This window comes from Homo sapiens, chromosome 13 (genome assembly GCF_000001405.40).
Source record: "Homo sapiens chromosome 13, GRCh38.p14 Primary Assembly".
NCBI classification, from domain to species: domain Eukaryota; kingdom Metazoa; phylum Chordata; class Mammalia; order Primates; family Hominidae; genus Homo; species Homo sapiens.
The window spans coordinates 90665176-90737264 of record NC_000013.11 but is presented as its reverse complement, the minus strand read 5'-3'; the positions used below and the strand labels follow the sequence as shown (position 1 = coordinate 90737264).

The 72089-nt window shown below is 36.3% G+C and overlaps 1 long non-coding RNA gene across 1 annotated transcript; it reads right to left on the bottom strand.

The window, feature by feature from the left end:
- Nucleotides 1–25788: 25788 nt before the first annotated feature.
- On the bottom strand, nt 25789–53831 carry LOC107984572 (uncharacterized). The gene is made up of 3 exons (XR_001750066.1): nt 53746–53831; nt 53285–53443; nt 25789–26001 (listed from the first exon to the last, which is right to left on the bottom strand). It is a non-coding gene; the product is annotated as an uncharacterized LOC107984572 (long non-coding RNA).
- Between the last annotated feature and the right edge of the window lie 18258 nt (nt 53832–72089).

Here is a 72089-nt window from a genome sequence, read left to right as displayed (position 1 = left end):
TGTCCGCTCTTATTTCCTTAAGCAGTGGTTTGTAGTTCTCCTTGAAGAGGTCCTTCACATCCCTTGTAACTGTGTTCCTAGGTATTTTATTTTCCTTCTAGCAATTGTGAATAGGAGTTCACTCATGATTTGGCTCTCTGTTTGTCTATTATTGGTGTATAGGAATGCTTGTGATTTTTACACATTGACTTTGTATCCTGAGAGTTTACTGAAGTTGCTTATCAGCTTAAGGAGATTTTGGGCTGAGACAATCGGCTTTTCTAGATATACAATCATGTCATCTGCAAACAGAGACAATTTGACTTCCTCTCTTCCTATTCGAATGCCCTTTATTTCTTTCTCTTGCCTAATTGCCCTGGCCAGAACTTCCAATACAATGTTGAAAAGAAGTGGTTAGAGAGGGCAACCTTGTCTTGTGCTGGTTTTCAAAGAGAATTCTTCCAGCTTTTGCCCATTCAGTATGATATTGCCTGTGGGTTTGTCATAAGGGGTGTTGAATTTTATCAAAGGCCTTTTCTGGATCTATTGAGATAATTATGTGGTTTTTGTCATTGGTTCTGTTTATATGATGGATTATGTTTATTGATTTGTGTATGTTGAACAAGCCTTGCATCCCAGGATGAAGCCAACTTGATCATCGTGGGTAAGTTTTTTGATGTGCTGCTGGATTCAGTTTGCCAGTATTTTACTGAGGATTTTCTCATCGATGTTCATCAGGGATATTGGCCTGAAATTTTCTTTTTTTGTTGTGAATCTGCTAGGTTTTGGTATCAGGATGATGCTGGCCTCATAAAATGAATTAGGGAGAAATCCCTCTTTTTCTATTGTTTGAAATAGTTTTAGAGGGAATGGCACCAGCTCCTCTTTGTACCTCTGGTGGAATGTGGCTGTGCATCCAGCTGATCCTGGGCCTTTTTTGGTTGGTAGGCTATTAATTACTGCTTCAATCTCTCACCACTCCTATTCAACATAGTATTGGAAGTTCTGGCCAGGGCAATCAGGCAAGAGAAAGAAATAAAGGGTATTCACATAGGAAGAGAGGAAGCCAAATTGTCTGTTTCCAGATAACATGATTGTATATTTAAAAAGCTCATTGTCTCAGCCCAAAATCTCGTTAAACTGATAAGAAACTTCAGCAAAGTGTCAGGATACAAAATCAATGTGCAAAAATCACAAGCATTCCTATACATCAATAATAGACAAGCAAAGAGCAAAATTATCAGTGAACTCCCATTCACAATTGCTACAAAGAACTTACAAGGGATGTGAAGGACCTCTTCAAGAACTACAAGCCACTGCTAAAAAAAATAAGAGAGGACACAAACAAATGGAAAAACATTCCATGCACATAGATAGGAAGAATCAATATCGTGAAAATGGCCATACTGCCCAAAGTAATTTATAGATTCAATGCTATTCCCATCAAACTACCATTGACTTTCTTCACAGAGGTAGAGAAAACTACTTTAAATTTCATATGGAACCAAAAAAAAGCCTATATAGCCAAGAGAATCCTAAGAAAAAGAACAAATCTGGAGGCATCAATCACACTACCTGATTTCAAACTATACTTCAAGGCTACAGTAACCAAAACAGCATGGTACTGGTACTAAAACAGATATATAGACCAATGAATCAGAACAGAAGCCTCAGAAATGATGCCATACATCTACAACCATCTGATGTCTGACAAACCTGACAAAAACAAGTAATTGGGAAAGGATTCCCTATTTAATAAATGGTGTTCGGAAAACTGGCTAACCATATGCAGAAAACTAAAACTGGATCCCTTCCTTCCACTTTATACAAAAATTAACTCAAGATGGATTAGAGATTTAAACATAAGATCGAAAACTATAGAAACCCTAGACAAAAACCTAGGCAATACCATTCAGGTCATAGGCATGGACAAAGACTTCATGACTAAAACACCAAAAGCAATGGCAACAAAAGCCAAAAATGACAAATGGGATCTAATTAAACTAAAGAGCTTGTGCACAGCAAAAGAAACTATCATCAGAGTGACCAGGCAACCTACAGAATGGGAGAAAATTTTTGCAATCTATCCATCTGACAAAGGGCTAATATCCAGAATCTACAAAAGAACTTAAACAAATTTACAAAAAAAAAAAAAAAACCATCAAAAAGTGGGCAAAGTATATGAACAAGCACTTCTCAATAGAAGACATTTATGCAGCCACAAACATATGAAAAAAAGCTCATCATCACTGGTCATTAGAGAAATGCAAATCAAAACCACAATTGGAAACTATCTCATGCCAGTTAAAATGGAGATCATTAAAACGTCAGGAAACAACAGATGCTGGAGAGGATGTGGAGAAATACGCACGCTTTTACACTGTTTGTGGGAGTGTAAATTAGTTCTACCTTTGTGGAAGACAGTGTAGAGATTCCTCAATGATCTAGAACTAGAAATACCATTTGACCCAGCAATCCCATTACCAGGTATATACCCAAAGGATTATAAATCATTCTACTATCAAGACACATGCACATCTATGCTTACTGCAGCACTGTTCACAATAGTAAAGACTTGGAACCAACCCAAATGCCCATCAATGATAGACTAGATAAAGAAAATGTGGCACATATATACCATGGAATACTATGCAGCCATAAAAAAGGATGAGTTCATGTCCTTTGCAGGGACATGGATGTAGCTGGAAACCATCATTCTCAGCAAACTAACACAGGAACTGAAAACCAAACACCACATTTTTCTCACTCATAAGTGGGAGTTGAACAATGATAACACATGTACACAGGGAGGAGAATATCACACACTGGGCCTGTTGGGGGTTGGGGGCAAGGTGAGGGATAGCATTAGGAGAAATACCTAATGTAGATGATGGGTTGATGGGTGCAGCAAACTACCATGGCACTTGTATACCTATGTAACAAACCTGCATGTTCTGCACATGTATCCCAGAACTTAAAGTATAATTTAAAAAAAAAAAAAAAGAAATTGAAATGGGCAAATTAAAAATATTTTAATAAATTGATTTTTAAAAAGCATGGTACTGGGATAAAACAGACACATAGACCAGTCGAACAGAATGGGGAACCCAGAAATAGATTCACACATTTATGCCCAGTTGATTTTTGACAAAGGTGCCAAGAACACACAATGGGAAAGGACTGTTTCTTCAAAAAAATGGTTTTAGGAAAACTAGATATCCACACGCAGAAGAATAAAATTAGGCCCTTATGTTATTTTAAAGATTCTTCTTTACTTGCAACTGGGCTACTTCCCAATAAGCCCACAAGAATATCAAAATACTGTAAATCAAAAATTCACTTAATACCCCTAAGCTATAGAACATCATAGCTTAGCCTAGCCTATGTTAAATGTGTTCAGAGTACTTATTAATATATTAGCCTACGGTTGAGCAAAATCATCTAAGACAGTCTATTTTATAATAAACTGTTAATATCTCATGTAATTTATAGAATAATGTACTGAAAGTGAAAAACAGAGTGGTTGTATGGGTATTTGAAGTACAGTTTTTGAAGAATGCATACTGTTTTTGAACCATTGTGAAGTTGAAAAATTAAGTCAAGGACCATCTGCATTTTTGTTAAGTATCAAGTTAAATAACAAGAGTTATATATATTTATACATTCCTGGGTTGCTTGGTCAATCGTAAATATTTGCTTCAAGACTTTGGTGTTCAGAATAAAGTAAAGCAGGTGTAACACATCTTTGGAGGTTCCTTTTTGGTTATAACATTCCTTGTTCTTACACATGTAATTTTGTAACTTAAAAATTACTCATATTAAATAAGAAAACTTGCATTGGAGTACACATTAGTCAAATATTCTTGAGATTTAATTTCATTGATAAAATAATGTATTTATCAGTAAAATAAAATTTGTTACCAATTAAAACCTTGTTTTAGATAAAATAGGCATAATATTTATGATCATTATACTGTAATAAATTTTTAGGCATTGTAATCAGAGCCTGAGTTTGGAATACATCTGTTCACTCAATCTACCTGTATATTCCAAACCTATCATTTATGATTAAGTTATAAATAATAGGCAAAGGGCTTAGTTTTAATATGACAGTTTTGATATTTTGTTACAGACAGAACATAAGATAATATACATAGGGTAAAGCATAGTCTTGAACACTTCAGTTTTTCAACTGGGAATATATTTGGAGGAGCTCAAAAACATACATCTGCAAACACTGCACTATTACTTGATCATTTTATATTCATTCAACATGTATTAGTCCGCTTTCACACTGCTGATAAAGACATACCTGAGACTGGGAAGCAAAAGAGGTTTAATTGGACTTACAGTTCCACATGGCTGGGGAAGGCCCAGAATCATGGCAGGAGGCAAAAGGCACTTCTTACAAGGCGGTGGCAAGAGAAAATGAGGAAGACGCAAAAGCTGAAACCCCTGATAAAATCATCAGATCTTGTGAGACTTACTCACCACCACAAGAACAGCATGTGGGAACTGCTCCCATGATTCAAATTATCTCACACCAGGTCCCTCCCACAACATGTGGAAATTATAGGAACTACAGTTTAAGATGAGATTTGAGTGGGGACACAGAGTGAAACCATATCATCCCACCCCCGCCCCTCCAAATCTCATGTCCTCATATTTCAAAACCAATCATGCCTTCCCAACAGTCCCCCAAAGTCTCACCTCATTTTAGCATTAACCCAAAAGTCCATAGTGTAAAGTCTCATCTGAGACAAGGCAATTCCCTTCCACCTATGAGCCTGTAAAATCAAAAGCAAACTAATTTCTTTCTAGATACAATGGGGGCACAGGTATTGGATAAATACAGCCATTCCAAATGGCAGAAACTGGCAAAACAAAGTGGTTACAGGGCCCATGCAAGTCCAAAATTTTAAATCTCCAAAATTATCTCCTTTGACTCCAGGTCTCATATGCAGGTCACACTGATGCAAGAGGTTGTTTCCCATGGTCTTGGGCAGCTCCACCCTGTGGCTTTGCAGGGTACAGCCTCCCTTCTGGCTTCTTTCGCAAGCTGGCATTGAGTGTCTGTGGCTTTTCCAGGTGAACAGTGCAAGCTCTCTGTGGATCTACCATTCTGGGGTCTGGAGGAGGGTGGCGCTCTTCTCACAGCTCCACTAGGCAGGGCCCCAGTAGGGTTTCTGTGTGGGGCCTCCAACCCCACATTTCCCTTCAGCACTGCCCTAGCAAAGGTTATCCATGAGCTCCCTACTCCTGCAGCAAACTTCTGCCTGGGCATCCAGGCATTTCCATACATGTTCTGAAATCTACGCAGTGGTTCCTAAACCCCAATTCTTGACTTCTGTGCACCAGCAGGCTCAACACCATGTCGAATCTGCCAAAGCTTGGGGCTTACACCCTCTGAAGCCACAGCCCGACCTCTAGGTTGGTCCGTTTCAGCCACAGCTGGAGCGGCTGGGACCCAGAGCACCAAGTCCCTATGCTACACACAGTACGTGGACCCTAGGCCCAGTCCATGAAACCATTTTCTCCTAGGTCTCGGGGCTTATGATGATGGGAAGGGCTGCCTTGAAGACCTCTGACACGCCCTGGAGACATTTTCCCCATTGTCTGGGGGACTAACATTTGGCTCTTTGTTACTTATGCCAATTTCTGCAGCAGGCTTGAATTTCTCCTCAGAGAACGGGTTTTTCTTTTCTTTTCTTTTCTTTTTTTTTTGAGACTGAGTCTCGCTCTGTCACCCAGGCTGGAGTGCAGTGGCGCGATCTCGACTCACTGCAAGCTCCGCCTCCCAGGTTCACGCCATTCTACTGCCTCAGCCTCCAGAGTAGCTGGGACTACAGGCGCCCGCCACCATGCCTGGCTAATTTTTTGTATTTTTAGTAGAGACAGGGTTTCACCATGTTAGCCAGGATGGTCTCGATCTCCTGACCTTGTGATCCACCGGCCTCGGCCTCCCAAAGTGCTGGGATTACAGGCGTGAGCCACCACGCCCGGCCCTGCGTTTTTCTTTTCTATCACAGTCAGGCTGCAAATTTTCCAAACTTATATGCTCTTCTTCCCTCATAAAACTGAATGCCTTTAACAGCACCAAAAGTCACCCCTTGAATGCTTTGCTGCTTAGAAATTTCTTCCTCCAGGTACCATAAATCATTTCTCTCAAGTTCAAAGTTCTACAAATCTCTAGGGCAGGGGCAAAATGCCACCAGTTTCCTTGCTGAAACATAACGAGGCTCACCTTTGCTCCAGTTCCCAACTATTTCCTCATTTCTATCTGAGACCACCTCAGCCTGGACCTTATTGTCCATACCACTATCAGCATTTTGGGCAAAGCCACACAACAAGTCTCTAATAAGTTCCAAACTTTCGCACATTTTCCTGTGTTCTTTTGAGCCCTCCAAACTGTTCCAACCACTGCCTGTTACCCAGTTCCAAAGTTACTTTCACATTTTCGGTTATCTTTTCAGCAATGCCCCACTCTACTGGTACCAATTTAATGTATTAGTTTGTTTTCTTGCTGCTCATAAAGACATACCCGAGACTGGGAAGAAAGAGAGGTTTAATTGGACTTACATTTCCACATGGCCCGGGAGGCCTCAGAATTATGGCGGGAGGTGAAAGGCACTTCTAACATGGCAGCAGCAAGAGAAAATGAGGAAGATGCAAAAGCAGAAACCCCTGATAAAACCATCAGATCTTGTGAGACTTATTTACTACCATAAGAATGGTAATGAATTGGGGGATGTATGGGGGATACTGCCCTCATGATTCAAATTAGCTCCCACTGGGACCCTCCCACAATACAAGGGAATTATGGGAGCTACAATTCAAGAAGAGATTTGGATGGGGCTACAGAGCCAAACCATATAACCACACATATTTTATTTGAGCAGCAAAGTACATGCAGTCAAAATAAATGAGCAGCAAAGTAAATGCTTTTACATTGACTATTTTACAGGTCAAGAGAAACTTAAACAGATCTTGACTTACATAAGCCATATGAATTTATTGAACATGTGCTATGCAGCAGTTCTAACTCTAGATTACATTAAGAAGTGGGGGTAGTTGGAGTCATTGTGTAGCTTCTAACTTGTACAGGGAGAATTTACTAATTCAGAAATTGTGTGATTAACAGAAATTTTAAAAGAAACCTTTGCTATAAGCAAGACAGAGGCATAACTCTTGTGAATTACTCACAGTGTAGAAAGACAGATTAGATTAACACATCTGTACAAATGAACCCTGTGAGATCAGGAAACAAAAATATATACCTAAGAAAGCTTCACTACTGATCCTGCCTTAAATGTTTTACTTGCAAAAGAAAACAATTACCATTTTGTTCCCAAGCATACATTTTCAAAGGCTTGGTTCTTGTAAATGTGTATTTTTCTTCGATTTTCAAAATTTTTCACATTGCATGTATCATTATAGTTTTTAAAATGATCATATGTAGATCCAGTGTTCTTTACAAAACATTTTTGAGAGCGTTAATAAATTTCCATCTCACATACATTGCTGATTGTTTCAGCATCATCATTATCTCTTGCATTTTGAACCTACAGGGGAGCTTTATTAAAAATTTAAGAGTTCTGGGTCTTTGAAAGCATAGAAGATATGGTGTAGTGAAGCTGATCTCATTGCTTAGGAAACAGATATATGCCAAAGGAATTGTTTCAGGGTAATTTACTATTCTGGAGAGAGTTTCTGAGCTACTGACCTGTCTATATGTAAATCAAATTTTATTTATTTTCAAGTTTGTAGAAATACATTTCAAGATATATATATGTATAGAGAAATATGGGAATTTTAGTTTCTATTCTGTATCTAGAATACTTATAAAATATTGTAAAATTATCAAAATTAAGTATAAATATTATTTCCTTGTATCAGTATAGTACATTGAGGAGATTCACAAATTTAGTATTTTTAGTTTCAAAAATATTTTGTCAGAAAAATTCAAACACAATGTGCCATAAAGCTTTTTGTTATACATTGCTTGTATTGTCCATTTATGATAATGTAATTGTGTTACTTCAAACACAATTATAAACAACAGCATTTCTGTTATTGCTATCATATATCCTCAAAAGTCTTGTCATTTGCAAAAGCCATTGGTAATTTCATATTGCAGAATTGCATCCTTACAAAGATTTGACAATATTATTTGGCTACAATTTTGATCACAAATTTAAATTCACATAAAATTGTTATTGAGCATTTTAGACTCTAAAAGTATGATGTATGTACTAAGCTTAATATTATAAACTGAAAGATCTGGGTCAAGAATTATGCATGCCTCTCTTCTTCCAAAATTATTAAAATAAAATTATAAAAGAGCATAAAAGGAAATAAACACATCATGAAATAAAAAAGGAGGCAATTTCTAGTGGCAAGAGACCTTGTAAAATTTCTGGAACAGAAAGTGTCTGGAAGTATTTGAAAGATGAAGTGTTTTGTTAGTTTTTTTTTGAGACAGGGTCTCATCCTCTCCCAGGCTGGAGTTCAGTGGTATTATCATGGCTGACTGTAGCCTCTACCATTTAGGCTTAAATGATCTTCCTGCCTCAGCCTCCCAAGTAACTGGGACTACAGGAGTGTGCCACCACACCCAGCTAATTTTTTATTTCATTTTAATCTTTTTTGTAGTGATGGGCCCTCACTTTGTTGCCCAGGCTGGTTTCAAACTCCTGGACTCAAGCAACCCTCCTGCCTCAGCCTCCCGAAGTGCTGGGATTACACATGTCAGCCGCCGGACCAGGTGAGGGATGAAATTGACTGTAGTGATGAGCAGTTATGGTCTGAATTTTCCAGGAAGTAGACCGACCAAGATTAGGCATGCTGGAAGTTTATTAGAGAATGTGCTTAGCATTGATACCTGAGAGGGGAAGAAAAGAAAGCAAGTTTGGGCACACAGAGAAACTCGAGTTGCAATACAAATGCAGTAGAGGCTTCAGCTGGCCCCAGACAAAAGTCTGAAGCTGTCATGGACCTTCAGATTTGTCTCGTTTTAGGGCTAGAGGATGGGCTTTTATAAATATCAACCAGTCATTGGCGTGGGCTGCCTGGGAAGGACCCTGATCTTAGACAAGACAGCTTAGAGTAGCTGAGTGCAGGATAAAGTTTAAGGGAATTGCTGAGGTGCTTCCCTTTGAGAGATCAGGATCTCTAACACTTCAGAGTACAGAGTTGTGGGAAAAAGAAACATATTCTCCAGGAAGGTTACTAGGAGTGATGGTAGATGAAGAATTCCCTATTTTGACTCCTGAGTTCCTAGACCTATGTAGTCTATCTACTGGGTACAACTCCATATGATAATTGCAGATATGGGAATTGTACTGTTTCCTGGCAGAAAGTGAATCTCTTCAAAGGGAATTATCTCCAAGGTGGCACCCCAGCTGTGCCATCAATGGCTCCATCATTCCCACAGGCCAGCAGCTTCTGATGGGTGTGGTTTAGGATAGGACCAGTGAATGCCTTGGTCATGGGGCAATTTATGCTTCTGTTCTTGTCATGATTCGATATTATATGTGATGCATTGGCTATGAATCAATCTATAAGCCCTTTAATAGTGACACTTATTGAGGGTTTGTAGGTGAGAAAAGCAAAATGTAAAAATGATAGAAATGTTTATAATCAAAAGTAACTCTTGGTCAAAAGAAGTCCACTGTGTTGATTTGCCACCATGTGGCCCACTGACTTATTCAAAGGATGATGCTGTAATAAGGGCTCAGTGCCTGTCCCTCCTCCTGGCAGGTTGGATGTTTAGTAGAAGCAGTAGACAGATCAAACTCGATGAGTGGGAGCCACCTTGATGCTTCCATTCACAACTGGGTCGCCCAGAGACAGAGACTGTCTGATAACAGTGGGCCAAGTCAATGTGTCTACTTGTTATTCAGTGCCTCTTTCAGAATAATTGCCATCTGGTAGGCATTAGCATGAAGTACAGTGATCTTCACATTACGTTCTACCTCCCATAGGTCCATCCAGACTCTTCTACCCAAGCCTACATCTCCAATCTTCTAATCTTCCAGGGCCCTGACAAAGCCTTTGGTTTCTCCCTATTAGTTTGTGTAAATTCTCACCTTAGGTAGCTTCAATTTCCACACAAAATGAGAGATCAGGTAAAAAAGTTCTGCTGAAAAGTTCTGCCCATTGGGAAGATTTTCCATTTGTGCTATTTTTCAAGGCTGTCCCTGAGTGGGCCTGTATGACAGCTACATTTTGTTCCAGTTTACTCTGATATATGGAGCCAAATCATATTTGTTTCAATTTGCATTTGAACCAAGATGGGCCATTTTCCTCCATCTTCTCCACAAAAGGAACCCTCCCCTTTAAGGAAAATATTGCATTAGCTATTGTTTAGGGGCATATGAAGAAGAAAGACTTCCGTTACTATCTTCTTGCTTAGTCATTATCCAGGGGTCATTCTGAAGAGTATGACCTCAGACCAAATACTGAGGCATATCTAGAGAGAACTAAAATAGAAAATATCAGCCAATCAATTTTTGCAGCTGGAAAGCAAGGCCGTTCTTGAAGGGTTATCTGACCTGCATATCTTCATTCAACATCAATACATAAAATTTAATTTTGTTTTTATATATCACCAATAAGCTACTAAAAATAAAATGTATATCTTTTTCTTTCTAACCCTGTTAACGATTTCCTCTATCTTCTTGAACATATGGTGTATTTTTACAACAGCTACTAATTCCATCATGTCTGGCTTTGTTTACACTGATTTATTTTTTTGTCTATAGTTATGGGCCATATTTTTCCTACTCTTTGCATGCCTGGTAAATTTTGTTTGGCTATTGTATACTCTGAATTTTATATTGCTTGGTGTTGGATTTTGCTCAATTAAGTTACCTGAAATTAGATTGGTCTTTTTGCATTCTAACTTAATTCTCAGTTATGTGGGTGTTATGGAATTCTTTAGTATATGGCTAATTTAGCTCTACTGAGATTATATCCCTTTTTAGGATTCTATCCAATATTCTGTGTTTGTAAGATCTTTCTGCTCTGGCTCATAGGACACAAACTGTTTGCATCATGCTTTCTCTAGTCCTAGGTAATTTCTTCTTATGCACATACAGATAAGTATTTAACCAAGACTTCCAGGGGTTCCCTCTACAAGTCTCTAGATTCTCTCTCTCTACCACCACTTTCTCTCTAGTATTCTGCCCTACAGACTCTAGCTATCTTGCCCTCCCTCCACTAAGCTACATCGCATGACTCTGGCAGGGTACTGTCTCCCCGCACCTCTCAATAGAGCAATTGCCTCTAAGTAATAAGCTGAGGCAGTTGTAGGGTTCACCCCTCTGCATTCTTTTTCTAAGGTGTCACAGTCCTTGAATTACAAGTACTTGAATTAATACAAAATAAAATTAGCACAAAGGATACTAAAGAGATTAATAGAACAAAATAGACCCACACATATGTGAACACTTGACTTATAGTAAGAATTATATTAAATAGGCCAGGCACGGTGGCTCACACTTGTAATCCCAGCTCTTTGGGAGGCCGAGGCGGGTGGATCACAAGGTCAGGAGATAGAGACCATCCTGGCTAGCACGGTGAAACCCCGTGTCTACTAAAAAATACAAAAAATTAGCCAGGCGTGGTGGCGGGCGCCTGTAGTCCCAGCTACTCGGGAGGCTGAGGCAGGAGAATGGCGTTAACCTGGGAGGCGGAGCTTGCAGTGAGCCCAGATAGTGCCACTGCACGCCAGCCTGGGCGACGGAGCAAGACTTGGTAAAAAAAAAAAAAGAATTATATTAAATAATATTGGTGGCAAGATATTCTTTTCAATAAAAGGTTCTGGATGAATTGGATCCTCTCATGAAAATAAATAAAACTTGACCTTTATCTCACATCATACATAAAGATCAATTTCATGTTGATTGTAAATCCAAAATATGAAAGGCATAAAGTTAAAACTTTTAGAATATATTTTAAAATATCTTCATGAATTTGGGGTAGGTAAATGGGACACAAAAGCCCTAAATTAAAGGAAGATAAAAATAAGTTGGGTAATATTAAAATTAAGAATTCTGTTTATGAACTATAAGCATTAAAAGAATTAAAAACAAGCTACAGAGAAGAAAATATTTTCAACTTATATAATTTACAAATGGCCCATATCCAGAATATATAAGAAAATCCTACATATCAGAATAGAAAAAGCAGAGCAAGGACTTACCAAAAGCGGACATCCAAATATTCAATGAGCATGAAAAGGTATCAAGCATTAATAATAGTAAAATGCAAATTAATATGACAATGTGATATTCTAATACCTATCAGTATAACATAAATGAAAGAATCAATAAAAGAACTATGACTGCACTCAATAATAATCTCATAAAACCAATGTTGGGTGTAAGAAGTCAGACATGTAAGTATAAATACTGCATGACTCCTTTTACAAAAGTTAAAAAACAAAACAGGCAAAACTAGTCTATAGTTTTAGAAACTGGGTTAAGGGTTATATTGTGTAGGATGAAAAAGTATAGGAATTGGGAATCAACATAAGGGAATTATCCTTTTTTTTTTTTGGTAATCTTTTTTATTTTGACTTGGATAGTCAAGATATCAGAGACTTGTTCACTTTGAGACATTCATGAATGCTCTAGTTATTGATTTATATAATTCTCCATGTTGTTATACTTCAATTAATTAGGAAAAAAATTAAAAGAGAAAGAAAAAAATGCAAGGAAGACACTAAAGGAAAAAAAGAAAATTTGCCAGGCTTAATAAATGATACAAGAATTTAAATCAAAGATATTCACAAATTGGCATGCAGAAGAAATTTTAAAAGCCCCACATGTAAGTTTACTTTCTGAATTGTCAATGTTATAGGAATAAGGAGAGTTATTAAAAACTTCAAGATTGTAAAAAAAAAAAAAAAAAGCAGGTTAGCACCAAAGAAGCAAGGCTAAGACCTATATATTTATCAAAAGCTGTGGGTCATGGAAGATAAAGATAAAACAACCTCAGATTTTTAAGAGAAGTGCTATTCAAGCTGGTATTCATCTCTGAGACAAACTGTCCATCAATTATAAATGAAAATAAATGCATTTTCGTAAATGATAGCATTTTAAACAACTCTCCTCCATGTACTATTTCAGAAGCAGAGCTCAAGAAAATGAAATCCTAAAAGGACAATTCTGAACAGGCATTGAAAGTAGTTATAAGACTAAACATCAGTGGCTCTAAAATGCATATCTAAAAGACATTGGCTAGTGAACAGTCGAGTAATTATATAAAAAGCTGGAATATACTAGTGATGTATATATATATTATATATACATAAATGTTTCTTTTTCTTACAAGATAAAATAGTTGAAAATTAGAAAAGTCAGGAAAAACAAACACACAAAACAAAACGACAACAAAACATGAGTAATAGAAAGTCAAGGTCTACATATGAGGCAAGGGAAAATGTGTTATTCTTGGGAACAATTAATGAAATATAAGAAAATAAAATTTTGTTTGTCCTTGGTATTAGGAACACTCCACTGTGAGCAACACTCTTGTCCTGACCTTGGACCTTATAGAGGCTAGTAAATTGAAGAAGGAAATGCTTCTTAGCTTTCCTGTGGGTTTTGCAATGAGAAATATTTATATACACAGATTTATGTAAATGTTTATTGGTTTTTAACCTTCAGAAATCATCTGTGGACAAAAGACTAAGTGCCTAATTATTTTTAAAGGACAAATGACTAACCCTGATAAGATAAGGGTAGGGAGCTGTAACTATTGAAAAATGGAGTGGGTGGTAGAAAAGTGCTAATATTCATACCTAGTAAGGAAAATAAGAGAGAATGTCTAAAGGAGATTCAGTAAGAAATAGAGAACATGTATCACTTACAGTTACAAAATAATCTGTCGAAACACTAAAAATAATTAAAAATTTTGATATAGTGGGTATGAGGAACGATAGAGGAAGTGGCAGTAAGTTAAATTTATTGCGCCCCCATCTTTCATTGCAAGAGGCAAAGATAATAGAAAAGCTCATATATTGTGAAAGAGTTCTATATGCATATTTTTAAAATTATAGCCATTACTATCAGATAACCAGTAACTGATATGATTAAATGAAAACTTGAAAAGGTTGTGAAGGGAATGGGAACTACTGATTTTGAGTTTAAATTCTGGGGTATTACTTTTCTTCTGTGTTTAAAAATAATAGGAGTTTATAATTTTGAATTATCTGCTTTCCCTTTAATATGAAACATTTAATAATACTTCTTCAGATCCTCCTTTTTCTGTGTTTTGTCATTGAAATGACCAATCTTCAGAGTAGTAACAAGGTCATTTTCCTATCTGACCATAACAAGATAAACCTCTTAAATTCCCTTTCCAAATTAGTTGGTTGATCTTCTTCATGCTTTAGAAGAATTTTGCCATACTTTGCCCTGGTAGTATTCCCACTCTTTTGGGTCAATTAGTGCCTCTCTCCTCACTCATTCCCAAAAGGTGGGGAAGAGAATTAAGCAAAGTCAAAAACAAGAACCTGTGAGTTTGCGAGGTCTTGTTGCAACCAAATTTGTATGATTTCTGCTTCTGGTTGCTGTGATGGCCCTTTCTACCATTATTTAATCAATGAGTCTTATTAATTAACCTAGTCAATGTGAAAAGGGAAAGCTAAAGGGGAATATGTGGAACACACTAAGAGTAAACTTCTATTCATTATGCTGTGTTCTCCTTTCAGTCTGGGACTACATTCCCTAAAACATTAAATGACCTCCATTTCTCCCTTACATTTCACCAGTCAAGTCATGCAGAAATAATTTCTCAATAATTGTCCATTAAATAAGTTGCAATTTAGAAGAAACCAGATATAATTTATAGCTATGAGAGAAAAACAATATATGCAGCAGTTTACCAAATGAGTACCTGGCAAAAGATAAGACAACATAATTTGCCAAAAGAGTTACTTTCCTTTATGTGACAGGAGACAGTTCATCGTCATATTGCTTCAAAAAGACACTGACATTTTCTTTATGAAAAAATGTTTTTTTTTCTTAAACATGGATTTTACCTGAAACTTTCTTTTACATGTCATTTGTCCTGAACAATGCAGAAGTAGTTGCTGGGGCCAAACACAGTATGATACTGATCAATCAATGGCATTTTTGACTAATGATGTAAAGCGCATTTCTGACACATTTCCAGTTGTTTCCATTTTATATAATAGCATCATGTGCATTCAGCATAAGAACAGCTGCTCATTAAATTTGCTATCAATCTTTCGTTAGGTACACTTAAAGATGTTGAGGAAATTACATCTGTAATGATGTAATCTCCCAATTGTTGGTTTTTATCTTCCCTGTGGTGCTACTAGTATTGACATCAGCAATCTGACTTTAATTTGCATTGTCTAGGTAGTATATCATAGGATCCCTAAAACTGAGGAAATCCCATACACTGTGTTGTTTTCATAAACTGATATAATACTTGTATTAGTCCATTCCACACTCCTATGAAGAAATACTTGAGACGGGGTAATTTATAAAGGAAGGAGGTTTAATTGGCTCACAGTTTTGCAGGGCTGGGGAGGCCTCAGAAAACTTACAATCATGGCAGCAATCATGTCCTTCTTTACAAGGCAACAGGAAGGAGAAGTGCAGAGCAAAAGGAAGGGGAAAGCCCCTTATAAAACCATCAGATCTCTTGAGAACTCACTCACTATCATGAGAACAGTGTGGGGGAAACCACACTACTCATTCAATTATCTCCACCTGGTCCTGCCCTTGAAACGTGGGGATTATTACAACTCAGGATAAGATTTGGGTGGGGAAACAGCCAAACCATATCAGGACTCAATGAGAAATTTCAACAATTATTATAAATGTGTATTTTATCAAAATTCCATTAAGGAATCACAATGTGACATATAACAATAAAATTGATTATAGCTAACGATTTTATTAAAAAATGAGTGGGAGACATCTTAAGAAACTAGGTAGTTCCAATTATTCATTTGTTGAACTTAATTCATTCACAGCAGAATAGTTAATAGAAATGACTTGTGTCGGAGTGCCTGGGTTTAAATATTTGGTTGGTAATTTACTAACAATGTAGTACTCAATTTTTAAAATCTGTAATAGGGGAATAATAATTTACCTTTAATAATAAGATTGTTATAAATATTAAATAATATGTAAAATTTGTAAACCATGTAAAGTAGCATATAATATGGATTATGTAAATGTGTGCCCTTAGTCCTTCTTTAATCATCCAGGTATTTTATTTATTCAACAAATAGTTATCAAGCATCTGCTATATGCTGATAGGTACTTAATAATTCCTAATCATTTCAGATATTACAAGAATCTCGGATACATTACTTGAGGACAGTATAGATTCCAGAAGTAAGTACTATTTGCTAACTATTTTGTATAAAAAAATTAAGTGATTGTGAAAGGCAAAGATGTTCAATATGCGTTGCTGCCAAAGAGAAAACAGTGTTATTTATCATAATATATATATATATATATCTCATACCAAATGCAGAAAAAGAGGTTTAGGGGGCAAAAGCAACAGAGTGCTTTTATTATGGTAACAATGACTTTGACAATATATTATTAGCTGTTTCTGCATCTCATTTCATTCTTTCTCATAACAATTTATCCATTATGTCTACAGTTAAGATTCCCACGAGATAAAACTACATGGGTACTTTGTGATGGTCTGAAATATCACACAATGGAAAGTCTTGGCATTTAGTAAATAATTTCAGCAATTTTCTATCACACAACATGAAGATACTGTTTAATCTTTAATATTGTGAAGAATAGATTTGTTCCCAAGTAATAGTCTTTCTCCAAATGTAGGAACTACTAGAGATGAATCTGGAGAACTCCAAGGAATCAGCAATAACCATACTTGTTGACCTTCATGCTATAGTGTATGTGAAATGTTTCCATTCAGCCAGCCCTCACTAAAACCACCTTGTGTGTTATCAGTATATATCATTTAAGGGGACTTCTCCATCTTTTCTCCCTTCACTGCCCACCTACTCCTGATTCATTTTCCATAGGCAATATCTCATGCTTATTGACCCTTTCACAAGCCTCAGAATTAAAATAACTATTTGGGGTCTTACATCCATGACAATCTGGAAACAAGCATATTGGTGACAGCACAAGGGTTAATGTATGAAGAACTTCAAGAAAATGTTGACTTTCATCAAGAGATGCCAGAGTGACTATGTGAAGTTAAAACATTAAATTGAAAGAAAGCTGATATTCATGAGAATTTCAAGTAATCATGTAGCCATTAAGGCAGAGATTTTTGAATAGGCAAGAGAGCCTGACTTACACTGTACCTATCCAGTGTCTACCATATTCTAACTAGTTAAATTTTTGAGATTGAAGAGGGCATTTAAATCAAGCCCTGCATCCTACTGAAATACTTGGGCACATTGCTTTAAACATCCGTTGAGTTTTTTGCTCATACTGTTCCCCTATGGCACAATACTGAGCTCATTATTCTCATCTCATTCAAATTCTCTCATTCTTTAAGAAGTAGTTTAATTCTCTTAACTCCCCCAAAGGCCTTCTTAAACATCTTCACCTGAAATAATTTCCAGGATCACTATGCTCCTAGAGTATTGTTACCACGGTAACTAGTATCTTTATGACTACTAAGAAATGGCCTTCTATATCTCATTTGCACTGTAATTGTGTGACATATCACTTCTGTGTCTTATTTCTCCATGAGACAACAGGATCTGTTTTGGGAGACTGTAATGTGTTGCACAAAACACTGGAAAATTTTTGGAACCAGAGACGTGCTATGCATTCTCTCAGTGACCTTTAGCAAATGATTCAATCTCTGTAAGTCCCAGTCCTTTTATTTACAAGAATGAGTTGGACATCCATCTTTACATTTAAAAGACTTGGCATAGCCCAGATGGTAAGGGCTCAAAATTTGTCAATCTCAACTTCTTTTTTTTTTAATCAGAGGCCATATCTTGTATTGCTTTTTTCTCTGCAGTACTTATATTAGTGTCTTGCCATTTACTTTGAAACACAAGTGTATGGAATTGATTTTGCTTAATAAAGAAAAAGAAAATGTGCCTTGCTAAAGTATGGCAAAGGAACTATGTGAATATTCTTATATATAACATGAAGACTTGTCCCACTGCTATTGATTGCAGGGAAGCTGTATCCGCAGCTAGATTCTGATGGTGCCCATCAATCAGAAATGGTCTGAACTGAATAGATTAAAAACATTAGGCAGCCAATGAGGAAAGAGGCAGAACATTAAACAAATTTAGGTTTTTCCAGCAGTATTCTAAGTCTCCAACTGGAGAACAAATTACACATATTCTTACTAGTGAAAGAACTTTAAGTCATGTGGTTTTCTTTTAAGCCTCATTTATTTATACAAATCACACAATCAATTATAATACCCTTGTAGGAGAAGAATTGCATATCTTCAAATGCTGAAATAGATTCGAATGCAAACTACAGTGCAGTTTTGCCTCATGCAAAACAGCTCTCTCGATTCACATCATGTTTCTTTTCGCTCCCACTTGTGATTATATTTTCTTGTGCTTGACATACTGAACTGGAATAAACGGGATATTTTTGATGCTAGAGATGTTGACAACTGATATAATTAGGATGTGGAGTGAAATTATTTTGATTTGGGGTTCAGTTGTTCCAAGCAGGAGGGTCGTGGATAAAAACACAGGAGCTTTTCTTGTCCACTTCATCCACATCGCCTGGAAAAATCAATTGTTTGACAATTGAAAGTGGAGCCCACTCCTGTTCAACAGCAGGTATTGACAGGTAGTGATTAGACACCCAAATGCAACTGTTTTTTTCCAGCCTGACTGCAGGCATTGATTGCTGTGGAATTCTAGCTCTGATTGCAGTGGAATTTGATTTAGATATATGGAATATAGCAAATTACAAGTTAGGTCGGAAAATAAACATCAACTATCCTTTTGTATTTTTAAGGTGGTGTTTTAAGGCCTATAGCCTGAGGTCATAATAGACATTGTAATTACCTCATATTCTTCTTATGTCTCCTCTCCACCAAGGTAAAGCAATTGGAATGTGTTCTTTAGCAAGGATTCTATTTTTCTAAGTAAAGCTAAGTAATTCTATGCATCATACATGTCTATGAAGTGTATGTTTGGCCTTAAGGTGAATAGGAGTAAACATTTTGGTAGTAATGCAAAAAGGTTAATTTGATCTTGGGCTGGTGAACGTTGTGTGATGGTGGATGAACCCAGTGACCTCTGGGGTCATATGATTTCATAGCTGGAGAGGGGTGAAATTGACATCATTGTTATTAATAGGAAGAGGCTGGATAAAAACGCCAGGGTTCTCTAAGCTGTACATAAGTGAAGAATTTCTTTGTTCAGCAAAACTGCTGTGTGCAGCCAGGGGTGGTTAAAATACATTACACTGAGATTCTGGAAACCTAGGTTCTCTTCCTTGCTGGTTCTCTAACTAGCAATGTGACCTCGGCCAGTCAATTAACCTCTCTGCATTCCTTTCCTTGCATACAAAACAGGGAGAACAATACCTGCTTTTTCTGACTTTCAGGATTGTTTTCCAATTCGACTAAGATAAAACATGTGGAAGTGTTTTGGAATGTGTTGTGCAGCATACAAATGGAAGTTAATAATCATTGCCAACTCTGTTTATGACTCCTTTTCTTTCAAAGGCTGTCCTTGCTCAAAATGAGTCATTCCTCTTACTGCAATTACTTCAAACTGATTATGCGTTCATTTTTTTCCCCCAAGCATTCCACAGCCACACCACATCCACTGTAGGTCTCTTGCTTGTGTCCTTACAATTTTTCTTTTGTGTACTGCCTTATGTCTTTCCAATCAAGCTTGCCTGTCATTCAGTAGTTGTTTTTGGACATAGATATTGCCCATTAAATATGTTTTCTCAGCACAGTAGAATTAACTTTTAGTAAATGATGTATCTGTATTTGACACTGCACCATGTTCCCAGACCTTGTTCTTAGCCATATGCTGTTATAAATGTGCTGAATGACACATGGCTCATAGGTGATATTAAGAGACCAGATATGGCTATTCTAAGAATTCCATGTCTAAGAAAGCTTCACCTTACTGCAGCTGGTAAGTCAATATTTTATGATAAGAAGTTTGATATTCTGTACATCCCCCCCGATGGTTACTTTATCCTACTTGGTCCCTAGAAAATCAGGCCAAGAAACATACCTAATTGTTTCTTTTATGTACTTGCAGGGCCTCAAACCCTGCCTCCAGATCTGTTTCCATTATCTGACTCCTGCTTTTAAATCAGTTAGATTTACTATGGAACAGCAGTGTTGTCAGAACTTACCAATATATACCTTAGAACGCTAAACATTTACAACATTAACAGGATTGATAGAATACTGTTAATGACAGGTAAGTTTAGCAGGATATGCAAATGAAAGATTTGGGGACAAGATCTCCTCCCCTTCTAGAGTCCATATTCATAAACCTTTGGGAATTTCATTTACCTAAATAGGTCCTTCTTCACCATATCAAAGTATCTGGTGTCAGCCTGCGTGACAGGGCATGAATGATGGAAAGCAGCCCCAGAGTGGGTCTACCTAACATAACAGGTCCCATGAATGGAAATCAGCTGAGGGAAGCACAGAACTTGCTGCTGCTGCCATTGCTCATTCACTACTTCATTTCTTACTCAAACTCTAAACTTCACTCCAGATTATCATAATCAGTTCCACCAAAAAGCTTACCACACGGGTGTTCTGGGAAATTATTAGAAACAAGAGGCTGTGAGTCCACTGTATACCAGGGCTGCGTCTGTGCAACTGACTTCATACTAGGCTCTTTGTGTCTGTACTTGGGTTGTAGTTGTTTTTAGAGCCACGGACTCATGTTCTCTGGTAAGGAGTTTTCATGGCCAAGCCCATCTGCCATGCCCTGGAAAATATAAGAACAGAGACCTTAGCCATGGTCCAAATTGCTAACTTTTGGGGATAACTGCTAGCTCAGGATTCATAGCCTATGATCTCCTATAGGCTGGGGGTTGTTGGCCGGAGGAAAAGAGGTAGTTTCACAAAAAGTAGATTTGAAGATGGGAAGATAATTACTCGGATATACCTTACGATTGATGTAACATCTGACTGAGAAATTATCCTTGGACTATAAAATATTTGAGCTCTTTCAAAATATAGCAAGTCATATTTTCTCTGACTGACTGAGTACATCATCTTAAAACTACACTCCCTGAGATTGGTTTCACATAAGCCACATTTGGATGGCTTTAGAACTAACTGTAGGGACAGCATTTCTAGACATAACAGAACACTATGTTTATAAATCCAAATGTCAACTTCCAAGGTTATATTCTTGAAGACCAGATATGAATGAGATTAGCAAAGAGATACATTTTCTTAGAAGTCACAAATCTGGGTTACATGGGCATGCAAAGATTTTTGATATTTCATTGATATCTGCCATAGATTCAGACACTACTTATTTAGTCTTTATTACTACCCTAAAGACAGGGAGAGAGTTGGAATCTTAAATATATTTGAAGTACTTTTAGAGGCAAAAGGCCTTTTTTTCAGTATTAGCTAGAAGACGACAGACTCCAGCTGCTTTATAACTTGTAGGGAAATTAGAAAACTTGTTTTCCTAATCTCTGGCATGTGGGCAGCCTGCATTATCTTTCCCTCCCTCCCTCTCTTCTGCTGGCCCCATTTGGCACTATTATCTATTAGACTTGCTCCATATATCAGTAGGCATCTAGAAGAAAGTGTGGCAAAGCACATTTGCTTTTCCTTGGCCATTCGCCTCTTGTGCCCAATATCAAAGGCCAGTTTATTAAACTGAGACATAAATTCACAAATTTTGGAAAAATATCAGTGTGGTGTTTAATTTTATGTGCACCTTGGCTAGGCCATGGCACCCAGATATTTGGTCAAATATTATTCTAGATGTTTCTGTGAAGGGGTTGTTAGATGAGATTAATATTGAAATCAGTAGACCTTGAGTCAAGCAAATTGCACTCCATAATGTGGGTAGGCCTCAACCAATCAGTTGAAGGCCTTAAGAGAAAAAAAGACTATACTCCCAGGAAAAGAGGATTCTGTTGGAAGATTAACTTCATACTTGAACTGCAACAAAATCAGCTCTTCCCTGGGTCTCCAGTCTGCCACCGACCCTGCAGAATCTGGAATTGCCAGCTTCCATTATAATGTATACCAATTCCTTAAAATTTCCAGATAGATAGATAGATAGATAGATAGATAGATAGATAGATAGATAGAAAGATAGATAGATAGATAAAGACATGTATCTAGCTATACACATTCTATTGGTTCTGTTTCTTAGGCAAACCCTGACTAATACATTCAGGTAATTTCAGAATTATCCACATATAAGGAAGAATATTTATAGTTTCAGTGAACTTAGGTTTTCTCCTTTCCTGCATAGGGGAAGTGAAGATTTGGTCCTTCATAAAGAGCGTGTCCTCCCAGAAGCTTCTCCACTCTTGACTTGGCTCCACCACTGCAGTTTGCCTACCTCACAACATGCAGGACTTCAATTATTATTCATTATCATCATCATTTTGGCTATGAAAGCCAAAATGTAAAAATCTCATGCCTTCTACAGACGTGGATTTTGTTTCTTAGGTCCTTCCTAGGCTCATGTTTTCAAAGGTCATCTTCTCAACTTTTTCACAAGCCTTCAGAACGATATTGGATTCCTAGCCATGAGAGCAAGTTTGAAAGTAGGTCATTGAATTCTAATTCATTCTCCTCAGTGGTAAGAGCTCTGCACATGCCAATTCTTTTACTAAATGACCTTTTCTAAAATCACATTTACCCAAATGCATTTTTTTCTTGATTAAAAAAAAGCCTAATTTTGTATTAAGAAAATGATGTTTATGGAATTAGGCTCTTAACAGTAAATAGACACCCAGTGCTCAGTTAAGGACACACACACACACAGAGACACACACACAGACACACACACACAAACCAAACAGAAGTAACACACATAGCATAGTAGTTTTCAGTAACCATCCTTTTGTTGCCATAGAGATGGAGCAGACTTTTTTCATTTTATTTTAATTCAATTTCTTTCTGATAAAAAGCAGGATAATTTTTATCAATTATTTTCCCTATAAATCTTTTCCTCCACCTTGGCTTACTCTTACTGTTTTGTTATACGGGTTCTACTAATAAGCCTGCCTTGTTAGAGGTGGCCATCTACTGAATCTGGGGAGCACATGTGACAGTGCAGCAAAGATGGCTGGAAAGTGGTGGCAGAAAGAGGCAGAGACCCTATTGATGAAATTTTCTGACATCCAGATGACCTAAAGTAGGTGGAAGCAAGAGATAATATCTACTACCGATATCACTGTCATAGCATAAAGCTGTGTTACGTGACTAGCCTATGTAATGCTAAGTCCAGACACTGTGAAAGTGCCTACTTGTTGGAGCTTGCTTTCCTGGGGCCATGGCCTCAGGTTAGTGGTCTCTGCCTCTGTCTATCTCTTTCCAGCCATCTATACTGCAGTGTCAAATGAGTTCCCCAGATTCAGTAGGGTCATAAATGATCATTGCTCACACACTTCCCACCCTCGCTTGGTTCTCTATTCCATGTACTATTAAATGTTACCACACTTTACTTCATACCCTTAAGTTAGAAACCAGGGTGGTACTTTCACTTCCTCTTCTCCTGTGTTCTCCTGTATCTAATCCTTCTACAATTTCTGTTCATTCCTCATTCTTACTGACTCTCAAATATGTCCTCTTTTTATTACAGGTCTACTGAATCCATGTTTTATTATTTTAATTATTTAACTTTATTTTCAGAGCAGTTTAGGTTCACAACAAAATTGAGTAGAAAGTACAGAGAGTTCTCATATACTCCCAGGCTTCCTTCTGCATGACCTCCGCCATTGCCAACATCCCCCACCTGAGTGGCACATTTGTTACAACTGATGATCCTGTATTGATATATCACTATCACCCAAAGTCCATAGTTTACATTAGTGTTCACTCTTGGTGTTGTCCATCTAATGGGTTTTAACAAATGTATAATGATGTGTATTCATCTCTATAGTATCATACATCATACGAAATAATTTTACTGCCCTAAAAATATTCTGTGCCTCACGTATTCATGCCTCCTTCCCCCTTAACTCTTGGCAAACCCTTATCTTTTTTCTTTCCCCATAGTTTTTTCTTTTAACGTTCATTTGTTTTTACATAGGATATGCATGCTTGTTTTAACAGATTTTCATATCTCCTAACAAATCTCCCTTCCTATTAAGTTTTCATATCAAAAGTTTATTTTTTTGATGCGCAATTTAATCATGCCAGGGTCATACTTAAGTGACTCTCATTGTCTCTAGTGTAAAGCCCTCATCTCGTAGTGATTTAAAACCCTTGAAAAGCATTCTGCTTACCTCTTTTCCTTCATTTCATGCAAATTACAAGTCTGAATAATATATTCCTGCCATACTAAAGTATTTAGTATGTGTACATACTTGCCTGTGTACATTTACTGATTATTTTATTTTCCCTTTTTTAGGAATACGTTTGTTCCTTTCATCATCTGAGAAAACTAAACTGATTCTTCAGGTTTTAGCATAGTGTCTCTTTCTCTCAAAGAAAGCCAGGGTAATCTGAGACCTTGAGTTTTTAGATAGAATCCTGCATTTTGCCTCCTTATGGTACAGGAACACTATGTTGAAAATAACTGCTCTCTAATTGGTCTTCTTCATTAAGCCATAGGGTCCTGGAAGGTAGGGGTTTTATTTTGTTGTTATTGTTGCTCCAGTACCTACCACAAGGCCTGGCTTTCAGAATTCCATATACACCAATTCTTCTTTGGTCTTAGTGAAATTCAAAGCAGTACTAATACAGAAACAATTAGTTTGAGTAATTTGCTTACAGAACTGATGTAAATAGTCAAGTTGCCTTCATATCTTAACATTGCTAGGTTTGGCACTGAAATAAAAATATTCCAGACTAGAACATTATTTCCTTCCTAGCAAATTACTTCTTTGCTTAAAAAACAAGGGAGATTTTTAGAAAATAGATAGAAATAAAGATCGTAGTTGTTTTATAGTGGATCTGATCGTATAGGATATTTTTTACATGTTCTCAGTCAGTCTAAGAATATTCGATGTGCTTAAATCCTAGGGTTATAATCTTTATATTTTATTTTTTGGAACTAAACATAACAATTTTTGATGTGGGTTATAAAGAAATGTAATAAATACATTAAATGTCTAATAAACTTTGCTAAGAAAATTGCTAAAATCTAACAGCTACTAGGTTTCTTAGTTAATAAGATTACTTGAAGGTTCAATCAATTCTTCTAATTCAGATATTGAAATCTCCTTGGTGCTATTGGAATGATTCTTTATAATAGTTGAGTTTCAAAAATTGAAGACATACATGGTGTATTTATCACTATTACTGGTTCTTTTTTCTTTTAACTCCATTGAAAATGTCTAGAGAGTTGACTGGATTAGTCTCCTTTTTCATGGTTCAACATCATTATACATTTAAGGTGTCTCTGTTCCTTGTATCCCCACTTATCTTTTTCTCATCTCCTTTCCCACCAAGGCTACCTTTAGAAAAAGTTTTATAAGTGCCCATAGATATGTGTACATGTGTATTTATTTTACGCAAAGTATCATATCATAGAAACATTCATTTTCTTAACTTATACTCAAAATTATTCACAAAAGTAAATATGCATCTTCTTACCTACGAAACTGCTGAAGAGTATACCATAAAATTGTATTTAACTTATCTACTTACCTGAAATACAGGAAGCTGTTCCAACTTCCCATTACTATAAACAGTGCTGCATTCATATCTTCTTTCAAACGTGAATTGCTGGGTCCTGGGAATGTGCATTCTCAATTTCTTTGAGCAATGTCAGATTGTACTCTGGATTGGCTACTTTGGTTCATACTCCTGACAGAAGAGAATGCTGGTTCCTATTGTCCACATATTCTCCAGCACTCGATACAGACACTGTTTGTAATAACAGATTTAAAAATATTTTTTAAATGCTCTGTGGCACATGACTGAGGTGTGTCTACCTAACTTATTAAAGCTCCCTTTTAGCTCTTCTCTTGTACATTTTCTCATCTACTCATACCTTAATATCTAATATGTCATGTAAGCTCATTTTAATTCTTCAAATACAAATGCATGATAATCTTCCTTAGGGTAGAAACTATATTATGTATATATATATATATATATTTTTGCCAACAGTACTTGAGACATGCACACATTTTTCTATTTGTTTTATGATTATTTCTTTTCCCTTTCTATAATTGCTGATCACCTTTGAAATAACAATTAGTGGGAATTTATTATTATCCTAATAGTAGAATAGAAAAGCAAATTTTAAAGAAGATCACCCTTAAAACTCATTACTGTTTTATTAAACTATAATTTTAAAACACACACATACACATGCACACAGGTAGAGCATGCTTTTGTCCTTGAAGAGGATAATTATTTACTTTTGTGCTCAAAAATTTCTGTACACATTTTTTCTCTTTTGTTGTTTCGTTTTATTTTTTCATGTTTGACTTTAACTTCCTACTCTATTTTTTGTTTCTCTAATCTTGTGCTGACTTAGGTTACAAATAATGGAAATGCATGTGTGGTTTCTTCTCCTATTTGGTCATTCTTGAAATAGTGGGTTTGTGTATAATAACATGCATTCTTCTTTTTCAAGGTAACCATAGAAACAAGATCTGTAGCGTACAACGAGCTTTAGAATTTAGATGATTTGAAACAAGAACAAATATACCCCCCAACACGGAAGGGAATACTCTTGACTTTATCCTTCCCCCAGTGAGTTAGGGAAGTAGGCTTTATGTACGTGATACAAAAAAAAAAAAAACATACTTCTCTAAATTATGTGAAAATGTTTTAAACCCAATAAGCATGGAAAACTTGATTGGGTGTTTTGTTGATACAAAGTGATATAGAATCAGTGACTTCAGATCAGTGATGATAAAATGTGATGTTTCAGGAAATAGAATAAATATAATACCTAAACTAAGTAATGGATCATCTTCCTAAAAGCAGTTGCCAGAAATAATTATGATATGAAACAGGTTAATTTTTATCTGCAGCTAATTGGTCCAAAAGTACTTAGGAATACATACGAAGCTTAGCCCTATACGGTCAGCCTGCCCTGCCCTTGATCTAACCAAACATTTACATTGCTACAATGGATCTATTCTGAATTAACAAAAGGAGGCTCCATTATAACTTTTACTAATCATTAACATTAGTATTGTATTTTTTGTTCTTAAAAATCTTAAATTCTGTTCAATTGGAATCCAACTGAAATCAGTCTCCCCCTTCCTTGTGTTATATTAGTCACACTGATCTTTTTTCCCCTAGAATGTATCATACTCATTTCTGGCTCAAAAATCTTCACTCTTCGCTTTGCACAGTCCACCCTCTAATTCTCTGTAAGACCTGTCTCTTCTCAGTTTTCAGCTGCTGGTTGAAATTAAGCCTAGCTACCAGAAGTTACCCCATCACCATATCTAAATAACCTCATGACCCTCATCTACACAATCATTAATTTTCTATTACATCAACTTGCTTTCATTTCATAACATTGATCACTCTCTGCTAGAATCACTTTTATGTATGCACTTATTGTCTATGTCTGTCTACTAGAATGTAAGCTCCACTAGCACAGGTTTTCTCTCTATTGACTTAAGTGTCCCATCTGCTGTTCCCACTCATAACTGCCAATTTACTCAGCTCATGGGATGGTGCCACCATCTGCGGACAGAAAGATGAAAAATAAGAGGAATTTTCCTGTGAAGAAACTCACAGACTTCACAGACTGAAGACAAAGGTAGTCAAATAAATTAATGATTATGGGATATTATTTATCCTGGGCTTACAATGGTGTTGCCAATAAAAGAAATGTATCTAAATGAAACTAGCTTGTCAAGGGAGATAGTCTGGAGCCAACTTGCATCAAATCATATTGATAAAAGGTAGAATCTCAAACTTGAAATCTTGCAAAGATGGAAGCCACAGGCAAAAGTAGTCATAGAAGGTGTATTATATTATAATACCTATTTATTCTTACACATAGTTATACTGTCAAAGCATTCACTTCTGAAATTGAAAGATTTTCCATAGGCATGGGTAGATTAAATACTGTACGAAAGAGGACATTAAATTTATATAGATATATTACAGTCATACCTTAAACTAATGTATGTATATATAAATACATAAATATAATCATTCAGGAATCTATATACAATTATATATACATACATCAAAATGTCCAAATAAATCACACTTAAAATTTAGTCTCTTTTGTATATTTACATACATCCAGAAAGTCTGTAAAATTAACTGTTTTATTTTCTTAGTAAATACACAAAAATTATGGTTCTTTTGATTAAGAAAGTAATATCCTTGAACAGCATAGTATAGATTATCTAAAAATCAATATTGCCTTTATTTAAGGTAGCATTTCCTAGTGCTGAGATTGTAGTGATATATTTTGCTGTCTCTATCTTCAAAGTTAAATTTGCAGGTTGTTCCATATGATTTCTTATTGAGTGGATTCACACTGCAAAGACATTTAGAAATTCCTTGAATCAGAACATGAAGTGTGCTTTAACTAGAAAACATTCAGGATACAGGTTTATTTTTGCTAGTGACCAGAGTTTATATTTAGATATTTGTGATCAAGAGCTCAAAACAGTTTGTGTGCTGGTGTTACAAAGCCCTGCCACCTATCATTCAAGGTAATGGCAGAAAAAGCCACACCTGCTCAGAAGCAGAAATAGCTGTGTGTGTTGTAGAAGGAGGGAAGAATGTAAGGTGTCATTCTTTCCTCTGAATGGAAGTGTAATGTGTGGCTCATCTATTCCATGAACATGACTTGTCTAGGCAACATTGCAGCCAATACAGCATATACATAAACATAAAGAAAGAGAAAGAAGACACTAAATACTGTCTTCAACCACAGAGAGCCAATGCTGTCATTCTCTGCCTTGGCATCCGCATAGAAAGAGATGAGATAGAGCAATACATACTTACAGACATGGATAATATTCACATTTAAATCAATGTAACCCACAAGGTATATATAGTTTTTTTGTTTGTGTAGATTTAGTTTTTTACTTTTCACATATTGTCGGTATATTTAAATGTAGTTTCACTAAAAGTATTTTATCTTGTAGATTTAACCTGATGTATTAAATACTGACTTACTTTTGGAAATTTAATGCTTCCAACTTTTAATATAAGTAATGTTGTCATGAATGGTTTGGGGCATACGTTTTTGAGATACATGTAATTATTCTTTTAAATACAATCACAGGAAGGAGGTTACTGGGAGAACTACTTATATTTTTAAAACTGGTAAGTACAAATAACACAATTTTGACTGATTTAGTTTATTGGGCATATCTGGCTCAGGTATCTCACTAGCTGTCATTAGAGAAAATTTAAACTTAGAGCACCGTAGCAACCAAAAAAAGTAAATAATGATCAAGTGAGAATAAGAGCCTTTAGAGTGCAGAAGAGAGACAAAAATTATCTTCAGGTTGTTCTCACTAGAAGAAAATGATAAATGTTTGAGGTGATGGATTTGCTAAATACCCTGATTTGAGAATTACACACTGTATATATGTAAGGAAACATTACACTTTACTACAAAAATATCTTTTTCACTTATGTGTCAATTAAAAGTAAAATAAAGCTTTAAACAACCTTCAGACAAATGAAAAGGAAACTACAACACACATAACTTATGGGATGTGGCAAAAGCGGTACTAAGAGGAAAACTTATAGTGATAAATGCCTACATTAAGAAAGATAAAAGATCTCAAACAAGCTAACTTTACACCTCAAGGAAATAAAAAAAGAAAAAAGCCTGAAGGTAGCAAAAAGAAGGAAAATATAGCAATTAGGGCAGAAATAAACCAAATAGAGACTAGAAGAAAAAATGCAATAGATCAATGAAATATTTGGCTTTTTTGAAAGATTAATGGAATTGACAAGTCTTTAGCTAAACTAGTGTATTAGGGTTCTCTTAGAGGGATAGAACTAACAGGAGATATATATATATATATATAGGATATATATATCCTATTATACTTGAGATATATATATTATATATTATATATATATATATAAGTTTATCAAGTATTAACTTACACTATCACAAGGTCCCACAATAGCCTGTCTACAAGCTGAGGAGCAAGGAGAGCCAGTCCAAATCCCAAAACTGAAGAATTTGGAGTCCGACGTTCGAGGGCAGGAAGCATCCAACACGGGAGAAAGATGTGGGCTGGGAGGCTGGACCTGTGTCTCTTTTTTATGTTTTCTGCCTCCTTTATATTTGCTGGAAGCTGATTAGATTGTGTTCACTGGATTAAGAGTAGGTCTGCCCTCCCCAGCCCATTGACTCAAATGTTAATCTCTTTTGGCAACACCCATACTGACACACCCAGGATTAATACTTTGTATCCTTCAATCCAGTCAAGTTGACACTCAGTATTAATCATTGCAAGTAGCTAAGAAAAACAGAAGACAAATAAAATTAGAAGTGAAAAATGAAGACATTATGACTGATGCCACAGAAATACAAAGGATCACACTAGAAAATATGAACAATTATAAACCAACAAATTTGTTAACTAGAGGAAATAAATAAATTACTAGAAATGTACAACATACAAAGACTAAAATGGGAGAGAATAGAAAATCTGATCAGGCCAATTACAAATAAGAACATTGAATCAGTAATAAATAGTCTCCCATCAAAGGAAAGCCCAGGACTGAGTGGCTTTACTGCTGAATTGTACCAAACATTTAGAGAGGACCCAATATTAACCCTTCTCAAACTTTTCTAAAAAAGTGAAGAGAACATATTCAAACTCTTGATGAGACCAGCATTACCCTAATACCAAAGCCAGGCAAGGGTGCTACAACATAAGAAAATTACAGACTATTATTACCAACAAACATAGTTGCAAAAACTGTTTAAAAATACTAGCAAACTGAATTCAACAGCACAGTAAAAACTATCATTCATGATGAAGTGGGATTTATCCCTGGGATGCAAGGATGATTCGACACACACATATCAATAGATGTCATAATTTCATAACGCCTTCATTTTGTTGAGACAGATTCCTTCAATACTTAGTTTGTTACGGTTTTTGTTTGTTTGTTTTTTGAAGGAGTCTTGCTCTGTTGTCCAGGCTGGAGTGCAGTGGCCTGATCTTGGTTCACTGCAACCTCCACCTCCTGGGTTCATGCCATTCTCCTGCCTCAGCCTCCCGAGTAGCTGGGACTATAGGCGCCCGCCACCATGCCCGGCTAAGTTTTTGTATTTTTAGTAGAGACCGGGTTTCACTGCATTAGCCAAGATGGTCTTGATCTCCTGACCTCGTGATCTGCCCACCTCAGCCTCCCAAAGTGTTGGGATTACAGGTGTGAGCCACCGTGCCCAGCCTGTTGAGTGTTTTTATCACGAAAGAGTAATAAATTTTGTCAAGTGCTTTTTTTACACCTATTGAAATGACTATAGGATTTTTATCCTTCTGTGAAGGATATACATACCTTTTCCTAACTCTAACCCTAACCCTATGCTTCCCTAACCCTAACCCTCACAGAATGAAGGAAAAAATCCTATAGTCATCTCAATAGGTGTAGAAAAAGCATTTGACAAAATTTAATACACTTTCACAATAAAAAACATTTAACAAAATAAGTATAGCAGGAATGTGTCTCAACATGATAAAGGCCACATATGACAGACCCACAGCTAACATCATACTCAACCGTGAAAAGTTAGAGCTTTTCCCCTAAGATCGGGAACAAGGCAAGGATGTCCACTCTCTCCGCTTCTATTCAACATAGTACTGGAAGTCTTAACCGAGAAATTAGGAACGAAAAAAACAAAAAGGCATTTAAGTCAGAATGGAAGGACTGTCTTTGTTTGCAGATGATATGATCTTATATATAGAAAACCCTGAAGACACCACTAGAAAAATTGTTAGATCTAATAAATAAATTCAGTAAAATTGAAGAATTCAAAATGAGCATACAAAATAATGTTGTGTCTTTTTTAACTAACAATGGACTATTCAAAAAAAATAAAGAACATGATCCCATTTACAATAGCATAAAAATACAATACTTAATAATATGCTTATCCAAGGGCTTGAAAAAATTATCCACTGAAAACTACAAAACATTGATAAAAGAAATTTTAAAAGATACAAATAAATGGAAAGGCCACCCATGTTCATGGATTGGAAGATATAATATTGTCAAAATGCCCATACTACCCACAGCAATCTACAGATTCAGCGCTGTCACCACTAAATTCCAATGCCATTATTATTTGGAAATAAATAGCAAAACAAATTCTAAAGTTTATATGGAACTACAAAAGACACAAAATAGCCAATGATCTTGAGAAAGAAGAACAAACCTGGAAGCATCACACTTCCTAATTTTAAACTATATTACAAAGCTACAGTAATTTAAAGTTTGCTGTTGACATAAAGTTGGACATATAGATTAATGCAGCTGAATAGAGAACACAGAAAAAAAACCCACTGATATACAGGCAACTGATTATTGACAAGTGTGCCAAGAAATACACAATGGGGAAAGGACAACCTCATCATCAAATGATGTTGGGAAAACTGGATAATCATATGCAAAAGAATGAAATTTGGCCCCTATTTTCCACCATCTCCAGAAGTCAACTGAAAACAGACTAAAATATAAGACATTAAATTGTATAAATTCTTTTTTTTTAATTTTTACTTTTAGACGGAGTTTTGTTCTTGTTTCCCAGGCTGGAGTGCAATGGTGCAATCTCCGCTCTCTGCAACCTACACCTCCTGGGTTCAAGCGATTCTCCTGTCTCAGCCTCATGAGTAGCTGGGATTACAGGAGCATGCCACCACCCCTGGCTAATTTTTGTATCTTTAGTAGAGACGGGGTTTCATCATATTGGTCAGACTGGTCTCAAACTCCTGACCTCAGGTGATTCACCCACTTCGGCCTCCCAAAGTGCTGGGATTACAGGCATGAGCCACCATGCCCAGCCGTATAAATTCTTAAATATATGACATCAAACTGTATAAATTCTAGAAGAAAAGAATGAGGAAAAGCTTATTGGTCTTGGCAATGATTTCTTAAATATGATCCCAAAAGCAAAGGCAACAAAAGCAAAAATACACAAGTGGGACTATGTCAAACTAAAAAGCTTCTGCACCTCAAAGGATACAATCAACAGAATGAAAAGGCAATCTGAAGAATGGGAGTAAATATTTGTAAACCATATGTATTTGATAAGGTTTTAATCTCCAAAATATTTAAGAAACTCCTCCAACTCAATAGTAAACAAGCACACAAGTAAACAAAACAAAAATCAATGCAATTAAAAAATGAACAAAGGACTTCAGTAGATATTTCTCCACAGAAGTCATAGAAGTGCTCATCAGGTATATAAAAAAACATACTCAATGATATGGTTCAGCTGTGTCCCCACCCAAATCTCACCTTGGATTGTAGTTCTCATAAATCCCACGTGTTGTGAGAGGGACCCAGTGGGAGGTAATTGAATCATGGGGGTGGTTACCCCCATGCTGCTTTTCTCATGACACTGAGTGAATTCTCATGAGAGCTGATGGTTTTATAAGGGGCTTTTCCCCCTTTTGATCAGCACGTCTCCTTGCTGCCACCATGTGAGGAAGGATGTATTTGCTTCCCTTTCTGCCATGATTGTAAGTTTCCTGAGGCCTCCCTAGCCCTGTGGAACTGTGAATCAATTAAACCTCTTTCCTTTATAAATTACCGAGTCTTGGGTATGTCTTTATTAGCAGTGTGAGAACAGGCTAATACACTCAACATTACTAATCATCAGAGAATTTCAGATTAAAACCACTAGATATCACTGCATCTCTGTTAGGATGACTATAATAAAAGTAAAAATAAAAAGTGTTGCCAAGGATGCTGAAAAATTGGGACATTTGAACACTGTAGATGTAAGTGTAAAATGAATCAGCCATTATGAGTAGCATAAAGATTTATCAAAAAAAAGTATCCTATGATCTAGCAATCCCAATTCTGGGTATATATTCAAAAGGATTGAAATCAGGATCTCAAAGACACATTTGCACTTTCATGTTCAATGCAACATTATTCACAATAGCCAAGGTAGGAAAAAAAAAACAGAAGTCCATTGACAGATTAATGGATAAAGGAAATGTGGTATCTACATAAAATGCAATATTGTTCAGCATTGAAAAAACAATGAAATCCTATTTGTGACAACATGGATAAACTTAAAGGACAATATGCTAAATGAAAGAAGCCATTCACAAAAGGACAAATACTGCATGAATCCACTTATATGAGGTGTATAAAATGCTCAGACTCATAGAAGCAGAGAATAGAATGGTGATTGCCAGCGGTCGGAAGGGGAAAGGGGAGTTGTTGGTCAATGGTGTAAAGTTTCAGTTATGCAAGATGAATAAACTCTAGAGATTTGTGTACCACATAGCACCTATAGTTAACAACATAGTATCATGCACTTAAGAAATAGGGTAGATTGCATGTTAAGTGTTCTTACAAACAAAACAACACACACACACACACACACACACACACACACACACAAAGGGGCAGAAGGACACCTTTGGAGGTAGAGGACATATTTATTACCTCTATTGTGGTGATAGTATCATCGGTGTATGCATATATCCAAACTCAACACATTTTCTATTCACCTGCAGATGTTTTTATATATCAATTATATTTCCATAAAGTTTATTTATTTAAAAAATAGTTATCTGAAGGTTTTCTCATTTTAAGTATTGAAATGATGTTGTTTCTGTGGAGCTTTGAGTCCAGACACAGAAGTCAACAGTTGAGAGGCACATTCTATTTTCTCTCACCTTGTGAATTCGCTGTGAAAACAACATGAGATTGTTTGCAGTTTTTATTGATCTTTCCCTAGTCTTTGACCCTGAGAGACCACCAATCGCTAAGTTGTTTGGTGTCAATAGAGACCAGGCAGAAAATGATGCCTGTAAAGACCTTAATACCCCCTGAGGTTTCACGATCGATAGCAACAATTTCCCGACAGATCACATAACAAATTTGAGAGACAAAAAAATAAATTAAAGAGAAAACTTGGATTTTATGACTTGATAATTTTAGGTAATCTTGACATGAAAAAAATATGTACATATCCCCTTCAAATCTGTCAAAAATAGAAAGTTGTATTTATTTTTATGCTTTTGTCACTTTTTAAACCATCCTTTAATATTTATATGAATAGCAGTTCATGATCAAATATTTTTAAATTGAAAGTTTTGAATATAGTCCCTAAAAAGTTAATTGGTATTTAATAGAAATTATATCACGTCAACCGATTTACTTCAAAATGGATATGTGTACACAGACACACACATTATGATTACTCTTCATTTGTGGAGTCTATTGAATATTTCTCTGTCATTCTCTTTCTCTGTTTTATACTTAATGGTTATTTTAAGCAATTAATATCATAAGTTGTTCAAAACTATTGTGTCCAGACTTTATGGTACAAAATCATGGTATCTTTGACCCATGCTTTTGTAAATTGATAAAGATCAAATATGTTTTCTAAAGAAAGTCTTAACTTGAAAGTGTTTAGTTATTCAGGCCAATATTCTTGTTAGCTCCACAGGATTTCTAAAAATTGTCAACTCTAACCTCAGCTTTAATGTCAAAACATACACATTTACTCTTAATCAGCAAAATGAGATGCCTGCACTCCTGTTTATTGCCATTGAACATGATTCCAAGATGCCTTATGGGCATTTATTCTCAAAAGCTGACATGTGAGAAATAAGGATACACAGTTATTTCATTCCTACATATCAGTGTTTATCAAGTGTTAACGGGAACAATTTGCATCAGTCTTTCAAGAAAAGATAATTCGATGTAGGGGCCCAACTCAAACTCACTAAATCAGAATCTCTGGAATCAAAGCCTTAGAAATATCACTTTTCGTAATCACTTCATGTAATCCTTATGCATTCTAAATTTTGGAAATTCTTGCTCTTGATAATCCCAGTTCGCTCTTTAGATGAAATTAGATGATGAGAAAGCTGTGGGCTAGGATTGCGCTCCTTAGTGTCCATGTACTTTTTCTGGTGCTAAATACAGAAAATTGACAAGACATCATCTGTTTCCATTAAGAGGTGGTAGAAAAATTCATTTATAAACTTATTACATTTAATCTATTACCATATGTATTAAAGATATTATAATTATAGGCCTGTTATATCCCAAACATAATCTTGGATATTGTCTTAGTCTGTTCAGGCTGCTATAATACAACATCATACACTGAGTAATTTATAAACAACAGAAATGTATTGCTCACAGTTCTGGAGACTGAGAAGTCAAAAATTAAGGCATCAGCAGAGTGAGTGTCTGATGAGGGCTTCATAGATGGCACCTTGTCCTTGCATCCTCACATGTCAGAAAGAGTCTCAGGGCCAGTGCCACCCCAATAGCTTCAACAGGCATTTCCTGTGTGGGATTCTTTGCAGTAACCCTAAATAATGGCTCCACTTAACATTGCCCTGGTGCAGACTTTCTTTGGTTGCCCTGTGACAGTACTCTGCCTGGGCCCTGATGCTCTTGAGGGCATCTTTTGAAATCTAGGTGGAGGCAACCATGCCCTTAGAGTTTGTGTACTCCGTGCCATGGTAGAGGTGGTATCATGTGAATTCCACCATGGTTTACCATCTGGTCCCTCTGGAGAGGTGGCCACAGCAGCCTGCCCTGCACCTGGGCCTACTTGAGCCACACCTGGGATAAATGAGGAGCACTGTGCCAGAATGCAGGGAGAAGAGGCTTGAATGAGGCTCTGTGGGTGTCTGAGGGTCCTCTTCGACATCAGTCCATCCCCTGGGAGTTGACCTGTAACTATGGCCTGTGATGGGAGGGTCAGCCAGCACCTAAAATATCTGAAATGCCTTCAGGGTCATTCTTTCACTGTTTTGATGAATAGCATCTGGCTTCCTTGTGTTCATGCTAATCTCCTTATCAAATATTTGCTTCACTGTACTCTTGGTATTTTCTCCTGAACATGCTTTTTCTTTCTTTACAAGATGGTCAGCCTGATAATTTTTCAAGTCTTTACATTATGGTCCCATTTTGTGTATAGATTTCATCTTTAATTTGTTTTTCCTTGCATTTTACTATAAGCAGTCAATAGAGGCCACGCTGCATTCTCAACACTTTGCTTATTGATTTCTTCCACCACATATCCTATTTCACCACTTACAATTTCCACCTTCCACAAAGCAGTAGGACAGGAACACAACATCTGTAAAAAAGTTAAAGCCTTCTCTACAGATCTGTCTCCTTCTGGGTCTTCACCAGAATCACCCTTCATAGCAAATACCCCCAAAACTCTTCCAGCCTCTACCTGGTACCCAGTTCCAAAGCTGCTTCCACATATTTAAAAATTTGTTACAGCAGCACCTCATTCCCAGTACCAATTTCTTTCTCAGTCCTTACAGGTTGGTATAACAAAATGCTATAGCCTAGGCAATTTATAAACAACTGAAATTTACTGCTTATAGTTCCAGAGGCAGGGAATTCCAAGATCAAGGAAGTAGCAGACTCAGTATCTGGCAAGGGCCTCATAGATGACACTTTGTTGTTAAATCTTCACGTGGTGGAAGGGGCGAACAGCTCCCACATGCCTCTTTTATCAGGTCACTAACCCTATTAGTGAGGGCTCTACCCTCATAATTTAAACACCTCCTAAAGGCCTCACTTCTTAATACTATCACATTGACAATTAAGTTTTAACATATAAATTTCGGAGGCCACATTCAGACCGTAGCAGATAATATGGATGGCTTTTGTTCTTTATGAGTTAGTGAGAAAATATTTATCTTAAGTATCATATGTTTCAAGAGGACTTATATACTTTTTCTACATAATTTTCCACACACATCTTCCATACATTTCTACACACTTAGATTTAGCACATAATAGTAATCGTTCCTTCCGTGAAAACATTTTAAAGTATATATTGTGACCTGGTGTTATGGTAAGTGAAATTTAAAATACTGAGCATTTTTATAAACTATTATTGAAATGAACAATAATAGATTCCATCAGTTAGGGAAAAAAGAAGGGTCCTGATACATCACAAATTCTGGAATAAGTTATTATTTTTTTTTCAATACAGAAGGGAAGAAAATTTTTAGAAGGCCACATCTTATTTCACCCTACACTGAAACAATGTGAAGTTGAAAATAGGGACAGGACATTTTCTTACAACATTTTCACAGCACTATATGTTTCTCTGCATTTTCCAACGCTGTGCAGATGAATGTTACAATGTCTTCTTTTACTTTAACCACTGCTGGTGTGGTTACCTAAGAAGTTTGGATTTCCAGTCACCATTAATGGGCTGCACATGTACCTCTGAACTTAAAATAAAAGTTAAAAAAAAATAAGGTTGTTTTTCAAGGAAATACAGATTATGACTGGTGGAAATTGTTTATGTCTCTCTATAAACATCTAGATGTACATCAGGGCATATGCATATTCATGCATGCATACTTAATTATACATACATGTTGCATATGCTCATTTTGAAGACATGCAATGAATATTTTTAAGGTAAAGGAAAAACTAGATGTCATTCTGTATGAGAAGACAAATACTAATTATGGACAATAACTCTATGATTAAATTTAATACTTGCCAAACATAAAAAGCACATGTACCTAAAATTTTATCAGCTGAAACCTAGAAAATCTCCCTTCAGAAAAGGCTAGCTCTTCCACATTTTATCAAAAAATATATTGTGGTTAAGAACTAATATATATTATTTATAGAATTCTTTTCTGGTACTTAGAATTAAATTTCCTTAAATTTTTCTTAAATATATTGTGGTTATGAACTAATATATATTTTTTATAGAATTATTTTCTGGTACTTAGAATTACATTTTTCTTAGCATACTTCTGGATCATCCATATAGGCTAATCTTTTTTACTTTCTGCAGATCTATTATTTTCTTATTTTTATTATTATTATTTTTTTGAGACAGGGTCTCACTCTGTTACCTAGGATGGAGTGCAGTATGATTATGGCTCACTGCTGCCTCCATCACCCCGGGTTCAGCTGATTTTCCCATCTCAGCCTCCTGAGTAGCTGGGACTATAGGCATGCACCACCATGCCTGGCTAGCTTTCATTTATTATTATTATTATTATTATTATTATTATTATTATTATTATTATTATTATTTGTAGAGATAGAGGTTCGCCATGTTGACCAGGCTGGTCCCAAACTCCCGGGCTCAAGTGTTACCATGCCCCTTGGCCTTCCAAACTGCCAAGATTACAGGCATGAGACACTGCACCTAAGCTATTATTTTTCATTTGATAAGAATTTTTAATGTTTTTCTTTAGAATTGAAAAAAAAGTGTGAAACAAATCCAGACAAATCCAGAATGTGACCACCCCATTAGTCCATGGAAACTGAGTGTCAGGAAAGAAAATTCTTCAGTTTCTGTGTATTTTTCTGTGTGTCTTTGTTATTTTTCATATGTACACATTTTCGTGTGTGTGTGTGTGTGTGTGTGTGTGTGTAATTTATTTTATCATTGAGGATGATTATCACATTGTGGTGATCCAAAAGATCCCATGGCATTGCCAAGAAGAATATTCTCAGGTGATTTAATTTCTCCTTTTTCTGGGAAACTTAGCCAAAAGAATGAACCCCAAGACTTATTCAGATCTTAAATACAGAACATAAATCCTGCTTTTCTGTAGACATTTTGTTAGATACTGACACCCAAGGAAAATAGAATGTGTTTGAAATGTTGGCCTCACATGCGAAAATACCATTGATCTTATGAACTTTGATTCTCTAAGGACAACATTTGAATTTCTCTCAAATTATGTGCAACTCGTGCAGATGGTAGCATTTTATGCTCTAAAATTGAAATAATATATGATACAAACTTAACACTTAAGTGTCCAATATCTAAAAGAATGTCATTTTTCACTTCAGCATGTCACCTGTGGCCCATCCTTTCTTTATAAATGCTCCCAGAGCATTCTTTATAAATTGCTCCCAGAGCAATTCATTTATAACTGTCATATGATACAACATTCTAGGCTGGATTGAAAGTATATTAGTCGAGAGATCATAATATATTATAAAGTCCTTGTAAAAAGCGTTGCTTTATGTATCTTTGAGGAGACCGTAATGGCTACAGACTGTAGCATTATTTAACTTAGACTATTTAAAGGGTTATTTACCTTAGAGTCATTTCCTGTTTCAGGCGCCAAGGAAGTAACCACTGCCTTAATCAAGGACTCCACTCATTCATTTACTCAGGGCTTCTTCTACCAGTACTGAGTATCTTTAACATGCTATACCTTACGCTGGATACTGAGATGAGAGAGAAGGAATCCCTACTGTGTTAAAGAGGTCTGAAGTCTAGGAGGCTGTGGCTTGGACTGCTGGGAACTTCCCAAATATTCATTATCTCTGCTTCCTTAGTAACAGAACCCTGATTTTCTTCAAGACAATGATATTTTCAGGTAAAATACTATGTTTCCCATCCTTGTTTACAGCTAGGAACGGCCATTTGATGTAAGCAGAAGACATAGGATCAGGATTCCAGGAAATGTTTTTAAGGGGTCTGTCTTGCACAGCATCCAGTGACTTTCAGGATGAAAACCACAGCTTTGAGAACAACTGAGTAGAAAGAAAGAAAACAGCCTAATGACTCATGGATGCATTGTATCATCACTGGGCAGGCTACCTTTGGACTACTATTGTGTGAGAAAATAAACCTTTGACTCATTTGAGACACTATACCAAGTCTTTGTTAATTACACCCAAATGCAATTGCTAAGAAATACAGTGGTCAAAACTGTAATCAGGTACATTAAAATGGAGCATATATATTCCTACTTTAGAAGTACATACAAAGTGTGTTTGTTGCAGTTATCATCTCCACTATAATAATACATATATTACATATAATCAATTGTTTTTGATTATTTGCTTAAATTTTATTGTATCTCCCTCTGTGTTTGCCTCTTCCTGCTAGAAAATAAACTTCATAGCCGGGCACGGTGGTTCACGCCTGTAATCCCAGCACTTTGGGAGGCTGAGCCGGGTGGATCACGAGGTCAGGAGTTCAAGACCACCCTGGCTAACACCCCGTCTCTACTAAAAATATAAAAAATTAACCGGGCGTGGTGGCAGGCGCCTGTAGTCCCAGCTACTCAGGAGGCTGAGGCAGGAGAATGGCGTGAACCCAGGAGGCGGAGCTTGCAGTGAGCCGAGATCGCGCCACTGCACTCCAGCCTGGGCAACAGAGCGACATTCCGTCTCAAAAGAAAAAGAAAAAGAAAAGAAACTTCATAAGGGAGAGGACACTTGGCTGTTTTTTTTGCTAACACACCTCCAGTGCCTAAAACAATGCCTGACACAAAGCCAACATTCAGTAAATATGTCTTGAATGAATGAACAGATGACTTAATGGATGGTGAGGAAATGGATGGATAAATATATGGCACTTTCTCAGAAGATGTAGTAGTTCATTTTATCTGTCAGGAGAGTAAATGATAGCAGAGCAAGGTCTGTCTCTGCTTAAGCAGATAAATTTTGATAAGGTAAGCTTTCTGGGTTCTGAACAAATGTTTCTCTGGTTTACAAACTGAGAGTAATATTTTACTGCCTTATTTTATAAATCAAATACAGTATTAATTGAAAATAACCACCACCCTGACATTGTTGCATACTGTGGGAGTCATTTAGCAGTTGAGATTGGCAATATAATAACAAAGTGCTGTTATAGAAAAAGCAGGCTTATATATGTGCCTCATAACTTTCATATAACTATAGATAAGTATACATACCTGCATAAGCATACTTATAACCCTATAAAACATTTGTCAATTTTTCTTTCATATGTATCTGGGCATAATTTGCACTTGTCATTGATTTTTCTTTATTGAACTGATGTCTTCTAGCCCTGAGCAGTTACAAGTAGTGTCACTCGTGGTCTGCAACTTTTTTATTTTATCAGGTATTGGATTCTGTGTAATGCTACTGGTCAGATATTTTTGGCAAGTTTATGTCTCAAACAATGTTCCTTATAGAGATTCATCAAAATCTCCACACATTTACTGGAGCCTAGTTTCTGAAGAACCATAATCGTAACTACTGCCTTTCCTGTGATTCCCACTGTAGCTGGTAGAATACTTCTGTCATGGTTGTTATATGTAGCCCTGTCTCTTCACGTCTTTTAGGATCCTGCTCTTCGAATTAGGGGGAATCTGTTTCATTCTTATTAGAACACAATGACTCCTTTTAAAAATTGGTTACACTTTACACATAGTATGACATATTCTTGAGGGTCTAGGAAATAAGAGAGCCTCAAGAAAAAATTATTTTTACTAGAGTGTAACCTCATTTTGGTCTTCATTCTAGGAGCTGCTATTCATGTTGACCAACAGTCTTAAGCAGAAAGAAATAGCTTCTGGAAAAATAACTGTAAGTGTAACTAAATTCTCTGGAGAAACCTATTCTTTCTTTGTGGTCTTTTTGCATCTTCTTAATTTTTGTTTTCATGTATACATTTTTGATATGGTTTTGGACATTTGTCCCTCAAATCTCATGTGGAAATGTGATCTCCAGTGTGGAAGGTGGGCCTGGTGGGAAGTATCTGGGACATGGGAGTGGATCCCTCATGAATGGTTTGGTGCCCTCCCCGTGGTAATGAGTTACCCAAGATCTGCATGTTAATAAGACTCTGAGACCTCCCCCAACCCACTGCAGCCTCTCTCATCATGTGACATACCTGCCACCCCTTCTTTTGCCATGATTGGGAGCTTCCTGAGGCCTCACCAGAAGCAGCTGCTGGCACCATGCTTCTTGTATAGTCTGCAGAATCCTGAGCCACATAAATCTCTTTTTTAAATATAAACTACCCAGTCTCAGGTATTCCTTTATATCATTGTAAAATAGACTAACACAATTTTGTTTTACACCTGCTTTCTTTCTTTTCCAATAACAATGTAACAGAGGGCACAATACCTAGTAAGAAGGCATGGCTAGTATTTTAAAATTTTGTTTTCTTGGAAGGTGCATATGGATAGTTCTTCTGGTATATACATGGGAGGAAATTTTATATTAATTTGCTTTATTGCAATTTTACCTAAATTCAGTGTGGACCCATGAGGACCTACTACTACTCCAAGATATTCTGAAATAAAATTTATTTATAGGAAATTTAACTAATAATTTTCTATTTGTAAAACAATTACCCTATCTTGTAATCAACTCTCATAATATATTTACAAGTTATTTTCTATTTTGCAAAGAATAAAGATGTATTTGTTAAAATATGGAAACTTGAACATCCAAAATAGTCCAAATAAATGAAGCTTACTACTTGTAGCCTAAAGGACAATCTTTTATCAAATATGTATTAGAGTACTGGTTTTCAGCCAGGGGAACTTTTGCTCACTAGGAGACATTTAGCAAGGACTGGACACATCTTTGATTGCATTACTGTGATGGTATGTGTATGCTACCAACATCTAGTGTGTAGGGCCCAGTGATGCTGCCAAACTTCCTAATAATTTAATTATAACTCATAATCAAATTATAACTAGGAGAATTGTGCCCCAAATATCAATAATGCCTGGCTTGGGAAAGCCTGTATTTGCATAACTAGATGCCAAATAAAACTTGATTATGAGTTATAATTAAATATTTTAATCAACTTTTACATAAGATAAAATATTATTAAAATGATTTTGTTCTGTGTATCATTAAAATATTTTCATCAGTCAAGACGATGTGAGGATTCAAATTTTTTACTAATAAAATGTTATAGAATTTATACCCAAAAATACAACATAAGAAGAGATCACTTCTATAAGATACTCCATAATAATCATATTACTGACTTGGGAACTTGATTGGTTTAAATAAAAGAGTCAATCTTTTCTCTATATAATGCATGGAGAAGACCTTTTTATTTCTCTCAAGTTATCAAAATAAAAGGACACTAATTATTTCTTTTTGTGGCTTAGTGAATTTTTCCATAGCTGTTATTTGTTAAAAACTATAATTCAAATTAAACATAACTTGACATAATATTATGAAGTAGTTTAAAAAACAGATGTCCTGGCCAGGCGCGGTGGCTCACGCCTGTAATACCAGCACTTTGGGAGGCCGAGGCGGGCGGATCACGAGGTCAGGAGATCGAGACCATCCTGGCTAACACGGTGAAACCTGGTCGCTACTAAAAATGCAAAAAATTAGCCGGGCGTGGTGGCGGTCCCAGCTACTCGGGTGGCTGAGGCAGGAGAATGGCTGAACCAGGGAGACGGAGCTTGCAGTGAGCCGAGATCGCACCACTGAACTCCAGCCTGGGCGACAGAGCGAGACTCCGTCACAAAAAAACAAAAACAAAAAACAAATGTCTTAAAATAATGTTTTAGGAAGAGGTGTTTAAATCATCTAATTTGGCCATAACCCTGTCAATGAGACAAAGAAGAAGGCACTAGTTAAGCTAATTTCATCAGACAAGGAATTTGTGAATTAATTGATCATTGCTTTATAGAAAATCTTAAACCTGGAGAGAAAAGGCAGGAAGATAGAATTGATAATCTTCTTTTCTGTTAGTGATTTTAAATACTTTTTATAAGTTTTGACACTATGAATTTCAAGATGCTATGTTTTGAATCACTAAATATCACATAAACAACTTTAGCCTGTATGTTCTTTTAAAACAAATAACTCAAAAATAATTACTACGGGAGTAATGAGTTGCAACCGGGTCATATGTAATGCAGCAAATAAATAGGTTAATCTCCAAGAACTTCTAAGGTTCATTTGATCTTTATTATCCACATTTTTCCAAAACTTACTCAAGTACTATTCTGGCAGTCACATTATATTAATTGTCACTGTATGAACTATAACATTTATAGCTTTATCACATTTATATAGCCAGCTTCACAGTATTATAAACTTCAGTTATTTCGGAAGGAAGAATACATCTTATCAGCTAATATTCATGAGAAAGTTAAAAAGAACTTTCATGGTGGTTTAATTACGTCTTTAACAGAATTTAAAATTCAAATGTACCATTTTTTTCTAAAGATATAAGAAGAATTTTCTAGTGCTGGTATGAAACTTCATTAAGTAATCATTTATTTTAATTAATCGGGCTAATATGCTTCCTTCAAGGTAAGAAATGCAGTTATATCTACACCATAATAGGATATCTTATTCTCTTTTTTGTTCTGTTTTGTTTAGTTTAACAACAGACAAAAATGTAAGAGTATTGCATTGCAATGTAACAGTCAGTCTGTGTATCTCCAATGCTGTACCGTATTAATGGAGCAAGCTATGCTGTAATGATATTTGTCTGAACAACATCATCGAAAACTGTAAATCCCTATTGAAAACCAACACTATAACCATATGTAGTTGACAGAAAGTGATCTGAATGTGTAGCAAAGCTAAGTTTGAAATTATAACTAATAGTTAGGAAATGCTGCTTCCTCTTGTCATGTTAATCTGCTTGCCCAGAAAGCAGAGGAACACTTTAATCAAATGCAATCTTCTTGAACTATACATTCAATGATCAAAGATGCTGTGGTTAAAATAGCGTTCTAAAGACCCAGCGTATCAATCTTCCCCAGTGCTTCCTTCCACCAGTTAGAGCCTGTGGGGCTCCTGCACAGGTGGGCAAAGAATGATTTGAAAGTCACTGCTCTAACCATTTTCAGAGAACTGATACAAAGGGAATTGTCTCATAAAAATTTTTAAGACAATTCAGAGAGTTATACAGTATATCCAGAGAGCAGGTGTTTCTGGTCTATTTCTTATATTTTCCTTTTATCTCCTTGTCTAATTTTCTGAGCTAATGTAATTATGTTATATGAAATTGTTTCTAAAAGGTTTCTAGTAGAAATAAAGCAATTTAATTTTCAGGCAAGGCTGCCAATACATATTTGGGATCCCTTTATTACTTACATCCTTACTTGACTGTATTTCCACTTTTTCTGCCAATTTTTCCTATTCATTTTAGGAAGCTCACCTCAAACTCTATGTAATTCCTTTGAGGAAGCTGAAATAATCTCAGAGAGCTTTGGTAAAAATACACATTTTAACACACCAATCTTGCTTGAGTTATATTTCACTGTAACTTGGTAAGTGGAAGGAATTAACTTTCAGCCATGGGTGTTGCAGAATATCTGGCAAGGAAAAGCTTAGTGTGTGGAGCTTCTTGAATTTTCCTCATTCTTCACTAGACACTTGCTTAGTTAGTTGGCTACAGAATTCTGCCTTCCCTAGATAAGCCTCTGCCAACTGAAAAAATATCTCTGAGTGGGAACATACCAAACTCGTAATGCGTTTCTGAAATATGTACTTTATTTTATCAAAAACAAAAACAAAAACGACTTACCAAGGCACATTCCCTAGACCAAACATAGAATTCTGGGTTCAGTTCCTACCCCATCATCAGTGGCTGATCTTCCAATGGTTATATAATAATATGATAGAGCAGCCCTATGTACTACAGGAGGGGTATTTGTCTGCAAAAATGAGGGACTGAAAACAACAGGCCTCAAATCATACGCATATTGCCAGCTATTGTACTAAACAGCTTAGAGAAAGCTTTGCTTTTCACGAATGTATTAGAAAATGTATTTCTAAAGAAATATTCATTTTTCTGAATTCTAGACTAACAGGTAAATAATAAATTACTGTCAATAATTAAGCATCTATTTCACAAATTTTAGTTTCTAGATGGCAGCTCCTCCAACTGATCCAGGTACTGAATCCACGGGAACAACGTCCAGTGGTGAATTAGTGGGTCTCCCTCCTTTAGCAAGTTGATGTCAAGTCAGGAAACTTGCAAAGTCTGAGACATTATTCTACTTGAACAGTTAGAGGGATAAGTCAATAGATCGATCCTAGCAGAAGCACCATGCCTCTGAATCAAATATCAGACATTTATTTGCTTACAGCAAAAACAGTGACCAGAGTAAATGTGTAGCGTTGTTTTCCAATACCAAGCAGCCCCAGGCAACACTATGAGAGCCAGATGGATTCTGCACATGCAGCGGGTTTGTACTACAGGAAGGGCATCATTTCATGGGTTGAATTGTGTCCCCCATGAAGATATATCGTAATGCAACCCACAGTACTTCCAAGTGTGACCTTAGTTGAAATGGGGTCACTGCAGATGCAATTAAATTAGATAAGGTCATACTGGAGGAAGGTATGTTCTTAATCCAATATGACTTGCATTCTTACAAGAGGGAGAAAATAGAAAAAGAGAATGTCATGCACCGGCATAGACATGGAGGAAAGACAAGTGTTTAAAACAGAGATTGGAGTTATGCTGCCACAAGCCAAGGACTATTCAGGGCTACTGGAAGCTGGAAGAGGCAAGGAAGGATCATTCCTTAGGGGCTTTAGAGTGAGCACGGCCCTGACAACACCTTTATCTGAGACTTCCAGCCTGCAGAACTATAGCACAATAAATTTATGTTTTTCTAAGCTACCCCAGTTTATGGTATTTTGATACAGAATGCCTAGGAAATTAATATAGACCCCAAAATTATAAATGTGAGTACCTACACATTTATAGATATAAAGAGACAGGATATCCACCCTTGTCATCTTCTTCAGAAGTTGAGACTTTATTTTTTCCTATTTTGAGAAAGGAAGATCTCTAGGTCAAAATGTAAGTTTCATGGGAGGTAAGAAACATTTCATTACCCTTTGAAAGGGACCGCATGGCCCCACCATAAAGGAATCCTAGCTATAGGCTCTAGAGCTAGGCTGTGTCTCCCAGTTCCTGACTGTCTTATTTTCCTTATCTTATCAGGCCACTCACTTGCAGCATCTTTTTACCTAAGAATCTTGGTGTTTGTTTCACGGCACATTAACAGTGGATAAAGGGACTAGTTCTACTGTGTCTTCAAGGGAATTGCTAGTACCTTAATTTTCATAAGAACTTGGTAAACATTTGTTGGTTGTATGAATAATATCGGTTATGTTTGCAATGGTAGACCAGAAGACGTAATATAGTCCCTCTTATACTTCCATTTTCTCTCAAATCACACAATCTATCTCAAATAACACATTTATTCATTATGTCTTCAGACAAAATGTCCTCATAGTCAGAGCAAATCTGATAATTATTTAGGTTGTTGATGTCGAAGTGAAAGTAAGGGTACATTATGGGTTGATGAGAACACAATTCTTTCTTGTTTTCTAGCCTTAAATTAGAGTTAGGTTAGCTCTCTATGTTAAAAAGAAAAGTATGTTTGAATAACACAATTCTCTTTCTACTTTTCTTACTGATTCTATGTCTAAGATTATCATTAACATTTAATAATAAGTAGTATTAATAGTATATTCTATAAAACAGAATTAGATATCAATTTTAAAATCTGAAAAATAATGGGAAAATGTGGAAAATTTATTTCGTATTTTAAGATGTTTCCTTTAGACTAGTCTGTCCTAGGAAATTCGTAAATCATATATGGTACAGCAGCTGATGCCAAAAAGACCATTTTCAGATAACAGGGAAAGTTATTCAATTATTCTTATTAAACCAAGACTGTTTTATGCTTATAGGTTTGAATGCTGTGAAATTGGTAATATTTTAATATTCACCAGAATATTGTCTCTACATAATCACAGGCATTTTATTTTTGGTATAGGTCATTTTCTAGTCATTCGTATCTCTAATGAATTACTGCTATTTATTTTTCTGAATAGATATAGCTCTGAGTTTCTAGAAACAATCAAACAACCAAACAAAAAAAAAACCTAAACGATTTTATATTCTCCAAGAGCAAAATAAAGGCACACTTTGAAAACAACATTCTAACTTGGAAAAGGTCATATTTGATTAGTGAAAAGATTGAATTATGGAGTAAATGCGAATGCTTGCAGTTTCCCTACAGTAAATCAAACTAGACTAAGAAAAAGATAGATAAGTAAAGCTGAGGGGAAACCAACTTAATGAGAAAATAAGAAAGATTTATAATGAGCATATCATTGTTTATATGTAAATGGAATCATAAAGTGCTTAAATCCATTTATTCTCTTGAGTAGGTATAAGTGTATTCAGTAGTATTATTTGCACTCAATATATTCAGCAGATTTTCTTTTGAACCTCAGGTACAGAGAATTTAGTTAATAATAACCTTCAGTTCACGTCAATTATTATTCATTATAACATCAATCCATGAAAGTCTGCTCCTGTATTCCAACTCTACTCTCGTTACACCTCATAGGCATCATAAAATTCACATAGATATAGTTTGTCTTATGTATAATTTACATACATTGATTTAGGCTGTAAATCACATACAGTTTTCTTTCTCTTTTTTATTTTTACTCAATAATATGTTTTTAAGATGTAGTCACATTTCTTTATGCATATATGGGATATTCATTATAATCACTCCATAATATTTTGCCATTTACATCTACCCTGTCCAATCCCTGGTGAGAGAAACTTAAATGACCTCAGGCCTCTTCTCCCACAAGCGCTACTGCAATGAAGATGCTTATATGTGATCTTTACACTCCTTATTACAGATCATCTCTGTAGTTACTACTAGGAGAGGGAGGCCATGTGTCACATGATGTGTACGTTTTTATTTCACTAAATACTGCCAGATTGCTCTGCTGAAAGGGTGCTACTATGGAAATGCCTAATATCAGTCACACATGTCATATTTCTTCACATTTCTTTCCATCACTCGGTATTATCTGATTTATTTTATGTCGATTTGACCAATGTAACATGGTGAATGAGGATGTTGACTGACTGCATTTTCCTGAATTTTAGTTGGTTTGAGATTCTTTTCATATAATTTTAGCTTTTTGGATCTCCTCATGTGCATATTGTCTGTGGATGATTTGCCCTCATTTTTCTTTGGACTTCCTGTTTCTTTTTCTTACACAAATGCAATAATTCTTCACATATTTCCCGATTTTAAATAACTATTACTTTGGAATATCATAAATATTATAAAATATTTCCCAGACATGTGGATATAAGAGTGTCACATGTACAAGTCAGCTCTGATTAACCTTTCCTTCCACATGCCACTCAGCCCAGGGAAATGGTTAGATATCCTTCTATAAAAACTAGGAAGCACTGATTTAGCAGTAACACTTTGACATATTTTTCGGATATATGGAAATATGTAAAATATGTTTTCCAGATATATGGAAATATGGAAAATATGTTTTTCAAGTATATGGAAGATATATCTGAAAAATATGTCATAGTGTTATCACTAAATCAGTAGTTCTTAGTTTTCATGTAATCATATTGAACTATTTCCCTGGGCTGGGCAACATGTGGAAGGAAAGATTGATCCTAGGTGACTTGTATGTGTGACACTCTTGTCATCTGCTTTCCTCTTGGGACATGTTTCAGCATTGCTTAACATTATTTCCTAGATTCCACCCAGAACATTAATACTGTCTTTTTTTAAATTCCACAGAAGTGACACATTGGCCCATGATCTATCAGGGAAATGTGTGTGGGAGTGAAGTGGGATGGGGATAAAGCAAAAGCATCTGTGCTTTCGCAACATATTTCTCACTTATGTTTTATCTGGAATCTGCAAACCTAGCTTTGCCTTCTGTGCTGTCCCCAGGGTCGGCTTTTAGGGATGGAGCCAGCAGTAGGTGAGCACCTTACTACGAACCACCATAGATTGGCTTATTTTTTAAACCCACCACTATCAAAGAAATAAAATTTTTCAAGGGATAAGTCCAAATAATGTAATTTTACTTTAAAACTCTAGTAATAAAAACACTTTTATTCTTTTATATTATCTCAGTAGAGTTGGTAAAATGGAAAGCTTTGAGATCTAACTTACCAATCAGTTGTCCTTAGTTAAATGTTGAACTTGATTCATGTCAATTTGTCAAAAGCACTTACAATATGAAATGATCTTTTCCCAAAGATATTTTCCATAATGTGACAATTTTAGCACACTAAGATGTTCTAAGTGAAAAATAGGCACATATATATGACTTAAAAGCATAGCATGGAGAAGCATTATTTGAAATCATAAAAAAGGCAAAGCTTTATTTTTATTAGATAATATATAATTGATATACAATAAGTTGGAAAATTTATTTGGCCATTATAGTTTTCCATTGGCACCTAAATAAAGAAAAAAACATAATATGTATGGTTATTTAAATCATACCTAACTTGTCTTTAAAGGAAGTAGGCACTAATCTCTTTTCACAGATTATTTTTCTGCCTTTTTACTTAAATCAGTTACTTAGAGATGTTCGATTTATGCTTATTACATGTTTAAGAAATTGTTCATATTTCTAAAGGGGTGCATTTTAATGAAAAATGCATTTGCTAGAGAAATCACGTAGAAAATCTGAAGGATTTTTAAAAATACTTAAAAAGTTAGAACTTGCCTTTTAAAGTGGGGCAAAAAGCTATTTAAACAGGATGGGAGGCCTTAGGGTGCAGTGAACATTTTTAATTGCATATTTAATTAGATATATACTGAAGAGGTAGTGTTTGGTTTAGCTAAAGCTCATGGGCTTTGAAAAAAACATTTTTTCTAACTTTTTTTAATCTTTTCAAAAATTGGATTGAGCTGAATAGAATTTAATTTTGTTGCTACTCATTATGAAAGGATTAAACCTTTTATTTTCCTATGGAAAATAAGTTGACAAGTTTATTTTAAAGCATGACTTTTCTCTTTTAATTATCCTTGAAACTTATTTAGCACCTGAACATTTGCTTGCTTGACAGTTCAGAAAAAATTAACATAGCATCTAAATTGTGTAAAATCTAACATCTTTTACATGTTTTACCATTTAACCCAGAGCTTCAATGTCTGGGTGGCTATTGACATTAAGTCTAAGAATAGGCCAGGCACAGTGACTCATGCCTGAAATCCCAGCACTTTGGGAGGCCTAGGTGGGCGGATAACAAGGTCAGGAGATCGAGACCATCCTGGCTAACATGGTGAAACCCTGTCTCTACTAAAAATATTAAAAAATTAGCCAGGCGTGGTGGCAGGCGCCTGTAGACCCAGCTACTTGGGAGGCTGAGGCAGGAGAATGGCTTGAACCCGGGAGGCGGAGCTTGCAGTGAGCCGGGATCGCGCCACTGCACTCCAGCCTGGGTGACAGAGCGAGACTCTGTCTCAAAAAAAAAAAAAAAAAAAAAAGAGTCTAGGAATAACGGCAATATTATTCTCATTCCATATTAATTTTAATATTGCTTCAGGGCAGTATTAAACATGCATGACATGAGTTACAAGAATCTTTTCTTCAATTTCAAGAAATGATTAAACTTATTTTAGTATATTTAGTTTAAAACTTGAGATTCCTCTGTATGTTTAAAAGGATTTCCATTTAAAACACTTATTCTTGTTGTTTTGTTGTTTTTTGAACTTCAACCATTTGTAAAACTTAACTTCAGTAATTTCACATTTCTTAAGAATACTTGATTTGAGTTTTCACTGTATTTGAGATTAGGATAGCAGTTACATTCAAATGAGCTACCACATTTACTCCCTAAAAAGATGAGCGTACCCACGGAGAAAGTAGCTATAATTTAATCTATAGAGAGTATATAAATGTAATTTATTTCTAGAGCAAGAAATAAGTCATTGGCTGTAATTCCCTTATGTAATTCCCTCCATCCTCAAGTAAATAAACAAACTATTCAGTAGAAAAAAAAGTATTTAGAAATGAGAAAGGCATGAAGCCTATAAGAAATAAGATGAGCTGGATTATAATGTTTGAAGTAAGAGAGCTGTACTTGGTTTATTAGCAAGAGCTTAGAGAAAAGATTCCTACATATATATGAATATATATATATATTCATACATATGAAGAAAAAATATATAAATAAATATATATTTATATATAACACACTGTACTTAGAGAAAAGTTGTGTCCTGTGATATTATATGCTTAAGGGATGCGTTGTATAAACAGTGCAGAAAAGGGGAGTTGGTTTTTGCTGCTTTGATGATACATGTGTCACACACAAAGGCAGGAAACGTAAACTATTTGAATGAGGAACAACAAGAGCTGAAGTAGCAACCATTTCCAGACTAGAGTTTTTACCGTCACAGCATTTTTTATTCCGGACGTAATAGGATTAGAACATAAAATTACTCACAGGCTTGAGATTGTACCCTTCTGTGTATTCCTTATGGCATCCTGAGACGTAATCATTCACTAAGGCATCTGTGAGTATCAGCTCCTATCATGATGGTCTTTCGGGAAGTGTTTATCTCTTCAAATGCATTTCTCATTGTCATCAGATACTGAGAGGAAGCTGAGTGAAAGAGAGGATACAGTTTGCTTCCATCATTATTGGCATTCCCCTGTCTCTAGAAATGACAAATGTGCTCCTAGAGGGTAATGTAAACTACATGGAATTGGGAGACATCCAACAGGAAATCCGAGAGGTAGTATGCATAGCTATGGCACAGTTGAAAAACGTGGCTCATTTTCAGAATTAAAATGACAGGGGGGCTTCTGGGTTGCTTAGAATGTGTTATTTTTGGTGGGGGGAGGTTGTTGCTTATAAGAAATAGTATATTAATTTTCCATTGATTTCCACTGACACAAACTTACCATGAACGTAGCAGTTTAAAACAGCACATGTTTATTAGCTCATGCTTTTGTAAGTCAGAAATATAGGTATGGCATGTGTATCAGTCCATTTTCATACTGCTGATAAAGACATACCTGAAACTGGGAACAAAAAGAGGTTTAATTGGACTTACAGTTCCATATGGCTGGGGAGGCTTCAGAATCATGGCAGGAGGCAAAAGGCACTTCTTAAAAAATGAGGAAAAAGTAAAAAGAGAAACCCCTGATAAACCTATCAGATCTTATAAGATTTATTCACTATCATGAGAATAGCAGGGGAAAGAACAGCTCCCATGATTCAATTACCTCCCCCTGGGTCCGTCCCACAATACCTGGGAATTCTGAGAGATACAATTCAAGTTGAGATTTGAATGGGGTCTCAGCCAAACCATATCAGCATGTACCTGGCTTCCTTGCGTAGGGTCTCCTAAGGCTAAAACCAAAGTGTCTACCTACAGGGCAGCATTGTCTTCTAGAGCTTGGGATCCTCTTCCAAGCTCACACAGTCGTGGCAGAATTTTATTCCTCGAGTATGTGGGACTGATGTCACCTTCCTTGCCCTGTGTCCCTCCCCATCTTAAAGACAGCAATAGAGGTTTTCCTTTGCATGTTTAAAATCTCTGTCCTCAGAATGAGCCCAGTCCCTATGAAGCACTCACTTAATTAAGTCAGGCCTATCCAAGATACCTCTTTTTCATAAAGTCAGCTGGGACATATAGCATGTCCTAACTACAGAAATGAAACTTATCACATTCACAGTCCTAAGAATTAACAAAAAAAAGCATGAACAACAGGGACAAGATATTTTAGAATTATTCCTACCATCATGGGTTTATTGTGTGAAGTTTTATTGACCTATACTCTTACTAACTGTATACTCTGTATTCAATTTAAAAATTTATTTAAAATGCATATATAAGTATAAAGAAAAGAGAATAGCTGAAGAACTACAAAAGAAGACATAATATAAGTTCAAATTCAAAAAGAATATTTTGCCAAAGTTTATGAGCTTTAGTTAAACTAAACACTACTAGTCTAGCTTATTGCTAAGTACATGTACGGTAAAAATACCCAACGCTTTGCCCTGGATTAGACTTTGGTTTACAATTTCAATATTGATGTATCTTAGGGACGAGGGAGGGCCCTCCTTAGGGCTCCCTAGTCCCTAAGATACATTAGTATTGAAATCAGGCCAGTTCATAACTCTACATTGGCCTCTAAGTATTCAAATTAAAAAAAAAGTTGCTCATCTATCACTTTAAATCAAAATTATAATTTTGAATGTGTGGTATTGAACAATAAGACTTTGTAGAGAATCCATAATTAGGTGCATGAAAATAAGAAACTTTGGTGTATGTTACAGGTGGTAATATAGATCAGTGAGGAAAAAGAAACTTTCAGTACACAGTCCTATGACAATTACTTATATATTTAAAACCAAATTTAAAAAGAACTTACTGAGCTGCTCCAGAGAACCTAAAATTTGCTAATACTCTGAGGACACAGAGAAAGCCTAGGGCTTGACTTTTTAAGAAATTTAAAATTTGACTGGGATAACCAATCATACAACGAAACTCACATGTGCCTAACAATGCAGCACTCACTCTAAATACAGTGTAAAAACAGAAAAAGGAAAGGAGTAATAAGAGTTGAAACAGCTTTATTTCAGAGTGTTTATAGAAAATAAAGACTGTGATCTAGGTTTTGAAGGATGACTGGTACCTGAATAAGAGCAGTGGTGGAAGATCGCCCACCTGTTGTGGGTTTGAACCAGGGCATGGAAGTAGTAGCTTCACAAACAGTGACTGGGGAAAGGGTGTATGCTGTGAAGAAGTGTTCAGGCATATCTTATTTTACCGTGCTTTGCTTTATCGCATTTTGCAGATACTGGAGTTTTTACAAACTGAAAATTTGTGACAAGCCTTCATTAAGCCAATCTACTGGCAGCATTTTCCAACATTATGTGTTCACTTTGTGCATCTATGTCACATTTTGGTAACTCTTGCAATGTTTCAAACTTTAATTACTGTTACTAGATCTGTGATAGTGATCTGTGATCTTTTGGGATACTAATGTAATTGTTTGGGATGCTGCAAACTGTGCCAGTATAAGACAAAAAAATTAGTCAATACATGCTGTGTGTGTTCTGACTGCCCGACGACCAGCAGTTCCCCTATCTCCCTTCCTCTCCTCAGGCCTCCCTAGTCCCTAAGATACACTAATATTGAAATTAGGCCAATTCAAAACTACACATTGTCCTCTAAGTGTTCAAATTAAAGGAAGAGTTGCTCATCTATCACTTTAAATCAAAAGCTAGAAATGATTAAGTTCAGCCAGGAAAGCATGCCGAAAGCTGAGAAAGCTAGGCATCTTGCACCAAAAAGTTAGTCAAATTGTGAACATACTAAGGATAAAGCAAAATAGCCTTATTGCTGGTATGCGGAAAGTTTTAGTGGTCTGGATAGAAGATCAAACCAGCCACAACATTCCTTTAAACCGAAGCCCAATCCAGAACAAAACCCTAATTCTCTTCAATTCTGTGAATGCTAACAGAGGTGAGAAAGTTGCAGAAAAAAAGTTGGAAGATAGTAGAGTGTGGTTCATGAGGTTTAAGAAAAGAAACCATCTCCATAAAAGTGCAAGTGCTGATGTAGAAGAAGCAACAAGTAATCCAGATAATCTAAGATAATTGATGAAGGTGGGTACATTAAATAATGGATTTTTAATTTAGATGAAACGACCTTCTATTGGAAGAAGATGCCATCTAGGACTTTCATAGCTGGACAGCAGAAATCGATGACTGACCTCAAAGCTTCACAGAACACAGAACAGGCTGAGTCTCTTGTTAGGGGTTAATGCAGCTGGTGACTTTAAGTTGAAGCCAATGTTCATTTCATTTACCATTCCAAAAATCCTAGGGCTATTAAGAATAATGCTAAATCTACTCTACCTGTACTCTATAAATGGAACAACAAAGCTTGGATGATAGCACATCTATCTGTTTATAGCATGATTTACTGACTGTTTTAAGCCCACTGTTGAGACTCACTGCTCAGGAAATAAAGTTTTCTTTAAAAATATTACCGCTCATTCACAATTTACCTAGTTACCCAAGTGCTCCAATATGGATGTTCGTGGAGATTAATGTTGTCATGTCTGCTAACATAACATCCATTCTGCAGCCCATGGATCAAGGAGTAATTGTAACTTTCAAATCTTATATTTAAGAAATACATTTTGTAAGGCTATAGTTGCCACAGATAGTAATTCTTCTGATGGATCTGGGCAAAGTAAATTGAAAACCTTCTAGAAAAAAGTTCTCCATTCTAGATGCCTTTAAGAACATTCATGATTCATGGGAGGACGTAAAAATATCAATATTAATGGGAGTGTGGAAGAAGTTGATTCCAACTCTCATGACAGACTTTGAGGGGTTCAAAGTTTCAGTAGAGGGAGTCACTGTGGATGTGGTAGAAATAGCATGAGAACTATAGTTAAAGATAGAGCCTGATTATGTGACTGAATTGCTGCTATCTCTTGATAAAACTTGGATGCATGAGGAGCTGCTTCTTATGGATGAACAAAAGAAGTGGTTTCTTGAGATGGAATCTATTCCTGGTGAAGATGCTGTGAGCATTGTTGGAATTACAACAAAGGACTTAGAATATTACACAAACTTAGTTGAAAAGGTGACAGCAAGGTTTGAATGGATTAACTCCAGTTTTAAAAAAAGCTCTGTGGGTAAAATACTACCAAATTGCTTCACATGCTACAGAGTACTCTTTCATGAAAGCAAAGGTAAAATGGATGCAGTAAACCTCACTGTTGTTTTATTTCAAGAAATTGCCATAGCCATTCCAACCTTCGGCAACCACCACCCTGGTCAATCAACAGCCTCAACATTGAGGCAAGACCTTTGACCAGCATATAGATTAAAACTCTCTGAAAGTGCAGATAAAGGTATTTTATTCTTAAAAATAATGATTAATTTAAGGTATGTACTTTTTTTAGACATAATGCTATTGCATTTTTATTAGACTACAGTATAGTATAAACATAACTTTTATACGTACTAGAAAACCAAAAACATGGTGTGACTTGTTGTATTCTAATATTGCCTTTATTGTGGTGGTCTGGAACAAAACCCACAATATCTCTGAGGTGTGCCTATATTTGATCAGAATGATTGGGGATAATTTGTGGAGTGCTGAAAATTCAGAGAGCCACTGTGTACCATAGAGAACAGCTGGAAAGCAACATGATGAAAGTGGCACTTCATAAAGATTAATCTGGGGGTGGTGTATACATAATAAAAGATTCTGAAAATGCAAAGGCAGGGAAACCAGAAGGTAATTTCCATAATGCAAGTTGGAAGTTTGGTACGCAGGTGGTGACTTTGGAACCAGAGGAGAGAGGGCAAGTCTTCATGATGCTTCATAGAAACAATTAGAACTGATGACAGCTCGTTTTTAACCGAGTAAGGTTAGAACTTGTTATCAATGTCTCTGTCTCCCTGATTTTCAACCTCGTTGGTCAGAAGATGGTGAGCATTGTAATAGAACTGAGGAATATCCACTGAGATCCAGTTTTAAAGATAAAGAGACCAGCCATAAGCAGGCATTTTGAACTTGAAAGGATAGCTCTATATCCAAATATCCATGCTCTTTGAAGATTGAAGCAGGCCTGGAAACAGTTCAGTTCATAATTAGATAAAGATTAAAATAGTGAGAATAGGAGCGTTATTGGAAGCCACAGGAGTAAAAGATTTCACAGTGAACATAAATGAGAGGAGAGACCACCAAAGGCTTAAGAAAAGTGTTTTGGGAAGCCATATCTGTTGTGAAAGTAAAGAAGAGCCTATCAAAGAATCAGAAAGAAAAGAACCCCAATTGAAATTAAGGGAACAGCCTAATAGAAGTGAAGAGGTAAGACCCATAGGACAAGAAGTACTCACCAATATCAAGTATGAGAAAAAAGAGAAACTGAGCACAGTAGGTTGATCACAGTTAACAGTAATTTATTATATATTTCAAAATAGCTAGAAAAAGAGATTTGCAATGTTCCTGAGACAAAGAAATGCTATGATAAATATTTGAGGTGATAGTCTAATTATCCTGATTCAATTGTTACATATTTTGTGCATGTATCAAAATATCACATATACCCCATAAATATGTACAAAGAAAAAATCAGATGTGTACAACCAAGAAAAACCATGTGTTTCAATTTGAAAAAATCAAAACCTTCATCAATTCATTCCATAAATGTTTATTAGCTCCTTGCTATCTACTGTGTATGCTTCTTCCTCATTGGCCCTACAGATTGTCAAGGAACACACAAAATTTAAAAATGATTTTTCAGGGTTCCCTGAGGTGGTGGGTATTGTAGAAGCAAAGATATTTGCCTGACATATGGTTGCTTTTTGATTTACTGTTACCGAATTTTCCAAAGTAAGGAGCATATTGCTAGATCAATGTGTTTATGAAGTTATTATCCTTCTAAGATTCTTGGTCCATTTTGCATCATGAAGTGATATCACCCTAAACTTGTAAACCAATGTTAGGCTTTTAGTGACTATGAGTAACTTTGAACAAATAGAAGTTTTTATGAATCCTCTATATATTTCCTTTTACTTTTTTAATGCTGGAAATTTTATTTACATGCAATAGGCTACATATTTCATTAGGAAATGTTAAGAACAATTTTATGGAAACTAAGACCATAGATTATCTAATGTCATATCAAGAAACCAAATCTTAAGGCTGTTCATGCACACCCATACACACACACATGCACACACACAAAAACATAAAGTCAATGTCAAATTTTGGTTATAATTATGTGTGTAAATACATAGGTGACATAATAATAATTATAGTAATTAAAATTATATTTAGATATTTAGAGAGCAATTATAAGCAATTCGCTGTTGAAAGTTTTTTTACATGTATTATTTTATTGAATACTATAGTTACATTTGGAACAAGCAACTATTATTATCATTTTTATTATACAGATAAATTGAGGCTCAGAGAGGCTAAGCAAATTAGTGAAGTTCACACAGCAATTAATCAGAAAAGCCAAGTTTTAAACTATATTTTATTAAGTGCTTTTTTAGTAATGGATGATTATTATTTGAAAGAAATTAGGTATTTTTGTTTTCAAATACCTCTTTTGATATTTACAAAGTCATCTTTATAGACTGAACTCAAAGATATCCCTTGTTTATTATAGTAATTCAGTCTTTCCTTTTGCTTAGACCCAGGGAGAATTTTTCTAGTCAAAGACAGACAAGAGGCAGACAGATTTGACATAATCAATTACCCATGGTCACTGCTATACTCTTTGCTTTTTTATTTTTTTTGCTAAAGGACTGGCCTGAGAATTATCAAGGCATGATTGAGGAAGACCTGTCTGCCAGCATCAGAATACACTACTTACAGAAATCTATCAGAGAATAACTTGCCTCCTGGTCTGTATTAAAAATACATACACAGATAGTAATGTATTCGCTACCATTTTCCATCTCTCAAAATAGCTGTCCAGCCCAAGGGAAGCTTTAACTTACTAAAAACACAACTTCTGCACAGAAAGCCTATCTACATCTGAAAAGCAAAGAAAGCTACCATTTTTAAGTTTTCACTTTAAAGCGAGAGAAACAAAGCATACGAATCTGTGTGTGTTAGCTTTGGCAGTTTATTTTGGAGTTTTTGTTGTCACACATAATAAGAAGTGTTGACTGCACCATATTTTAAAAAAATAGGATCTACCCCTGTCTACCTAATACGGTTAGATAGAATTTTCCCTCAAAATGTAAAAGCCTTATTGTTACCACTTTCCCTGAGGGTATCAGATCAGATAAAGAACTAAAAGACAAAACAAACCTTACAATATTCCTACTACCACCTAGAGTTGTAAAGAGAGTGTATATACAATATTTACATATTTGGGTAAAAATGCTTGTAAAATTCTGAAAATACAAAGAATACAGCTGCCAAATGATGACTATAACAAGAAATTTCCTAAAAGATTAACACCGTTCTTATTTTTATGCTTTGTATTATCATTGCTAAGTTTTTTTCATTGTCTTTTAATTTTTTTCTAGTCAAAGCTAGCTGTGCAGCTTTCCATTTTCATTTGAAAGTTTAAAGCCTCAAAACTGTCCAATTTCTTGTTTGAAGGCAAGACAGTTTTGTACTTGAAATCTATAATTTAAGCTTCCAACAGACTGCAGGCAATAAACATGCTATTCTCTTCCCTGAACTCTCTGCCCTGAATTTGGCTTCAGAAAATTAAGTTTGTCAGTGATGGAGACTGCCCAATGAACTTTAAAGTAGTATTTCTTTCAGGCAACTTTGAGTGCCTAAGAGAAAATCAGACCCCTGCTTCCTCCCCTACCCTCTTGCTGGGTTTCCAAAAAGTCCCACTGTGTCATTCTGAATCGAAACCATTGCTATCCTTCTAATAGGCTCTTGTCCTTTGACCCACTCTAGTTAGTTACACAGTGAGAAGCATTATGAGGTACTATCTTAGAATTTCAAATATAAGCATGAACTTGCTAAATGCCTATGTACCTTTAAGTACACATGAAAGCCCTTGGGCTATGCTCATTTCCAAAACTACACATCAAGTTTGCTAGCGCAAGTTAAGCCTAAAATGGTGATTTCCTTCAGGCAATTATTTGAGTATTCCGTATCCTGAATAAATAATGACAAATTGCAGCACTTTCAAAATTAGAATTGAGTTTATTTTACAGGGACATCGTTAAAGCCAATCATGGGATGGTATTAAATGATACTTTACAAAAGCCATCAAGCGTGTCTTTTGGAAGGATTATGACTTATATTGTTTGTATGTGCTCATTGTATTCTTTCAGTATCTACTGTGATAATAAATTTCTAAAACTAAAATGTTATTGTTTCATTATAGGAAGTCAAAATATATGTTATTACTTAACTTAGTAGTATTTACTTAATAGGTAAGTATTATTGAAAAACTCTTAAGCAGCCTGCAAATGTAAGCAAAGTGCAGTTTTTCTCAGGTCCTTTAACTTGGCATTCCAGTTGCCATGTGACTGTCATAATATTCACACAGTTATCAGACAATGGTTGTGCTGGTATATTCTCCATGTCTAGAGAGCTAAGAGAAATTTCTTGCTACTAAACCAGCAGAAACCACAGCCACTGTAATCTGAGATTCAATTAGTCTGCTGCCACATCTTTCTATGGCAAGACAGGCACACAGATCTCTAAATAGCATACGCTGCTGCACGGAAGGTAGTGTATAGCATTTAAATGTCCCCTACTATATGGACTGAAAAATTATGGCCAAGAGAGTGTTAGATTAAGCTATTTCTTAGGTTTAGAATAGTAAGAGAGTAAGCATTTTCTCTATGCAGAATTTGAAGATAGGATGTAAAATAAACCTTTAGCAATCTTTTCATCAATCTGTTCTTCAGAGACAACAAAATGTCTGTTTCTAAAATAAGAGGCATTGGGGCCAGGAGTGGTGGCTCATGCCTGTAATCCCAGCACTTCTGGGAGGCCGAGGCGGGTGGATCACCTGAGGTCAGGAGTTAGAGACCATACTGGACAACATGGTAAAACCTTGTCTCTACCAAAAGTACAAAAATTAGCCAGGCGTGGTGCTGGGTGCCTGTAATCCCAGCTACTTGGGAGGCTGTGGCAGGAGAATCCCTTGGACCCGGGAGGCGGAGGTTGCAGTGAGCTGAGACTGCACCATTGCACTCCAGCCTGGTCAACAACAGCAAAACTCCATCTCAAAAAACATAAAATAGACATTGGAAGCAGTATTGACTATTTTATGTTTAAGGTGTATTTTTGAAGAGTGTTGCAGTAGTTGAGGAAAAAGAGAGAGAAACATAAAAGTAGTTTTCATACTTAAATTTCTGTTTGTTACCTACTCATTAAAAGCTCTCCTGAAAGAACACCTTCCTATAAAATTTTAGTTCCAGAATCTATGAGGCACTTTATAAAAACAGCCAACTAGACCTCTGACATCAAAGCTTTTATCCTGCCTTTTTAGTTTTGTTAAAATGCTAAAAATTAAAAAGACTGGCATTTATCACCTTTATGTTTTAAAAAGAAATGAAATACTTGAAATTCTGGACGCTAATACTTTTGAAACTTTGCATGCTTTGCCCTGGCAATGTTCATGTATTCCTAATGATGGTGAGGCATTGCGGGTCAGTTACATACGGAGGAAGAAAGTCTTTGTCTGGAAGACTTTTCCAGCAGATGAGATTTAGCATCATTATTTCTGAAATATGACCTTCCCCAGCAGCATCTCTAATTATGCTCCCAAATTAGAACAAATACAGTCTGAAGACTAGACTTATCATTATGACTTACAGTGTTCAGTTTCATAGAAAAGTGAGCATTAATTGCAGCAAAAAAAAAGCATTAAAATTGTGGTATTGGAAAAGGAAGTCTTTTTAATGTAGTCATTCCTCTTGTTAGTAAATAATAGTGGCAGTAATTATGGACCATATGCTGGCCAAGCTCTTAAACAGACTTGGAAAAAAATCTGTCACTGTCAGCACTGTGGGCCTTGGTTACTTGGTTATGTCCTTGCTAGTATCAAGAGAGTGAGTGTGAACAAAAGTCATCTGTAGAAGCAGAACATGCGCTTAATAAATTTCAAGCTGCTGAATAGCCTCTCCAAGCAGCTCTTTCTAAAAAGTAAATGAAGGACACTGTCACCAAATTAATTATTTATGTGTATCTATCTTATTTTATAAATTGGCAGTCCTTGGCAGCATACATTTGAAAGGAAATGAATATTAATACCAGATGACATCACACAAACTGGCTCTTTACAAACTCTTTCCATATTAGCCCATAGAATTTTGTGGTCTTTTTTATTCTGGATGCTTTTATATATTTTTTCCTTTTCTTTAAACCTTGCCTACTTTTTAAACCTCCATAATTCCAAATGTTCTTTTTAAATACATCAATTTACTATTATTTTCTATTATTTAAATAATTTGTATACCATATATATGAATTTATCTTCATATATAAATTTATATGAATTGATCCAGATTATTTACATTTTAGGGAAAAATCTGTATCATAAAAACAGTCTCCTCTTTAGAGGAGACTGGCCTTCTGATTGCTACTGGTGCAGAGCCATGACCTTCTTGGACTGGGGCAGTGTTCAGAGTATTTCATTCATCATTTTGATACATATCACTCATTTTTCAGAGGCAGATAGGTGATTTCCCTTATGGCACTCTTTTTGGTTTTTTTGTGTAGTGGTTTTCAAAATAAAATAAATGTGCTCAGCTACTAATAATGACACCTGATAACACTTACAACTTACTGTATTCTAGCATATTTATTCATTAAATCTTCACAACAACCCTATGAGGTAGATATTACAGCTATCATCATTTTTCATATGGGGGAACTGAGAAACAAGAAAGGTAAACATTTGTCAAAGGTTGGGAAGCCAGTAAGAGACTGGTTCCTAAACCACCTGTGCTGATATCCCTCATACCATCCAAGTCACATCTTGCGTGTCTCTCTTACTCCCTCCTTATTTTAGGCTAAACTGTCTTCCTGCCCTTACTTTATGACAATTTCCCATGAGTCTTTTAGTCATAATTAGCAAACAAGCTCATGCTGGCTGTCGTTCTTGAGCCACTCAATGTTAGAGCCCTTGTTAATGGCTCTGCTGTGTGGCAGAGACTCTGCTGGACACAGGGCATATGGGCGTAAGTTAAAGACACATGGTCCTTGAACTCCTAGGACCTTGTCTAAAAGCTGTGCATCACAGCTTGTCAGCTTTATCTACCACATAGCAGAATCAGTTGGGAAGCTTTTAGGTATTTCTAAGCCCCAGACCACAACTGAGAATAATGAAGTCTGAATCTCTAGGGGTGGGATCTTGACAGTAGAATTTTATAAAGATCTCTGATCATTTCATGGGCAACCAAGGGTGAGAACCACTAGCTTCCAGTCTATCAGTAAGGCAGATAATAAAATATAATCACAGGAAAACTATATAAGTACAAAATGGGATATGAGCTACGAAAGGTAGGAACAAGTGTGAGGAGAGAGTCTATAATAGTTTTGAGATGGATGTCAAAGGAAGATTTCTCCAGAGAAGCATCAATTAAGCTAACGCCAAAATAATGAACAGAATCGAGTAAGATGAAGTCACTCTCATGAGCATTCTCGGAATTAGGAAACATGTGGAGGCCCTGCTGTGTTCCAAGAACAGACAAGGGCATCGTTGCTGAAGTACAATGCGCAAAGTGTCAGGTCATGTGAAACACAACTGGATGAGGATTGACGGTGCTTGTTATAGTCTCTGGCATAGAGTTGGTGCACAAGGCATTTTTTTTTTTTTTTGGTAAAATGAGGTAAAGGATATCCTGTAGTGTCTCTCCTCTGACACTTTTAAATAATTCTTTGCTTTCCTATAAACTTTGTGAGTAAGTTTGTCCTTCTGCACGCTAAGGAAGGCATAAGCTCAGCTGGGTTTACTCAGTTTTCCTAGGGCAATAGTCCCTTTGATTGTGGCATTTCACTGGCTCTACTTTCCAGTGAGCACCGAAGAGGTATCACAATGGGTCCAGGAAAGAGAGAGATGTTACAGCAGCTTGGGGCAGCCTGAGAGGCCATATGGGAAATGGTTGGGGGTTGGAATCAGAACCTCCTGTGGACTCCTGACTCTGTTCTACATTGAGTCTTCTTAAGCATCATCTCTATTTATAATTCCTTTCTTCTTGGCAATAGCCATCAGTCTTATTGCTTGATTCTGATATTGCAGTCACTGCCCTCTATCCTTACAAAAATGCCATTTTCTACTAAAATCTTACATTCTCACTCCAGAGTTTGCCCCAACTAGCTGACTTGGGCAGCCTTGAATTACTTTTGATCACCCAGTCATGTACTTAGATATTCTCAGCCTCCACCTCACCTTGTTACCTTGTGGCAGCAGATATAATTTCTTATGAACAGCAGGGTCATATTGCAGAAAATACTGGCATCTTAAAATGGTCTACATCTTAGGCTCTAAGGTATGACAGACAATTACAAGTCGCCTTAACGTAGTATCTCCTTAAATTCATTGGTATACATAATGTGGAAGAATCATTTAAAAATTAAGTACTATAATTTTTATTTTAAATTATAAGTTTATTTCTTGCTATCACATAAATATACATAATACATGTAACTATGTGTGTATATGGATATATAATATATAAATATGTACATCTATACAGTAGGGAGAAGAATTCAGCATTTATAAAGAATTATGTTTTTTGATTAATTTACTTTGACACAATTGTACATATTTATGGGGTACAGTGTGATGTTTCAATGCATGTATGCACTGTATAATGATCAAATCAGGGAAATTATCATATCTATCCCTTTAAACATTGATTTTTTTTCTTTGTGGTGATAACATTAACCATCTTCTCTTCTAGCTCCCTTGTAATAAAACCTACATTGTTATTAGCTGTAGTCACCTGACTACACAATAGATCACCAGAACTGCCGGGCACCATGGCTCACACCGACAATCCCAGCACTTTTGGGGGCAGAGGTGGGAGGATCACTTGAGCCCAGGAGTTTGAGACCAACCTGGACAACATAGTAAGAACTCGTCTACAAAAAAGTCAAAGCATCAAAACCACAGCCGGGAAAGTTGGCACATACCTGTAGTCCCAGTTACTTGGGAGGCTAAGGTGGGAGGATCTCTTGAGCTCAGGAAGCCAAGGCTGCAGTGGGCTATAATTGTGCCACTGCACTCCAGCCTGGGTGGCAGAGCAAGACCCTGTCTCAAAAAAAATAAAAAAATAAAATTAAAATATATAGAACACTAGAACTTATTCCTTCTACTAACTGTAATTATGTACCTGTTGAGCAACCTCTCTTCATTGGCCCTGCTCCCTTCCCCTGCCTAGCCCATGATAACCACGATTCTGCTATTTCTATGAAATGGACTTTTAAAAATTCTTCGTGTTTGTCTTTTTGCCTGGCTTATGTCACTTAACATAATATTTTTGATGATATGACCAATTAAGTTTTGATTTTCAAATTATTAAGCAGAAAGGAGTCAAGCATCATGTCCAGAAAACAAATGTGGAACTGACATAAAGTTCAGTGCACTTCCAGAGATTTTTTTTTTTTTTTGCACCAATGTATTCAGAAAGCTGGAACCCAGTGAGCAGTATCCACCCTCTTTTGTACTCTCACCTGCTTTGCTCCTTTCTAGACAGAATGTCTTGTTAGCCAAACGTTACTGTATCTGGGGGGTGGAACTTCTGGGGCATGAACTCTACAAACACTAGAAAGATACATAATGACCGGGTTTTGAACATTTAGAAAAGACTTCAGAACTCTGGTGAGAAGCTTTGAGAGGGCCATCCTTTATGTCCTGCAGGCTTTTTTTTTCCCCCCAGCTAATTATTGGATTTCTATTTTTATTTATTTATTTATTTATTTATTTATTTATTATTTTTTTATTATTATACTTTAAGTTTTAGGGTACATGTGCACAATGGGCAGGTTACTTACATATGTATACATGTGCCATGCTGGTGTGCTGCACCCACTAACTCGTCATCTAGCATTAGGTATATCTCCCAATGCTATCCCTCCGCCCTCCACTCACCCCACAACAGTCCCCAGAGTGTGATGTTCCCCTTCCTGTGTCCATGTGTTCTCATTGTTCAATTCCCACCTATGAGTGACAATATGCGGTGCTTGGTTTTTTGTTCTTGCGATAGTTTACTGAGAATGATGATTTCCAATTTCATCCATGTCCCTACAAAGGACATGAAGTCATCCTTTTTTATGTCTGCATAGTATTCCATGGTGTATATGTGCCACATTTTCTTAATCCAGTCTATCATTGTTGGACATTTGGGTTGGTTCCAAGTCTTTGCTATGGTGAATAGTGCCGCAATAAACATACGTGTGCATGTGTCTTTATAGCAGCATGATTTATAGTCCTTTGGGTATATACCCAGTAATGGGATGGCTGGGTCAAATGGTGTTTCTAGTTCTAGATCCCTGAGGAATCGCCACACTGACTTCCACAATGGTTGAACTAGTTTACAGTCCCACCAACAGTGTAAAAGTATTCCTATTTCTCCACATCCTCTCCAGCACCTGTTGTTTCCTGACTTTTTAATGATCGCCATTCTAACTGGTGTGAGATGGTATCTCATTGTGGTTTTGATTTGCATTTCTCTGATGGCCAGTGATGGTGAGCATTTTCTCATGTGTTTTTTGGCTGCATAAATGTCTTCTTTTGAGAAGTGTCTGTTCATGTCCTTCACCCACTTTTTGATGGGGTTGTTTGTTTTTTTCTTGTAAATTTGTTGGAGTTCATTGTAGATTCTGGATATTAGCCCTTTGTCAGATGAGTAGGTTGCGAAAATTTTCTCCCATTTTGTAGGTTGCCTGTTCACTCTGATGGTAGTTTCTTTTGCTGTGCAGAAGCTCTTTAGTTTAATTAGATCCGATTTGTCAATTTTGTCTTTTGTTGCCATTGCTTTTGGTGTTTTAGACATGAAGTCCTTGCCCATGCCTATGTCCTGAATGGTAAAGCCTAGGTTTTCTTGTAGGGCTTTTATGGTTTTAGGTCTAACGTTTAAGTCTTTAATCCATCTTGAATTGATTTTTGTATAAGGTGTAAGGAAGGGATCCAGTTTCAGCTTTCTACATATGGCTAGCCAGTTTTCCCAGCACCATTTATTAAGTAGGGAATCCTTTCCCCATTGCTTGTTTTTCTCAGGTTTGTCAAAGATCAGATAGTTGTAGATATGCGGCATTATTTCTGAGGGCTCTGTTCTGTTTCATTGATCTATATCTCTGTTTTGGTACCAGTACCATGCTGTTTTGGTTACTGTAGCCTTGTAGTATAGTTTGAAGTCAGGTAGTGTGATGCTTCCAGCTTTGTTCTTTTGGCTTAGGATTGACTTGGCGATGCGGGCTCTTTTTTGGTTCCATATGAACTTTAAAGTAGTTTTTTCCAATTCTGTGAAGAAAGTCATTGGTAGCTTGATGGGGATGGCATTGAATCTGTAAATTACCTTGGGCAGTATGGCCATTTTCACGATATTGATTCCTCCTACCCATGAGCATGGAATGTTCTTCCATTTGTTTGTATCCTCTTTTATTTCCTTGAGCAGTGGTTTGTAGCTCTCCTTGAAGAGGTCTTTCACATCCCTTGTAAGTTGGATTCCTAGGTATTTTATTCTCTTTGAAGCAATTGTGAATGGGAGTTCACTCATGATTTGGCTCTCTGTTTGTTGTTAGTGTATAAGAATGCTTGTGATTTTTGTACATTGATTTTGTATCCTGAGACTTTGCTGAAGTTGCTTATCAGCTTAAGGAGATTTTGGGCTGAGACAATGGGGTTTTCTAGATATCCAATCATGTCGTCTGCAAACGGACAATTTGACTTCCTCTTTTCCTAATTGAATACCCTTTATTTCCTTCTCCTGCCTAATTGACCTGGCCAGAACTTCCAACACTATGTTGAATAGGAGTGGTGAGAGAGGGCATCCCTATCTTGTGCCAGTTTTCAAAGGGAATGCTTCCAGTTTTTGCCCATTCAGTATGATACCGGCTGTGGGTTTTTCATAGATAGCTCTTATTATTTTGAAATACGTCCCATCAATACCTAATTTATTGAGAGTTTTTAGCATGAAGGGCTGTTGAATTTTGTCAAAGGCCTTTTCTGCATCTATTGAGATAATCATGTGGTTTTTGTCTTTGGCTCTGTTTATATGCTGGATTACATTTATTGATTTGCGTATATTGAACCAGCCTTGCATCCCAGGGATGAGGCCCACTTGATCATGGTGGATAAGCTTTTTGATGTGCTGCTGGATTCGTTTTGCCAGTATTTTATTGAGGATTTTTGCATGAATGTTCATCAAGGATATTGGTCTAAAATTCTCTTTTTTGGTTGTGTCTCTGCCCGGCTTTGGTATCAGGATGATGCTGGCCTCATAAAATGAGTTAGGGAGGATTGCCTCTTTTTCTATTGATTGGATTAGTTTCAGAAGGAGTGGTACCAGTTCCTCCTTGTACCTCTGGTAGAATTCAGCTGTGAATCCATCTGGTCCTGGACTCTTTTTGGTTGGTAAGCTATTGATTATTGCCACAATTTCAGATCTGTTATTGGTCTATTCAGAGATTCAACTTCTTCCTGGTTTAGTCTTGGGAGAGTGTATGTGTCGAGGAATTTATCCATTTCTTCTAGATTTTCTAGTTTATTTGCGTAGAGGTGTTTGTAGTATTCTCTGATGGTAGTTTGTATTTCTGTGGGATCGGTGGTGATATCCCCTTTTTCGTTTTTTGTTGCATCTATTTGATTCTTCTCTCTTTTTTTCTTTATTAGTCTTGCTAGCGGTCTATCAATTTTGTTGATCCTTTCAAAAAACCAGCTCCTGGATTCATTAATTTTTTGAAGGGTTTTTTGTGTCTCTATTTCCTTCAGTTCTGCTCTGATTTTAGTTATTTCTTGCCTTCTGCTAGCTTTTGAATGTGTTTGCTCTTGCTTTTCTAGTTCTTTTAATTGTGATGTTAGGGTGTTAATTTTGGATCTTTCCTGCTTTCTCTTGTGGGCATTTAGTGCTATAAATTTCCCTCTACACACTGCTTTGAATGAGTCCCAGAGATTCTGGTATGTTGTGTCTTTGTCCTTGTTGGTTTCAAAGAACATCTTTATTTCTGCCTTCATTTCATTATGTACCCAGTTGTCATTCAGGAGCAGGTTGTTCAGTTTCCATGTAGTTGAGCGGTTTTGAGTGAGATTCTTAATCCTGAGTTCTAGTTTGATTGCACTGTGGTCTGAGAGATAGTTTGTTATAATTTCTGTTCTTTTACATTTGCTGAGGAGAGCTTTACTTCCAACTATGTGGTCAATTTTGGAATAGGTGTGGTGTGGTGCTGAAAAAAATGTATATTCTGTTGATTTGGGGTGGAGAGTTCTATAGATGTCTATTAGGTCCACTTGGTGCAGAGCTGAGTTCAATTCCTGGGTATCCTTGTTGACTTTCTGTCTTGTTGATCTGTCTAATGTTGACAGTGGGGTGTTATAGTCTCCCATTATTAATGTGTGGGAGTCTAAGTCTCTTTGTAGGTCACTCAGGACTTGCTTTATGAATCTGGGTGCTCCTGTATTGGGTGCATATATATTTAGGATAGTTAGCTCTTCTTGTTGAATTGATCCCTTTACCATTATGTAATGGCCTTCTTTGTCTCTTTTGATCTTTGTTGGTTTAAAGTCTGTTTTATCAGAGACTAGGATTGCAACCCCTGCCTTTTTTTGTTTTCCATTTGCTTCGTAGATCTTCCTCCATCCTTTTATTTTGAGCCTATGTGTCTCTGCATGTGAGATGGGTTTCCTGAATACAGCACACTGATGGGTCTTGACTCTTTATCCAATTTGCCAGTCTGTGTCTTTCAATTGGAGCACTTAGTTCATTTACATTTAAAGTTAATATTGTTATGTGTGAATTTGATCCTGTCATTATGATGTTAGCTGGTTATTTTGCTCGTTAGTTGATGCAGTTTCTTCCTAGTCTCAATGGTCTTTACATTTTGGCATGATTTTGCAGTGGCTGGTACTGGTTGTTCCTTTCCATGTTTAGCACTTCCTTCAGGAGCTCTTTTAGGGCAGGCCTGGTGGTGACAAAATCTCTCAGCATTTGCTTGTCTGTAAAGGATTTTATTTCTCCTTCACTTATGAAGCTTCGTTTGGCTGTATATGAAATTCAGGGTTGAAAATTATTTTCTTTAAGAATGTTGAATATTGGCCCCCACTCTCTTCTGGCTTGTAGAGTTTCTGCCGAGAGATCCGCTGTTAGTCTGATGGGCTTCCCTTTGAGGGTAACCCGACCTTTCTCTCTGGCTGCCCTTAACATTTTTTTCCTTCATTTCAACTTTGGTGAATCTGACAATCATGTGTCTTGGAGGTGCTCTTCTCAAGGAGTATCTTTGTGGCGTTCTCTGTATTTCCTGAATCTGAATGTTGGCCTGCCTTGCTAGATTGGGGAAGTTCTCCTGGATAATATCCTGCAGAGTGTTTTCCAACTTGGTTCCATTCTCCCCGTCACTTTCAGGTACACCAATCAGACGTAGATTTGGTCTTTTCACATAGTCCCATATTTCTTGGAGGCTTTGCTCATTTCTTTTTATTCTTTTTTCTCTAAACTTCCCTTCTCGCTTCATTTCATTCATTTCATCTTCCATCACTGATACCCTTTCTTCCAGTTGATCGCATCAGCTCCTGAGGCTTCTGCATTCTTCATGTAGTTCTCGAGCCTT